We start from the raw sequence: 60,458 nt of genomic DNA on the forward strand, positions 1-60,458 counted from the left end.
TGAAAGACAAGAGACAGAACAAAAATCATTTTTACACAATATAAAACGATTATCTAATATGTAATCATTATTTAAAACAGGAAAACAAATATAACAAACACAGAAACAGCACTACACAAACTTTCTGATTAAGGACACAAAGCAACTGAACTGAAAGGGAGGGTGCCAGAGTGAGAGGCAGAGAGCGAGCTTATAAGGAGCAGTTTCGTTTGCCGCCAGCAGAGCTTGGGAACTTGGAAAGAGGGTTCGAGTATCGGGCAACTTCGAGGAATACGGAGGACAATGGTAACTGATGAGTACACTGCTAACTTTTGGAAGAAAATCATATACATAGATAAAGAAATATAATTTTCATATACATAGTTATAACTATTATGATTTTATACATAGTTTTGGACAATGTGAGGAAATAACTAGTGGTGCATGGCATCGTGCCTTGAGGCAAATTGCCGGAACTTCCCGTACCAAAAATTAATTGAACAAAAACTTTCAATTTTTCTTTCAAAACTGTAAAAAAATTCGATTCTTGGGAATTTTGAAAATTTTGAAATTTTTAACTTGATCCGTCTTCTTGAAATCGTCCATACATCCGCACTCAAAACAAATACATTTTTTCTAAGTTATACCAAAATGTTCAAACGAATTTGAATCGTTAAGATATATAAAAAAAATTATATTTATATAATTAAAATAGAGAAATGCAAACTAATACACAAAATGAAATTTAACCGAATTAAAACAAGTGCAACAATAGACATAAATCAAGATATACATAAACACTACACTAGACAACACAACAATTTTCACATTGAACACAATAGATAGAAGAATTTGAGAAAATGTCATATAGAGTGCCAGCAAAATATATAACGAATTGCCAAATGATATTAAGATGACCAATGATGACGATAAATTTAAAAGAAAAATAAAGAAATACTATAAGGAAATTGAAGACAAGAAAGACTAAAGAGTTTATATATAACTCTTTAGTCTTCCTTGTCTTAGATAGAGATATTTTAATTATGATAAATATTATATTAATGCAATAGATATTATAGTCAAATGAAATGTATATATAAAATATGAAAACTGTTTTTCATAATCTCTCATACCAGGCACCTCTGCCTGACTGAGATATGAAAATAATGTATATATATATATATATAATATATATATATATATATAAATAAATAAATAAATAAATAAATAAAAAATTGATTATTTGCGTATTTGCGATTACTATAACTTACCCTGCGGAAAGTTAAAAATATTACAATATATTAACAATCATCTTTTAGCATACTAACAAAAATCACGGTATAATAGTATAGTATAATATTTTATATTTTATTATTTTGAAATTATTAATAGATTCGATCAAAATTGAAATAGTTGTTTGAACAAAATGTACTAGTAAAAATTATTAAATTATTAAAAGTATTTTAATCATAAAGATATATGCAATTTTTGTATTTGATTATTTGCGATTACTATAACACACCATACGGTAAGTTAAAAATATTACAATATATTAACAATCTTAGTTCAGCATACCAAATGCACTACTAGCATAATATTTAATTATATTTTATAATTTTGAAAATATTAACAGATACGATCAAAAATACAATAGTTGTTTGAACCAGTGTACTAGTAAAAATTATTAAATATTAAAGGCGACAACTTCTGATGAAACTAGCCAATACACTTAAGTATTTCTTTTTTTAAAAAAAAGGTCCTTTCAAAGATTTTAGCATTTTAAATTCATAGTTCAACAAATGGTCTTAATTCTTGAAAATATGAGGTATAGTATTATTGTTTCTAATTGAGTCTAAATGAACAAAATTAGTAAAAATACTCCACAATAACCAAAAAAATTTCAAAGCTTAAAGTTGCACTTAAAAGCTCATAATTTCCAAACACCGTAAGATCATCAAAGAATCACCAAAGCTCTGAGTTGCACTTGAAAGCTCATAATTTTCATAACCGTGAATTTTTTTTTTATATTTTTTTTCAGGACTGTTAAGGTCAATACTATCACATCATTTGGGCGTCCTGGATGTCAAGGTCTAGGACACTCTATATATTTTATAATAATTTTATTTAAAAAATTGAACATTTGCATGTATCTAACGTAAGAATATATAAAAACATCAGTAGAAATTTCAAATAAATTGCATTTGTAATTAAATCATCTTTTAGAATGATGTTATAAATCATCCTTTTCAAAATAGCAAATTATTTATTAGGAGTGAGTGCGATCGCTGATGCTTTGAGTTTGCTAACACTTATTGAAACTAATATATTTTATGAAGAATTTGCAATTAATATTCTTTATTTTATTTAATTTAATTCATGAATGTTACTTAGATTTTCATTTACCTGTCTTTACTTCTATGAATTCCAATCGTATGGGTGCATGCAAATTATTTGCATTTAATACATTGTTCTAAATATTATTAATGTCTATGAATTTGTTAATCTGGAATAAGTAAATGAGATACAGATCTGTAATTTTCAAAAAAAAATTGTAAATTTTACTTAAAATATTGAATGACTATATAAATTTTTCTGCATTTTCTGGTTTTTTAATATATGATGCTGTAATTGCTTATAATTTTTATTAGTTTGTAAAGAATTAAACTAATTAACTATATATTGGTATTGATCCTAAATTATATATAACATTTGGATAAAAATGATTAAATTTCAAATATTTAAAATACCCGCCATCGAGATGCTCGATTAATATCAAAGATGGCACAAAAAGCAACACCACGTGATTTATCAGAACTGTCACTTACTGTCAAAATATTTGACATTTCACTAAAAAACGATATAAATATGTGATATAAAATATTAATATATTCACAATTATTATAAAAAATAATAAAAAAGTATTTATTATAGAAATGTTATGAATTTTACATCATCATCATCAAATAATTAATGTTCTTGCAAATACTTAATATTTACAGTGACTAGCATTAATTTTAAAATCAATAAAACATTATAGTTATCTCAATTAATACTATTATAAATTTGAATTTGAACTTTTAAGTATTCATTCTCTATTTTTCTAAAATGAGTTCACACTTTAGTGGTGCTTTACGATTAACAGATTTGGATGATTTCATTGCACCCTCGCAGGTACATATTTACAAATATTTTATAAGAGTTCATAAAACAATAATACTATTACTATATTTATAGGAATGTATAAAACCAGTAGAAATCAAAAAAGAAAAATCTTTAACCGGCGCAAAGCTAAAACTTAATGATGCAGGTTTTAAAGCTGATCGTGTTGTATGTAATTAAATCTTTTCTAAAAATATGATTTTGTGTACAATAGATAATATTTGTAGAAAGTGCCAGAAAAGATTTCCAAAGTTGAGATTACTCTAGCCGATTGTTTAGCATGCAGCGGCTGTATTACATCTGCAGAAAGTGTTCTCATTACTGAGCAATCACAAGAAGAATTATTAAAAGCTTTAACGTTAAACAAATCTCTTAAGTTATCTTCTTCAAATGATTCTAAACTTGTAATTATTAGTCTTGCCGTTCAACCTATTGTTTCTTTATCCATTAAATATGGTTTATCTGTTCAAGATACCGCAGAAAAAGTTTCAGGTGAATATTAAATGTAAAATTTAAATTAGTTGGATGCGTTTGCTTATATATCTGTCCTTCGATTGTAGGATACTTTAAGAGCCTTGGGGCTGATTTAGTTATTGATATGAAAATAGCAGATGATATTAGTTTAGTAGAAAATGCTACAGAATTTATTGAAAGATATCATTCAAAACAAAATTTGCCCATGCTGGCATCGGCTTGTCCAGGTTCGTTTATTTATGTATATTTATACCTGCAAATTATATAGAATAGTTATCAATAATATTTTTTTAGGCTGGGTTTGTTATGCTGAGAAAGCACATGGATATATTTTACCAAACATATCTACAGCAAAGTCACCACAGCAAGTCATAGGATCTTTAGTAAAAGATATAGCTGGTGAACGAGGTATGTTTTACTTTGATCCCTGTTACATTATTTAAAGATTATGATTCATTTTAAACTTGTTTTTTTAAGGAGTGTATCATGTAACATTAATGCCTTGTTATGACAAAAAATTGGAGGCATCACGTCAAGATTTTTATGATGAGTTATTGAACAAACGAGATGTTGATTGTGTAATAACGCCAAGTAAGTAATTATATTGAAAAATTACGTAACTACAATGCATTGCTTGTTTTAAATAATTTTGTATTTTAGTTGAACTAGAACAAATGTTGCAGTCTGATAATATACACTTAAGTGAAGTTGAATCGCGGAATTTGGATGATATTTGGAAAAATTCAAAAACAGAAGAAAAAGTAAAATTATATTCGCAGCAGGGTTCGAATTCAGGAGGATATTCCAGTTTTATTTTTAAACAAGCTGCTAGAGATTTATTCAACATTGAAAATGCTGAACCTGTTTTCACAAATGTTCGGTAAAAATGATAAGAACATCTTTTGGTAGAAAAAAAATTGTTTGAAAATCATTTAAATGAGAAATTTATTTTCTATAAAATTTAGAAATCCTGATTTCAAAGAAGCATCATTAACTGTGAATGATGAAGTAGTTTTACGTTTTGCTATAGCCAATGGATTTAAAAATATACAAAATATAATGCAAAAAATGAAACGCGGAAAAGTTCAATACGATTTCATAGAGATTATGGCTTGTCCATCAGGTAATAATTGATCATATACATATATATATATATATATATATATAAATATATATATTTATTTCTATTATAGGTTGCTTGAATGGAGGCGCTCAGAATAGACCGGCCGAAGGAGTACCTAATAAACAATATATTCAAAACTTAGAAGAAGTATATTCTACTTTACCAGTTTGTGATCCACATAATAATGAAAATTTAAATAAAATATATAAAGATAAAAATTCTGATAAAATTAAACACGATTTTCACACATCCTACAAAGCTGTTGAAAAATCTACAACAAGTTTATTAATTAAATGGTAGATGTTATAAATGGAATGATTCTCTTTGATTTGTAAGTTGAAATTTTAAATATATATATATATTAATATATAGATTTTATTTTATACATTAATATTTTTGAACTTAGACGTTCCGAGAAATGAAATTTAAATTAAAACAGGTGTAATAAAATATTCAATCAGAAATAGTGCAAACATAAATTAAATTAAATTATATTTTGTTAAATTAAATTTGCGATAATTTTTTAAATCATCGTATATTTCCAATTCGAAACTGCCGTTCCTCCGTTTCGAAAGATATTCAAACACGCGTTGAAACTTTTTTTTATAAAAGTAAATTTAAAAAAAAATTATAATGCATCTTTAGTAAAAAAGATTGAGTGCATATTGAATTATTCGTTTTTCCTAATAATAAAATTATTTCAATAACATAAACTAATTTATTATAAAGTAAATTATTACAGTATATTCATTAAGTACAAATCATTAGTAGTAAAATATGTTTATGGAGTGTATATATCTTGAACATGACAAATTTATAACATATATTTAAATTTAAAAGCTTTGACGACAAACCTAAAACCTTCACAAACTGAATCAATAAATTCAATTTGTAAAGATAAGATTATAATTTATATATTGAGAATTTTATATACATTTCATGTTAAAATATCACCATTTCAACACGATTATTTTAATGGCATCTATATATATTATTCATATTTAATCACCGACTTAATGTATTATTAGTATGACAAAAATCTGCATTGAAATATTTTTGCCTAAAATATATAGAGAAATCTGTTTGTAGAGATATGTTACAATTTTGGAATTTTCTGGGTATATATAGTAGTATTTCTTGTTTATTGATGTATTAGTCTTACACCTAAATAATTATCTTTAAATTTTCTTCTTAACAAAAATACGTTGGTGGACATGAAAATATAATCAATGATTTAGATCAAGAGAGGCAAGAGTAAATTTAAATGTATTTCAAGACAAGCTCATGAACGTTTACAATTCAAATCAAATCACCAAATGATAATTATATTTGCGGTGATAATATTATATAAAACAATTTTGCGTTATTACTATGAATCTACGTTATTATGTCTTTGTTATATTTTTGTCTTAATCATGTTTTATTTCAATATTTGTTAGTTTGTACATTCCAGTCTTCTTCATCTCAAAAATTTGAGTTTCATATAGTACTATCACCTAGAGAACAATTTTCAATCGGCGGATTGATATATCTTGTAGCGTATCTTTATTGTAAAAATGGAAATGATTGATGTTTTCGATCTTGGCACTCAACAATGAAAGTTCACCGTTTTAATCCACAATACTATAACGTAAATAAATGATAGTTTCGTTCACTAAAAATCCGTAAAAATGTACTATAATAAACTACCAATTTTAATAGTATGCAGAGGCGAAAAGTAACGTTTATCCGTAAGGGGCGGAAGAAAAAAATTTGTTATTAGATAATTGATTGATCATTTTTATAAAGTATTCGATAATACTTATAAAATAATAAATTCACATTGTATTATTACAAATTGTGTAACCCTCGGAACGCTACACCACCGATACTACGTATATCGAATCAATATTAACGCGTTAAATTAATTGTAATAAATCACAGTGTTAGTATAATAGCATTAACGAGTGTGTAAAATATCTTCATGCTTACAATAAGTACAACTTAAGCCTTAATTAAGCTAATTGGTTACTAATAAAATGTAAAAACGTAATTAACAAAGATGGCAGTAAAACTTATACTCTGTAAAAAAAAGTCTTATATAGATAATTTATTATCAACAGCCTTCAGCATTTTGATTGTCGGGTAATAAAATATTTAAATCAGATTGCTGAAAAGGCTGAAATATGGGATTTTGTGTTAAATTATTATGTTCTGGATAATTAGCTAAATTATGTTTAATTTGTTCCTTAGTTTCACTGGTTTGTACGTTTTTATTTTTTGAATCAGGCCCTTTGTATTCTGTTGGCTTATCACAAGGTTTAAGACCATCAATATCATTTGACATCACAGTTCTCTTTTGAGAGGAATTTAAGTCATTATTTGACACACTAAGACGCTTTTTGGGTTTTCTCAACTGATCGCTGTTAAAATACTTTAGCGGTTCCCTTAACATTTTGTCACAGTCTTTTGTCTTGTTTAAATGCTCTTGACTATACTTAAATAATTTTTGCGAGCTTCTACCTAAATGATCTTGGCTTTGAAGGTTTGTCGGTGAGTTCTGATTGTGTCTGAAGTCTAAATTAGAACTACTACTGCTTTTCATTTTGATCGGCAGCGCCCTAATGGCACATTCGTCCAACTGCATTTGATTGAAAATTCCACCATCCACTTTTTTATTTCGTTTCGCTAATTCTTCAGCTACAATTGTTTGCACATTTTCATAAGTATTACAAGTGGATGTATTGTTGCTTAGATTATTGACTTCGGAATTACTATTACTTTTTGGAACATTCATAATATTTACAGCTATATCGTTAGCATTAGTAGTACCATCACCCGATTTATTATTTTTACTTTCATCCTTAGTTTTCACTAACAAAGCAGTTCTCATAGGATGAACATTTTCTCTAAACCTAGCTCTTTTTGCTCCATCTTTGCTTATTCTGTCTAAGACCACTTTTGTATGGTCATTTTTGCACAGTTTTAAACTAAATTTGAATGGAGGCTTGTAAACAACTTGCAAACGCATTTTCTCTTTATCTTGTAAGTTTCCAATACTTTTGCATTTATCATTTCTATAAATTCCTAATCTGTGTTTATTCGGGCTCCTATTAGTTAAATCAACTGGCGTAGACTTCGACTTGGGTAATACTGTTGGCTGTGGAGATTCTAGAAGCCATTGCTGGACTTTGCTAATTGGATCCCTTTGTTTGGACGGTTTTGCCTGTTCTGCACTATAATCTATAACTTCTTTCTTCTTTTGTTTTCTATCTTTACGTTTATTTTGAGAATGCTTCTTCGATTTACTTGGAACTACATTGGCGGCGGCATGCGGGATTGCTACTTCTGGTGCGCACTGCATCGGTTCATCAGAGGCAACAATTGGAGCAGATACCTTGTATTGAACAATAAAATAATGTTACTTCTGAACTGCAGAATATGGACCAGAACTACATAACATCTACACTACAACCATCCAACTGCAAACTAAATATAAGCACCAAACCATAAGCGTTTAAGCAAAATAAAGTAGGTACTACCTTTTCACACTTCATCATTGATTGGGTGTAATAAATAAAAAAAATCGATCACTAAATTTTGATAAAATCTTGCCGTAGCTAATATAACTTATAACGCCGTTATATGACGATTAACAAAAAAATTCCGATATAACTTATTACAAAATAAAAATAATATCGACGACATTAATATCGTGAAAAGCATTATCTTCAACATGCAGCGAAATCAGACGCTAAATCCAATTAATAAATAAGCACGATAATTTTAATTCTACTGTCTAAAGTACTCACTCGTTTCTTCTTTCTTAACTTAGCAGGACTTTCAGATGCCGCTGCAAGATTTCTATTAACATTTTTAGAATTATCATTTGCAGATCTGTGATTAGCTTGTACCGTTGTCCTTGTTTTCGTGGCATTTTTAGATTTTTTGGATCGAAACTTTGCGTCACGAACACGTTTCTTTAGGGGAAGTTTAGATCGCACAGCAGTATGAACTATTACCTAAATAGTAAATATAAAAATAAGTTAATATAATACAATCAGAATTCAAAATATAATAAAATTCTGATATATTAAATACCTGTCCATTGTTGCTTAAGTCTGGAGGTATTATAATAGGATCATTAGGGCTACCATGCATAATGGTTACTGACTTTAATTTTACGTCTGATTTTTTGCCTAAGAGTCTTGTGCTTATCACCTGGAAATTATGGATAATAATATGAAAAAAATATATATCTATACTAAAATATATACAATATACAATAATGAGATATCAATATAACCATTTTTATACTCACCAGCATAGCCAAAATAGCAGCAGCCAATAATGCAACTGCATACCAATGTTTAGTAACCCATTGTTTGATTCCTGCTAGACTTCGTTCGGATAGCAGAAGTCTTCTTAAAGTTGCAAGGGGGCCTGATGGATCAACCAGTCTGCATACGTGGCTAGCATCGCAATAACCTGTAAATTATTAAAAATAAATAAATTTATAGCATACTATAAATTTAGAATGAACACTTCGTAAAAACAATAAGGATGTAAAGAAGCTTGTACTACTTTACACTAAAATTTATATCTCACCGTTATAGTCGTTACAAGGCGTGCCAGGTTTAACATGAGCATCCGGAACATCATAAGGTGCCTCGTTCAAATGGAATGAGCTAACGCATAAGTCGCGTTCGCCATCGCCTTCGAAATCACCGAAAAGCAAATTGCTTGCGGAAGCCGGAATTCGGCAACATAATTCGCAAGATCTCGTAGCAGGATCATCATCTGTACGGGTGCATTGGCACGATTCCAGACCGTAAGCCAGGCAAATGGAGCCAGTACATTCCTGGGAAAATCCATAAAATATTTCACAAAATTAAAGAGAGAGATAGAGCTTAGTTGAGAATAGATTAAACTTGAAAATAAAATAAAAAAGCATCGGTATTTATTTATTTATTTATTTATTCATAAGCAAGCCGTAATCAATAATAATAGATACTATTCCAGGCTCTTGTCAAGCTTATTCATAATTAATATTAAAAGTATGTTAATTTTATAATAATCATAGTAGATGCGCAAATTTCGCTTCTGAAAAAAAGAGCTGAAAAAAGCATTCGAACATTAAATACAATGTTCATCATCAAGTTCATCATATTAAAGTCTATTTGACCACCAGTCAAGCTCAAAATTCTTGCACAAGGTTGAAAGTTATACTCATTTAAAACCGTAAAAAATTTAAATTACTAAAATAGCAATAAAAAAATAATAAAAAAAACATGGTTGTACTTGCGATCAAATGGTCAGACTACATAGATAAAGGATAAGGATTATGCAAGAAAATAGTTATTGAAATCAAATTGAGAAAATTCAGTAATATAATAAAAATCTAATTTTTTAAAAAGTTTGACTAGGTAAGCATGAAATTTTTTTCTGTCTAAGTTTCGGATATTGAGTGGAAATTTATTCATATCTAGACCGTCGATCGTATTTAAAGAGCTCTCTAATTTATATGTGCGCGCCTTAATAAGTTTGTGTCTAGTGTTGTAGTTTGAGGAGGACGAAGCCATATCAAAAAGTTTCGAATTGTTTTTGATGAAAGATAATGTACCAGCAAAAAAATGCATGAGACAGTTAGAATATTGTGTTTTTTAAATATGGGTCTGCAGGAGGCTTTACTGGGCAAGAAAAAAATTGTTCGAATAGCTCTTTTCTGAAGCTTATATATTTTAATTAGTTCGGATGAAAAACCCCAGAATTGGATGCAGTACGGAACGTGAGAGTAAAAGTTGCTATAATAAACTGATAGTAAGCAATTTAAACCGAGTTTGGGTTTTAGGGTGCGCAACATGAAACATGTTCTAGATAAAGTTGGTGATAGTGAAATAGAAATATGATCAGAACACTTTAAATTATTATTAATATGGATACCAAGAAACTTTGATACTTGTGAAAAATTATATGCAGAATTATTGATGGTTAAAGAAGTAATATTATTGGATAAACGATTTTTTGTACAAAAAGATATGATTTGGGTCTTATCATTATTGAGGACTAGATTATTTACACAAAACCATTTCGTTATTTCTGACATAACCACACTTAATTTTCAATTGTTCATCGTACACAAATCAAGTATTTTAAGCATAAAAAGTAAAAAGTATCAGTAATCTTCTAGTTTCATCTTTACTATCTCAGTTTAATTAGCAATTTTCGAATTAAAATTTTCAGTATAAATAGAAGAAAATTCGCATAATTTATATATTTTTAATTCATATGTATACTTACACCCATATAGCATACAGAGTCTTCGTTGCAAATTGTTTTGTTCGGTTTGTTAACAGACGGCGGACACAGAGCGCTGCTTCCGGCGCAATAACTAGCGTCTCTACATCCGTTGTCGGAACGGCACCGGTCGCCGAAACGTAGCTGGCAGGCGGTTGTACAACAAGGCCCTTGAGAATAAAAAAAAATATTAAAAATTTCATATTTTCACCTCCTACGACCTAGTTTATTACACAGTTTCATCCATATGGTGGTCTATAACAAAAACGGTGTCACTGCACGAAGTGGAGTGTTACTGGCAGATCTAGTTTGTTAACTTTTGCACATTAAACTTTATATATTCTCATGTAACAATTTTATTTACATTGCATATTTCCACATATTTATACTAGACTGAATCTTTGAATGTAGTAAAAACAATCCCAATGAAAAAATGAACTTCGTAACTTTTATAAATAAGTAGTAAAATTAACAAAAAGAAAGGAAAAGGTGGTGAAATAGATTTAATATCAGGTAAAAATTTCGACAGAATTAAATGAAGACGCAATAGTATTAATAGAAAAAAGAAAAAGATGAACAGTGATCCCCAAAGTGGTCCACGTGGACCCCCAGAGGTCCATGGCAACTTTCAAGGCCGGAAAAACAAAATTTAGGGGTCCACGAAATAAAAATGGGGGTCCGTGGCATATTGAGAAATGAACCAAAAAGTAAAGAAAAACATTACATATATATATAAAGCCTGTAATTTTCATATAATTTGTCTGTTAAAATGCTTAATTCAGCAAGATTGTTAGCGCTTTTAGAGACTATTTTAGAACTTATAGATACCTAATATAAAGGTTTAACAGGCAATTTAATAAAGTGTAACATAGATATCATTTATTTTATTTTTCCCGCATCTTTGATTAAATCAATATTCGACAAGATACATTGATCTGGATCTCTTTCAGAAAATCTAAAATAAATTTTTCTGAACGCATTAAATGTTAGTATTGGAGCGCGAAGCCAGCCACCCATCAACTTCGCATATCTTAAAAGCTATTATAGGTTCCAACTTTAAATTTTTGTCAAATATTTAGTAAAGTGTAGTAACAATGTATGTCAAGTTTCATCAAAATCGAATTATGCATTTTTGAAAACGTACACTCTGTTTCAATACTAGTATTGAGAGCGGAGCCAGCCACCCATCAACCTCGCATATCTTAAAAACTATTGTATGTTCCAACTTTAAATTTTTGTCAAATATTTAGTAAAGTGTAGTAACAATGTATGTCAAGTTTCATCAAAATCGAATTATGCATTTTTAAAAACGTACAATTTGTTTCAATATTAGTATTGAGAGCGGAGCGAGCCACCGATCAACCTCGCGTATCTTAAAAACTATTGCTTGTTCCAACTTTAAATTCTTGTCAAATATTTAGTAAAGTGTAGTAACAATGTATGTCAAGTTTAATCAAAATCGAATTATGAATTTTTGGAAACGTACAATCCGTTTCAATACTAGTATTGAGAGCGGAGCCAGCCACCCATCAACTTCGCATATCTTAAAAACTGTTGAATGTTCCAACTTTAAATTTTTGTCAAATATTTAGTAAAGTGTAGTAACAATGTATGTCAAGTTTAATCAAAATCGAATTATGCATTTTTGAAAACGTAAAAATGAATTAAATAAAATAATGTAGAAAACGAAATGTATGAAACGATGTGCTTCAAGTAAGCGAGGCCAATAAAAATTTTGAAAAATTAAAAAATCAAATACATTCATTTTTACGAATTTTCAACAATAACAAAATATTGTTTATGTAACAAAAATATGAAGATTATTTTTATACTAAATCCATATATGCTCAAATGATCAAGTCGAATACAAGTATGTTTATGGCAAAAGCAAAATTTATTAAGAAAAATAGTATAACTCTAGGTTTTTATTTTTTGATAGTAAAAAATATTTTTTTTATATATCTTCTTACCTTGAGATGGACTGCAAACGGCTCGTGCAGTAAGCGTGCAGGGCGTTTCATCTGGTGGAGGTGTCCTGCGCCTTTGAGGATGACAACAGGAGTCCCTGCAGTCTTCTTCCCAACCACAATCACATTCTTCACCAGGTTCAACCACACCATTGCCACATATCGAATTCTGAGGCTCTGGGTAAGAAAAACAAAACAATTTATATATGAAGAAATCCAGATTAGCTTAACTACAAAAGTAATCAATTATCATTCAAATTAATGGGTTTAGATACAAAATTATCTGCAAGATATTATTTAGAGGTTTAACTGATTCCAATGTTTTCATAAAGGATTATCTTTAACCTATTATCTATCAAATTTAAATACATTATCAATCAGAACCAAGCTTAAGTAATTAGGAAAATTTTATCATTATCAATATTCTATTAAATTTTACAGACTATTATTAGGAAGCAATACAAGCCTAATCCATTCAAGAGAATAAAGTTTGCATTCTAAAGAATAGACAAGAATAGTTAAACAAAGAATTGAGTACTTATAACAGAACTTTTATTATGGGAAATAATATTTATAGCTTTTAATTAAATTTTTATTAAGGGGGGAAGTCCATATAACATTTTCAAAAAATTGAAAATTTTTTTTTTCGATAATCTGCAAGTATAGTATGTTGAGCGTATATTAACGAGTCGACAAAAAAAAATCTCTTATATTAACAAAGTTATAGCTAACATAACGGGGCGGGCCGGAGTGCGCATTGTCAAGCGATCAAGCGTATTGTTAAATTTCGAGTGAAAAAGGTCTCTTTCATTATAATAACTAGAAATACTTCTTTTGACCTACAACCGGAAGACTTCTATGTACCTTAGTACATGTGTAATATTGGTATACGAACAAAGATTAGTCGAGAAATATAGTTAGTTTAGCTGGAAAATTCGTAGTGTTCAGTTCATTTCAATACGTAAAAATGCCGAATTATCTAAAAGGTAAGCAAAGTAATGAAGTAATATTGCACAAAATAACACTAAAAAAGACGTTATCAGGGCAATCAGTTTACTGATAAAGCAGGTGAAAAAATTGACGCCAGTACAAGTCATAATGAAAGTGCCAGTGGTCAAGATCCTCTAGACGTAGATTTAGCTCCATTACTTGGTGAAGAAATGAAACATCATCTTTCACCAATTTATGAAGATTTGTCCAAAGATAATTCACTTGAACGATGCCTTGGTGATCATACGCAGAACGCGAATGAAAGTTTCAACGCGACAGTTTGGCGACTATAGTCGGATTATCACCAAAACACCCACATTGTGGACTAAGGGTAGTTGAAATTTCACCATATATTGCAGCTAGGATATTTATTGAAGGTTTTAGTTCAATATTAAGAATAATGAACCTTCTGAATTTGACTGTTGGTACTTATGCTAAAGCATATGCTGATAATACTGATGAGGCGCGAATAACTTGTTAGGATCGTAGCAGCCTTTCACAAATAAAAGATGCTGGTACAGCTCACAAATAACAACAACTTACAGAAAATCAGCTTTTTGAAGATAAGGAAGGACTATTGTATAGACCTGATATTGCAGATTGATCGGTAAGTAACTAAAACTGGTCATTTTCCTTTACTAAATCTTTAAACGCGATTATCTCAAAACTGTGTTTTCAAAAACTGCTGCTGTTGTAGCTCAAAAAGTTATGTATCGATTTGTCTGAAATTGGTGAGGCCTTTCTCTATATTATTATCGGAAGGATAAACCTAAATCTTTAGATCTTTCGCGTTCATAAAGTATTTTCTGGAGCCCAAAATGTCAAAAAAATAGCCAAAAATTCAGATTTTTTTTTCAAAGGCTTGTTTTTCATTGAATTTTATACTTTTTTTTCAATTTTATAGGTTTATCCTTCCCATTGATATGTTATCAAAAGAAAGCATTAAAAAAAATTTTTTTCAGATCGACGGTTGATGAGTGAGAAATGCAGCAGTTTTGGACCTCGCGCCGGAGGCAGTCCACAAAAAGTTATGCTGAGCCGCCATTTTGAAATAATTTTTTTTTTAAATATTTTTTTTGTATTCTAAAAGGGTTAATTAAAGTTATGTCAAAGTTTAAAAACAATAAAATTATTCCATCACGTTCAAAAATATTTTTAAAATATGACCTATTTTCATGCGTCTATATGGACTTCCCCCCTTAAGGAAGCAACAATCCGATATCATGGCTTATTTATTAACGGCAGAACAAGAACAGAATCTTAGTTAATGATAATAATTAAGATTAGGTGGTGTGTAAGAAGTAATTCTAATTAAAATTAAATTTCATGTTTCTTGGGCAATTCTAAAAAGAAGTTGTGCGATACATGTTCTCATAAAATGGAAAGATACTAACTAATTTGCAACAAATAGCTGACAATATCACAAACCTGTAGTATCAATCAAATTAATATTTGGCTCATCTCGTACTTGATCATAGTTTTTTTTAAATGTCATTTGCAAGAAATAGCTGACTTATTATGATATCAAATCCTGAACATCAAATTTCAATTTTGTTTCCATATAAATTTTGAATAGGACCGTAAAAATGCAAGAAATTTTAATGCGCTACAACATCACAAACCTGTAGTATCTATCAAATTAATATTTGACTCAATTTTCATTTTATGTTCGCAAGTTTACAGTTTGTAACTAAACATTTACGATATGTTACATAAATGTTTTCCATCCGTAAAACGACATAAAGTGGATCTATTTTATTAAAGCATATCCCAAGTTACGGTATATTCCTAACGAGACAATATATGAAATAGAGTTTATAGCTTAGATGAACTATTACGAGCTTGTGATTGTTGTAAAATCTACGACATATTTATTACCTGTAAAGCATCCTTTTGTGGAACGTGCTTTTGTGTTCAGCACAGGGTCAATGGACCTCAGGGAACACGACGAAAAGCGATCGTTGTTTGCTTTGTCGCCGGATGTTGCGCGGGCGAACATTATGTAGTTGCCGTCGGGTCCGCCTGGAGCACATTGTTCTGGGTCGTGCTGGAAATAGAAGACGGTAGAAGAACTTTAATAAACTGACCGAAAATATTTGGTTCTATTGTTTTAGTAATAGACACAGATATACTTGGTACAAAAATATCTGCAGATTATGGTTAGGAGGCGCCCATTGATCACGTGATAAATTTTTCAAGAGTTTTGGGACCACCCCTCCCCCTTAGTAATACGTCGTGATATTTAAAATTACCCTCCCCTCTCACACCAAACACTATGTGTATTTTTATACACCAAACACTATGTGATTTCGTAAAAATCGTAAAATTTTTGATAATCTTTGAAAGTTCTGCTAAAAAATAAATACACGTTATATCTTACTTGACCTCTTCCTTCGCCACCTGATATTTCGTTTTTTTTTGCCAAAACGCCCCCTCACCTCTAAAAGCCTCACGTGACAAATGGACGTCGCCTTTTATGATATAGATAGTGTCCCAGAACTCAACGTCAATCCGAAATGGAGAAACAGTATTAATTATTGTAACTATATAGAAAAAATAGAACCAATGCATTATGAGCTGTTGGTAAATCTTAGAGCTTAGGTAAACTTAAACTGACCAAAAATATTTGGTTATATTTTTTTATGAGTCTATAATTTCAATTTCTGACATAGATACTTGGTACAAAAATATCTGCAGATTATGGTTAGGAGGCGTCCATTAATCACGTGATCGATTTTTCAGGAATTTTGGGACCACGCTTCCCCTTGGTGATACGTCGTGATATTTAAAATTTCCCCACCTAATATTCTGTGATTTTTTATCAAACCCACCACCCTGCCCCCAAAAGCCTCACATGATGAATGGACGTCCCATTATATGATATACAGGGTGTCCCAGAACTCAACGTCAACCCGGGGAGACAGTATTGATTGTAACTATCATGAACAAAATCAGAACCAATTCATTTTGAGAAATATTAGCTGTTAGTAGCAAATATATAATAGTAAATCCAAGAGCTTGGTTCAAATTCTAAACATTTTTCGATTATTGTGGTTATTTTCTATTTATTTGGTACCGTTTTATATCCGTAACCTTAAATAACATTTCTAGAACCACACTCCAAAATAATGACACAATTGATCCAAGATTTCTAGTATTAACAAATTTCACTCACAAGCAGTTCGTCCATTAATCACGTGATCAATTTTTTAAGGATTATTGGACCCCCCTTCCCCTTGCAGGTACGTGGTGATATTCAAAATTACCCTCTCTCCCCACCAAACATCACGTGATTTTTAGTTACGAGAAAAATTTGTAAAATTTTGATTTTTTTTTAAAGTGTTTTATTTTTTCTTAAATGGGGCCGTTCAAGTATTACGTAAGCTCTATAGGGGGGCGGGGGGTTGTTGATTTGCTTATTTTGGGTTGAAATGGGGGGCAGGGGAGTGTGGATGATGATTACGTCATAGGTAGTATTTTTATTTTTTTACATTAATTGCAAAATGTTTACGTAAGCATGGGGGTAGGTAAGAGCTTTGCTTACTTTTGTTTACAAGGGGGATGGGGGGGACGTAAATAATTTAATCTGTTTACGTAATACTTGAACGATCCAAATCCGGTAAAAAACAAATACACGTGGTATCTTACTATACCCCCTCCCCTTCTCCACGTGGAAATTCGTGATTTTTTCTCAAAACCCTCCTTCCCCTAAAAACCTCGAGGATTTATGGACGCTCCCATATCTTGAGCACTATTCTAACACACTTAGGCTGTCAATATTAATCTTCAGAAATTAATTATAAATATGACTAATTATGATTATTTACCGGTGATCCAAAATTATGTCCAATCTCATGTGCCAATGTCACGTGTGAAACCGAAGGTGGTACGTGCTTTCCATAATTTAACAACGTAACAATTCCAGTATTCAAAGATTTCATACTGCCACGATAGTGCTAAAAAAAAATTATCACATAAGAATCTATTCTTATTCTTGCGTTTAATAAAAATAAAAATTCTTATATACAGACCCCATTTTTCTCACAAACACCACCTGCGTTCTTAAGATCACCTGTCCATGCCAGTCCTAAGGTGCCCATCTCAAAATCTCGATAAGTGAACATGTACGCCAAACAAAACGAATCGTAATCTTCCTCTATAGAAAATTAAAAAATCAATATGATATTTATTAAATATAACTTTAAAATCATTTGGATGTTTTTTTAGTATTTTATGATACCTGAAAATAGTTCTAGATATTTTTCAACGCCATAGTTGTCAGCAAATCGGTATGTAGGATCTTTCAAAGACTCGTGAGTATGCACTTTAATTCTTTTTATCATGAACGTAATATTATCTGGTTTGCCATCCTGATTGAAATCTGATATAAAAAGAATAAATCCATGATTATTATGGTATCAAAATAATATAAAAAATATTTGTAGGAGTTTGAAGAAATTTTCAAACCTGTGGTCCTATATATTTGATTAACTCTCTGAACATGGCGCGTCATAATATCTATGCAGGCTTCTTCTGTTTGAAATTTTTCTAAAAATTTATGATCGGCCTGGAAATTTGAAAAATAATGAACAATTATATTTACATATTATGAAACAATTATTTTACAAATTATATTTATACATTATGAAACAATATATATTATCAAATATAATTTACCTGAAGATACAGCATACATGTAGTCTTATTTGGATCAAACGTTGCCCTTTTACTTGCTTGTCTGTAATCCATAAAATCACTGGGAAAAAACTTTCCTACAAGTGTAGCTGTGGGCCTTTTATTAACTAAAAATAAGATAAAACTTATTTATTAACAGAATTTGTATGTAATAAATTATGGTATTGATCTTGTTTTGAATTCCATTTGGGACAAACTTTAGTCATGTTCCAATTTTAATAAAATCCTGCTACTTTCTCGAATTTTTATTTTGCAAAAAAGGAAGTAAAGAGATTTCACAATCCGGTCGATTAATCACCGTAATAACAAGTATTGACATAAGTCATTTATAATGTGAACAAACTCTAAATCAAATAATCTCGAAAATATTTACCTATGTTATTTTTAGTAATAATCTCCACATGATCAGGCCGTTTGGGATTTTGCTTATCAACTTTATCATCATATATTTTCGCATTTGCCTTGTCGTCAATGTTTTCGTCAATGTTTCGTGTGTAAGGAACATCTAAATCCAATGGCAATTCTGGGTTCAATAACTTTTTTTCCTGTTCATCTTCTTGGTAATCATCATGCTGCAAAGATAAAAATGACTGGTGAATTCCCAAAGTAAAAAGTCATCAAAACAAATATGTTTTTTATTTATTGTAATTTGTGAACTAAGATGGTTTGAATGCGTGGGATAATATGAAGAAATATATTATTTTAATATATTTGGACTTTACAAGATATATTCTATTATTTCTTTCAAGCTTGGTGAGATCTTAAAAACCTCATAAAATTTGCTTCTTGCTAAATAAAAGTTATAGTTCTATTAACAAATTTTCTAAGAAATGATGTCATCCACCAAGATTCTGAAAACCAGTATATAAATTCATACATGTGTGGAAATATGATGTATGTCATCAGGTAACCATCGTTTTTTTCTGCTGGTGTGTTTTTCTATTTCTTTATATTGGTGAAAATTACTAGGAAGATTCTGCAATAAAAATTAAATTATTATAACGAGGAATATTTATGATTATATATGGTAATGGATAAATTCTTTTACCTTTTGATTCAGTCTCTTTTGGTGTAAAATTTCGGAAGCACATACATGGCCCTTTTCAGTCCGTGGAAGTCTAACATCTGTACTCCTATAAACCGCGCTGTGAAATCTTGATTCGGAAATATCTGAAAATTACAGTTTAAGAAATCGGTAATTTTGTTAGATTTAGGCGTTGCATAATGTTTTATGTTTGTGAACTGAAAGTAGCTAAACAATATTAATATAAAATCATATTTTGCGAAACTTACCGAGTGCATTCAGGCCATGTGAACTGTTGAGATATCTGTGTACTGGCTCTATATAAAATATCTCACCGGAAGACAATAAGATCGTGCCGTCGAATAGTCCATCTGATGTTACCAAACCATGAACAACTGCGTTTTCGTCATCTGAAATGATTATATATAGTTTAAGAATTATGGAGAATGTAATTCGTTATTATATCATATAGTGATTCAACTAAAAGAGCAATAATTCAACTTGGAACTATATACATGGCTTAGGTGTGCCTAGTTCTTTAGGGCAGTACATCAGCTAAAAGCAAAATAATTATAAAATCTTTAACTTTTCCAAACGTTTTAATATACAATCTTATGTCCATATTCTGGACCTCCGCTGAAATTCGACTCAAATGGTCCATTCTTGTAACATAATATTTATTCAATAATTATTAATTTAAATTTGCTAGATTAAAATAATTTGTGCTATTTGTGAATGCATGTGAATGGAAGTTTGTTTCAGAGGTTTCTGAACACTTTGTCATACCTTAGAAAAAATTGATATATGTGTGTGTGAATGTGTATGTGTGTGCGGATACAAATTTTCGTCGACGATTTCGGGAACACTCAACCTATCGAATTATTCAAAAAACGTTTTTTCTACAAAAAAAAAACAATTTTATTCAAAAATATGAAATTTCTCAAAAATCTTATTATTCAAAGTTAATTTTTTTTTATCTTTTTTAAAAAAATCCATTTTTTGGTACAGGAAGTTCCAGCAATTTGCCTTAAAGCACAATGCCACACCATACCCCTAGATCCAGATTAAATTACAACTGAAGATGACAAATTTTTTTTATAGAATTTTTCAGAAAAAATAAAGATCTTTTTCAATCGATTATATTGCTTTAAGGAAATCGGTATATATATTGCATTGACAAATCTTAAATGTTAATGTGAAAATTATATTTTTTAAAAACATTATTTGGTGAAATTTCAAAAAATATTTTGGTGAAGGTTATTTTTCATATTTGTTAAATGGGTAAATATCTCTTGTTTGCTCATTTTTTTGTTTATTTACCAGTTTTATTTGTTTGCCGTTTCGATATATTTTATATAATCGATTGAATTCAATATAAAGAAAAAGATGGTATAAAAAGGTTTTTTTCATGGTTGGTGTGTAATGAATTAAATTATTAACTTGACTAATAACCTTCACATTTAAGGATTAAAAAGTTGACTAATCCAAAGTTTCCTTGTATTCCTTCGCAAATTATATCATGGTTTTCGGATAAAATAACAAATTAAAGTATTAACAATATAAATACGGTGCAAAGTTGATAATAATCTTCATTGTTCTTTAATTTATGCGCGCGTATTATCTTGATTACCTTAATGTGTACAATGACTTATAATTACCCATCCTTCATCGTCTAGTTAATCATTTACTTTATTAATTAATAAACTAATATAATTTATTTGATTCTAATTTATATGTGTTCATTCTATGCGTCATATATCCACTTTATTTTTAATGTTGATACGCTTTAATGCTTTTCAATAAGATTATTATTAGATGATTTTTACCTTGGCATTATGGATGCTATGAAAGACATAATTATTCATGGTTAATAATAGTATTTCAATACTATGTAATGTATCATTTATACATTTGTTTATATTTTTCGTTCGAGAATGATTCAATCGATTTTTTTCAATCAATCGGTGAGAGGGAAAAAACGACAAAAAACATGACATTTACAAAGATGATCATTTTGTTTTGTTAATACATTTTATGTAATGAATATAATTATGTTTTTGTAAATGAAGTTGTCGAATATTTCAATATCATTACAAAACGTGTGAATCGATTTTAGTAAAAAATATTTTAAGATTATATAAGAAGATTGAATACAAATTATGATGATTGTACTAGTTTATCAATGGAAACGCTCATTATTTGAAAATTGGGAATTAGAATTAAACCTATAACTTAGTTTTCAGTTTTTTAATCCTGTTACTATACACTGATTATTCAAAATTATAAATCATACAAGATTATCAGAACTCGTAAATGAATGAATAAGTCTCAAAAATTGCTCAGAATAGCAAAGATATTTTATTTCTTGAATTTATATTTAAAATAATATAGCTTACGATTGATCTAAAATTTTCATGAGTACTTAAATTTCACAGCATTTATTAAAAAAATAGATAAAAATACAAAAACATTTTTTTTTCAATTGCATCCTTCAATTTAAAGTTTTCATTTGCGTTCTTTATAAAATAACATGCAATTAGAGATATAGATAGTCAAGATGTGAACAAGTTATTTAAATATTGATATACGAGTTTGTCTTATAGATGATTTTTTCTATAATTATACGATATGAATCTGATCATCAGTTGTTCAAGATGCACTAGGTAATTTAGGAGGATGTCACATAGAATGACTAATATAAATTTTTCAGAAAAAATACAGTATATTTCTTATTTTTATGCGATGAATTTTTTACAATAAAGGTAAAACTAATATACTACTTTGATAGAAAATTGTTAGTCGCAAAAAGGGCCACATTTCCACTCATAGTTTCTACAATTAGTGCTATACTGTATCTTTCATTTGGGAGAAAAACAAACACTTATCTCTGTTATAAAAAGATGGATTAAAACCCATGAAATACATTTCCGTCCGATTGTTTGTTAAAACACATATTTATCTCCTTTCCGCATGAAGGATCGTAAAAAGTATTTTTAAGGCTGAGAAAGAATTGGTAAGAAGGTGACGCTCGTCGTAAAAAAGTCGGAGGATTTTAGAAGTACTAGTATGTGACGTGCTCTGAATTGAGATGATGAAATATTTAAGCTAATACGACGCTATACTATACTCAGAAAAAATGGATTATTGATGTGAATATTTTTAATTCTTCCTTTAAAATAAAAAAGAACGATTTTAATACCATGCGCGCTGGACCACAATAGAACTGGTTCTAGCGTTAAAAAACAACAAAAATATATTCGAATCTTGTTAATTATTAATTATTTTTTACAGATATATGCGTCACAAAAATATACAATTTCTCAAAAAAAAATCAAAAATAATAAAACAAAATTATATGAATACTCAAATCACCATAAATACTATCATACTATCAGGGCAATAGTAAATTTTCAAAGTCTTTCATAAAATTATTTTTTCATATGATAAATTCACCTTAACTCGATGCACAGACTGATTTTAATTATCTATATACACTATACACATGATAAGATTATTCTCAATAAAAATATATTTAATTTTTTATCGTGTAAAAGTCCTTTATAACAGAATCTTCAAACGTTTTATTGCAAAAACGATGTCTCTAACTGAGAATCTCATAAAAGAGTAATACGATTTTCTTTGTCTTCCGATAAATCAAATTTTATTTAACATGGCTGTTTTATTACCTTCACGATTGCGATTTTGAATTATTACGGAATAAACAGAAAGAATTTATCAACAGATTCTTCGACACTTTTTATCTGAATTATGTTTAAGATAATAGACGGACTAACAGATACATAAAATAAAATAATTATTTTAATATTGATTATTTAAGATCGCCAACTTAAGATCTTCAAATAGATACTAGTTTTAATTCAGAAGAATTAGCTGGGAGACGATATGTTACTTAAAATAAAATTTAAATAGAAACTTAGAAACATTTAGCAGCAATCAGAATTTAGACAAAAATAGTCTTAGGTGAAGATTGACCGAGCCGTTTTCTTGTAATTAACTATTTAAAAAAATGTCGATTTTTATAAAAAAAAATGACGATAGATCTCATAGAACATACTGAAATATTACGATCCTACGACAAGTAGTTTAATATTAAAAGTTCATCAAAGTTTGAAAAATATTAGCGTTTTTGAAAATTTATGAAAATAGCCCTAATAGTGATAGAACAACTATTCTAAGTTGGATCCTTGAAAGAGCTACCTAGCTTAATAATTCAGTGCAACATTTTGTAGGATTCAAGATGTTATATTGTCTGCATAGTTCAAGAAGTCAAGACAATATCTAATAAGACTCTATGATGTTAACTAACCCAAACGGTTGTCATCTATAAAAAAAACTAGTCAACTTCTGTAATACTGGTGGATTTTCACTTGGAAACACATCAGTACCTATATATCCAAAATAAAAGATGATACCTCTCATCGATAATTGTCTACTTGATACCAGACTCAAAATGTTGTACTGTCTGCCTAGTTTAAGAAGTCAAGACAATATCTAATAAGACTCTATGATGTTGTACTGACTTCTTAAACTAATAAGTTTTTTATAGATGACAACCGTTTGGGTTAGTTAACATCATAGAGTCTTATTAGATATTGTCCCATTGTTGTCTCTATGTGATGTATTTTATCATTACAACTTCTGTAATACTGGAGTATTTTTACTTGGAGAGTTTTTCTCACTTGGAAATATATTGATGCCTATATTTCCAAATGAAAGCTTTTCGATATTTGTTTACTTGATACCAGACTCAAGATATTGTACTATCTACTTAGTTTAAGAAGCCAGTATGATATCTCCTAGGACTCCATATGTTGTACTAACTTTTTAAAATAAGCAGTTTTCCATAGATAGCAATCCAATTCGGTAATCCTATTTCTATATGATCAATTTATTATCACAATTTCAGTAAAACTGATGGATCTTCACTTAGAAACTAATTTTGCTTGAAAACATATTAGCACCTATACTTTCAAGTGGAAACTGATATCACCATTCGGCATTTGACTACTTGATATCAGGCTGTCAGAAGCAAATATCGAATCTAGAAACACTCATTCAAAGAAATCTTTAGCTAAGATAGCTTTCATCACTGGACTTCAGAGAGTCTACAGAAAAGGCCATAGTATTATTATATGTAGTCAAAATTAATGTATTGGAATTCGAAATCTGTATTCAGAACTTTTTTAGACTGTCATTTTAGGCAACATATACTATAAAAAACTTTAAATTCAGAATTATCCATAGGCTTTCCAGCATCCTTACATAATTTTGTCTTTATCTAGAAATTAGTCAAGGAGGCGCACTCTATCTACGATCCTTTACCCTTCCCATGTGACATGGTCCTAATCGCCGGCATATCCGTCAGTACAACCGCTATTTCTACATATATGCAAATGTGAGTAAGGATAAAAATATCCAACATGATTTTCCATGTCTCTTTACACCATGACTAATATATTGTGCAATGTGTATAGAGACAGCCTTCTGTAGACACAATTCGTTCACCTTGGCGATCCGGTTTCGACATTAATTTTAACCCAAGTATGACGGCACGCTGACACACGGCAAATCAACAAATAAGAGGAAATCCAAAACTCATTTATATCACTGCGATTTGCCATTTGACACATTTGCCGATACTGACCCAGAATGTTGTAAACACCACAATATTATGTATACAGGCGAACATATTTTATATGAAAATTATACACACAGATGGGCAAAATATTCACACTTACTATTATATATATATATATATATATATATATATATATATAAATAACAAAGTATAAGTTTGCTATAACAGGAAAATTTTATACGTATCATAACATTGTTTGCAATTGTTATGAACATAAATTGATTTTACATACTCTGCGATAGCCATTCCTTGTTATTTGCAGTACAACTACTATTCTTAGTAAGGATGTTTATAAATATATATATATATATATATATATAATATATATATATCTTGATAGTTTAAATAAAAGTTTGTATACTTTATACCTTTTTTATTTCGACGAATGGGCTGCTAGTTACTTTGAAATATATATATATATACTAGATGACCCGACAGACGTTGTCCTGTACCCACTTCTACGTTTTTTTAATATCCTATACTAATATTTATACCGTTCAGTTAAAAATAATCATTATTGTTCTTCGAGTTACTATTTACAGCAATATATGAGTGATGTTAAATGTAGTACTGTTTCAAATAATATGATTATTCTCAATTCCCACAGTTAACACTTTAATTATCCCTTTAACAAATATTAAAATATATTCAATAAAATTATATATTAAACATTATACACTGCGATTTATAGAACAAATTTATTTCCAATAGCTCAATTTATTTTATTGAATTTAAGGATTATACAATATATTTAGACATACCTGTAAATGTGGATGTTTAAATGAATCATTTTTTGTTTATTGACGGCTAAAACATTGATTTTCCAAATTTATCACCATGTATTTATTGTCATAGCATCGATACACGTGTTGAAAATTGAAATCTTTTAAAAAATATAACAAATTCAGAATTAATATACACCTAAGTCTGTTTTTACACGGAGATTGGTTCCAGAAGAAGCCGTGTAAAAAAAAACGTGTAAAAAAGGACATTGATCTTATACAAAAACGGGTGATTTGTCCTACTCTCTAAAACCTATTGAAATTAGTGAAAAACAAGAATTTTCAAGAACAAGAATTCATGTTTATTTTAATAATAATTCCCCTAAATTAGTGCTATTCACATTTGCTTTGACCAGTAAAAATTGTTTGTACGCACTAAAGGAGAATTTACTTAAATCTTTAAGCTAGTGTTCGCAAACTATCGATACTATCGATGGTTTCAGACTTTTTTCTTTCATAAATACTTTTTTGTGATATGAACATTCTTCGCAAAAATTAAATTTGACAAAAAAATTTAAGTACATAAAATTTCAAATCGTGCTAAATGGAATAAAATCGTGTAAAAAAATTAAAAATATGAAATTTTCAAACCGTGTTATATCAAAACCGTGTACAAAAAGACCGTGTAAAAACAGACTTAGGTGTATAGCATGCGGTCAAGGTACAATATCACCTTCGATTTTTCTACCCAAAATAATTGCTTCAATAATGTTGCCTACAATTTTTAAGATTTCGTACCATATTTTAACTTGCTTTTAGTATTTTAATATCTAAATTGCATTTTTCACACTAATAATTCAATATACATTATTACTTAAGTTCATATATGAAGTGAATTAATTTGTCAAATTTTGTTCACATGTGCTCTATTCAACCTACTATCAACAAAATTATTGCAGTAAATGGAGAGGAAAAAAGCGTATGCTCAGCTAATCTTAATCTAAAGTTCAGAAGTGAAAACAATTTGCATTTCGTCATCACCCCCCGCATTAATTGGATTATAACTCTTTTAATTCCGATTTTATCATAACTATTAAATATATAAGTAATATACTATTTTAAAGGTGATTAAATGAGCTACAACTTTATCATAAATTTTACCGTAACTTCTCTTATTTTTAAACGGCGAAGGGTTAAAGGGCTCGAAAGACACTCCGGTTGGACAGCCGCGCACTCTTTAAACAATTAGAACTCTATTAATATTTGTGTAACAAAAAAATAATTAAAAGCAATAATTAGTCTGAAAAATACCTTGAATTTTCATATATATACTTTTATACATATTTTTTCAGAGATTTTAAAATGTGATTTTTTTTAATGGATTTTTTTATGAAATCATGAGTTTTTTCAAAATTGTTTGTACTAATGTTATGGTATTTTCTAGAATCCATCAAGATGTCTCAAACCAAGTTAATTCTAGATGGAAAACAATTATTTTTAATTTTGGTGGAAATGGCACTCATAAACTATTTGATTGAAATGAAAAAAAAATTGTATGCGTCTTTTAATTGCATGATCGCTCACTCATTTTACACGCAGAAGTACTTCTTTTAAAGCTTATTTGGAGATCTATAAAAACCCATTTTCATAATTAACTTAATATTGTTCCTAGAAAACTGTAAAATAGCGATTTATTAGGATTTTTATTGATATAATTTTGTTCATTACATAATTTTCGTTAAAATGTATATTTTTGAAGATATTAGCAAAAAACGATGAAAAACGCAAAAAAGAAACAAATTTTCAGTAGCCAGTAACTTGAAAAGAATTTGCTTTTTTGAAAAAGATTATTAAACATTTTTCTCTCATAATTAGTTCTTTTATCCACACCCAACGTTATTACACCACTGAAAAGAAATGGCATCCCCCCGGGTAGTGTAAAGGAGTCTAAATTGTTTTCACTTTTGAACTTGAGAGTAAGATGAGCCTAATTCCAAAATTCAAAACGAATTGGAAAACAGTAAAAAAAAGTTCAAACCCAAAGCGCTCCATTGAGTAAATATTCCGTACAAAATGCCAACCATATGAAATTTTGACACAATGAAACTTCTAAATAATTTTTTGTATAAGTAATTTTTTTTGTATTGTGACTTAGTATAGTAAGGCAAAACGACCGCAAATTTAATATTTTTGAGCGCAATCACTTATGGCTCGTCTCCTTTGCACGAATTCGTACGACGAATCTGTTCGCAAAGCGCGTCAGTCGCATGCGCAGACTGTCAGACGTATGTTATATTATTTGCATCTTATATTATTTCAATTATGGCACATGCTTTTCGACAATAATAATGTAGACATTACATTTTCTTTATTTTTAACCATGAATTTATTATATTTTAATATTGCCTTAGCCTGTAAGTGAATAGAAATGTTTGGCAAATGGCAGTTGTCATTTGTTTTTAATGTCAAACCATGCCTTAAATATTTTAAAGGTCAAACAATGATAAGCGGTTTTTTGTAATTTTTTCCATTTATTTCTACAATCTAACTAACAATCTATGAATCAAAACATTCTAAAAAAATTCCCGAACAAACTTCAGGAAGATTCATGAAAATCCGAATTATAGTTTAGGAGGATTAATGAAACTTACATTGTTACAGAAGAATTTTATATATAAGATATATATATATATATATATATATTTATATACATAAATGAATATAAAGAAAATTAAACGATACATGTGCCATTTCAAGTTATCCTCAAACAACCTTATATTTTACAAAATTTTCACGCCTATCGAACGTATGGTTTATGAAAAAAATATCATTACTATAATAATTCTTATAAAATCGCGATAAGAGGTTGATATTTATTTTATATACTCTATATAAAAAAATAAAAATTAAAAATTGACCAAAAAAAAATAAGTCTTCGGAGCCTACCACTTGGCTCCTATCAAAATATCCATTTCTAATAATTTCCCGAATTTTCACAACGATCGGCTTGAAATTATGGATGCATAACAATTACACACAAAATAAGACATACTACAAAAATTCCATTTCTCGAATATATAGATTTTATATATTTTTTTACTTTTGAAGTTTTATTTATTAAAGATGCATCAAACTACACCTCAGAACGTAATAAAGACTTTTTTTTAATAATACCAAGATGTATGGTTTTTTAGAAACGTTTTTATTATAATTATATACTAGCGTGGTCCTTAATATGGACATTTTTGAATTTCCTTGCTCCCAAGGGCTTAAATAAATAACTCAGATAAAAAACAATTCTCTGGTAGTTTTAGCTTTTAATATTGTATTTTAGATAGAGCGCAATTCAATTAAAGTATTGTATGGAAATGGCATGAAAACAAATTCAAAAATTTCGCAGAGCGTCGAATTTTCGATGAAAAATGACACGAATTTTCACTTCTAGTTCATTCGTCGCTAAGTTATACCTAAAAAATTTTTTTTTAATTTTCAAAATTTTTTCCATGCTATTTCCATACGAAGTTTGATTGAATTGCGCACTATCTAACAGTTAATATTAAGAGCTAAAACTTTCAGAGAATTGTTTTTCATCAATTTGGAACCAATTTGAGCCCTTGGGAGCAAGGAAATTCGAAAATGCCCATATTAAGGACCACCCTTTTATATACCTTCAGATACTTTATGTATATGTATGTATATCTTAAATTTATGTATATAAGTATATAATTTGTATATTATATGTAAATATATAGGTAAATATATATGCATTTATAATCGGCTATAAATTTATGCGTGAACGGTAATCTTGTCATTTAAACACTCAATGATTAAGCTAATATGCCCTCATTATTCACGTTGATATTCGCATATTTAGATTTGTGGAACATGTATAAAATTAACTGTGTTATATACCCATAACGAATTTGCTAGCAAAAATAAAGAGAATGAAAACAGACTCTTAATAATATTAACATAAATATATAAATAATAGCAAGAACTACCAGTTCAAGATTAAAGAAATATTGCGCAATCTCCCTAGTTGCATATATATAATTAATTTTATAAGCAATTTAAATAAAAATATTGAGTCTGATTAATTATCAGTGGACTATCATACAAAATTATAATAATAAAGATAATGAAAATTATTTTAAAATGTATATTATCATTATATGTCGTTATGTTTTATTGCTTGTATACATCAAGAATCTATTTTAGAACAGACTGTTTTTGTGATACACTATATTAGGAGATCCGCAAATAACGGTTTCTTGGTCACAGTCTCAGATTTGATAGACAGACTTTCTTTTTGTTCGATATATAACATGAAAAATGCTCATGTAAAAATTACATTTCAAAAATACAAAAAAACTAAAAATTTGACAAAAACAGAACTAGAATTCAATTTACACGTGCATCCATTTTCATAATGTATTATCGTGCAATATAAATTCATTAAAATGTAATCTAGAGAATAATTTTAATATTTTATAAAAATTATAAGAATTTTATTTTTCGTTATTCCAATAAAACATGCAGTCTGAATACCTAGCCAAATATCGATTTGAAAAGAACTAAACACAATTTTTGGCTTGGTGCCATCGTTTTGTTTTGTATAGATGGGTTTTGAGAATAAAACAAACCCTTGATGAAAAATTTTCTTTAAAATATTCAAAATTGCTCCCATTTTTATAATGGGTAAATTGACCTTAGATATAAAGGCCTTTAAGATCAAATGAAGCCCAGAATTGTTTGATTAACAAAAAATGCTGGTTCTTGTTGAAAACATTCCGCAAGAAACAATGAAATGCAATGGACTCAATGGGAGTTAATTAAATTACCTAGTTATTAAATAAATTATAATCATTTTATTTTTCATTTTACTTCATTGATAAAAGAAAAACCTCAATATTTTATGTTTACTCAAATAGTACACTGACCTAAATCAAAGAAGTATTAACCTAATTTTTGTATTATAAATTAATTCAAAATATTTATGCAAGAACATTTCTGCAGCAATTGGCGCAATAGCTGGTCAAATATTGATTTTTCAAGAACTTACAATGAAATTTGGCTTTATGCCACAATTTTGTTTTGTACTTGAGATTTTCGAGTTTAGCAAAGTTGGTCAATAATTTAGCCCCTGAGATAGAATATCTAAACCCTTCGAATAAATAAATAAATATATATATATATATATATATATATACTTAATTTTATATGTAGATATATTGGTTTAAGTACCAAATTCTTCAGGAAAGAATGCCAAATTAAGAGAAGAAGATATTTTAGAGCATTTTTATGTTTTCCTGTTCAGGAATAATATTATATAATGAAGCCTTTATTTTTATTAAATGTACTACCTTAAAAATTTGGTAGACATATTTTGAAATTAAAATTATTAAAGAAACCTCAACTTATTTGCATATATAAACAAGCTAAAATGCTGGCAAACTTTTTATTTTATAGATTTTTTTTCCAGAACAAATATTATTTATTTATTCAAATGTTGCACATAAATTTCGAATGAATATTGGAAAATTATCTAATGAGTATGTGGTTAAATTGCTTCACTTTTTAGAATATCTGAGAATTTTGATTTTGCTTTTTGCATTTATAATTTAAACCAAAATATCTTACATATATAATTAGTAGAACATAGACCATTTACCACGCTTTTTACAATTCCCATAGGATACTGCCAGTGTAGAATATTTGAGAAAATTACAGTGTATAAATAATAATATATAAATTATTTAAATACATCTTCTGACCAAACTATTAATTAAACGTTGTTTATTAATGGTGTAATATAAAAACTCCATATTTAAAATATATACAGCCAGAATTCCAAAATTACAAGTATGTATATATTTATTTATGTAGTTATTCCGCATAATTTATAATAATAATTTAAACATTTAAATTACTTAAAAATTATATCTATTCATCTAACACAATACAACAGAGTCTAATAATCCGGTTTTTGGCATTATTATAAATGACCTTCTTAGAGGTTGTAGATACTACTTTATGAAAATCTCATACACGTACCTTCATATACATCCATATATAATATGTAGGCGGATACGAAGACTATCTCTATATTTTATCAAATCAAATTACCAAAGTTAGGCAATTTGAATTCATACAATTAACATTTATAATACTCGATATAGGTTTCGCAAGTAGCAAATGATGTTCTAGTGGTCTTCATCGCCGAGCCGTTTTCTAATTTGAACAATGATATGAAGCTAATTAAAATTATTTTGTTCGATGAATGAACAATAATAATTAATGACATTGGGTAAAAACATTTCAAAATATCGTATTAAGACATTTTTATTTTACCTTGCTCAATTTTGCGACATGTGTTATGTGAAATTTGTCTTTTTGTATTAAGAATTGGACTAGTTACAGAATTACGCTTGCAAAATTGTCGTTAAAGTAATGTTATGATTCAGTAAGTTGGATGACAATTTTAAATTATACGGACGAAAATTTGACAAACATCAAAAAAATGTTGAAATAAGCAATTAACCTTTAGCATTAAATTCTGGTAATTTTGAAAATTTGTAATTTTGTTCATGTAGCTGAAATTTTGATACGATTTGCTTGTACAAAATTAGTGGTACGCAATTCTGTCTGCAATTTTTATTGATTCCAGTCATAAGAATTTTGCAAAAATTCTCACTAGTTTCAATTATTAAATTTAATTTTCGCAAATTGAAAATTTATCAAAAGTTTATACCGAAGAGTAATATCTTGAATTATCCATTAACAGTTAAATTATTCTAATAAATTACTAATATTATCAATCCGTCCTCAAAATAGTTTTAAACCCAGCCAAAATAAAATTACTGAGAATTTCTATTAGAACTGAATTAGATGAATTTTTCACAATGAAAATTTATATTACCGATATAAAATAATTTGCTGGAGAGTCATTTTAAATAAACACAGTATCTACATAATTTTCAATATATGAATAATATAAGAAATAAAATGTACTCAAAAATAAATTTTGTTATAAATTATTATATTAGCATTAGCATTATAAAGTTAGCATTGAACTTCATTCGTCTTATAAATTTATAAAATTGTCAATGTAACAATGTAAAGAAATAAATGATCAACAGCTTTAAAAGTGGATCTTCTTAATTTCAATTATTAGAGTACCCGCAAAAATCTAATTCTGGTTACAAGAATTAGAAATTTCTCGAATTTCTCGAATGTTTCAAACGAAAACTTCACACCGAAAAGTTTCATTTTGATTATTTCGTATCTAAAGTTTCGGAATGCAATTCAATTACATTTGTAAGTTTTATGCATCATTAATCCGTCTTAAACATTTGACAAATTCTATGAAAAGCCAACTTTTCAGATAAGTTTTTTATTAGCCATCTTCAGAAAAATCACTGGATTTTAGAAATTGATATTACTGATAAAAATATAATGCAGGATCATGATTATTTTAAATTACCATATAATGTATTTGTGTATATGAGTTTTATTATTCTCTCTAGAAAATCATATATGCATTTATCATAAATAACATGCATTTACGTGTTTTTTACTTTGTTATTATATGCAATATTAATGAGAGAAAATGCATGCTTACTGATTGCATTTTATTTATGAAAAGAGATAGGCAAAGACTATAACTGATAACTGAGATATAATAGAAATCAATTATATTTTCTTCAATTATAATATATATATATATATATATATATATATTTATATATTCACCATTGGACATTTCGAGAACAAAATGTGTCTCATCATTCAAGAGGGAAAACTAAAATGAAATAAAATAAAATGTTAAAATGTATGTCTAGATTTAAATCTCTTCTGATGTAAGATAGCATATCTACCATCGAAATGAATTAACTCATAATAAAGAATGAGAAATTATTTAACTTCTAAGTACTAATTATATTATGCTAATTTATATTAATATAGTTCTAGCGATTAAATTCGGATTAAAACGGTTTAATTTTATTTTCATTCTGCTCGCAGTTCCGAAAGTAAGTGGGTTTAAAAAAAGAAACTTTTTCATATATCTCGTTTAATTATAAAACTCTTTCATAATTCAACGAGAAGAAAAATGGATGGTAATTAATATTTCAGGTCTTCAACCCTGGAAAAAGCTTCTAATGAATTTTAAAAATGTCTTAATTAATTATTTAGTATCATTGAATCAAATTCAAGAGATCAGTATCAGTATCAGATTTTTTAATTGTACTTCAAATTATTGCACTGTAAAACAATCAACAAACAAATCTACTTGATACGTTTTAAAAACTTGTTTTCTGTCTTAATTGCCAATTATTTAAGAATTAAAGTCTGTTCTTTCTTAATCGTTGTTACTATAAATATAACTTCAAAGAATGAGAGTATTATTAACATTGCTCTGGGTTTTATGTAAATTAATGAAAGGTATGGTATTTAGTACCAAAGTAATTGAATAAAGTTTTAAAGTACTATAAAAAATATTTCATTGAAATATTTTATAAATAAAAAATAACTTAATGTTTTGAATTGCAGACAAATTGATACTAACTAAATCAAGTAGATAAAAAAATATTGCACCATATTGTACTGAATTCAGCACAAATTGTGTGTTATCAAAACTAATAAAATATTTTTCCAATCATACAATATCAACAGTAAATAAATTCAAAGCTCTGCAAATAACTACATATTCCTACTATACTACTATTTCCAATCAGAATCCAATACAAATTATTTAATTATATCTGCACCGCGACTATATATATTTCGCGAAACATCTATTCTGCAAATATTATTCAGCCATAGAGTATATCCTCGGAATATTGCATGAAGCACGTAAAATATGTGTGATTCATGAATAAATTTGTGTCAAATAACATATAATACAGAATAATTTGCATATTGGGTACTACTGATCAATAACGTATTTGCTCGCAAGCACAAATTAGTAAAAATTAGCAACTCCCACTAGAAATTCTCAGTTGCAACCGTTAAATGAAGGATTTAGTAGGAGAGCTGGAAAGGTAAATGATAAACCAGATTTTAATAGTAATATTATCAAAATTGATGGAAGGTGAAATGTGAAGTCCAATTCACAAATCCAAATCCTAATTCCTACATTGATTTATTCATTTATTTCTGATGGGAATCGCAAGACTCGACTCGTGTCAAGATTGTACAAATGCAATAGCAAATTCTCCACATCAACGTTTGTCAAACAAAATCTTATCTAATACATATTACTGTATATTGCTCCTGCAATATTACATAAATCTGTTCTCTAATATATATCAAGGTTTATCGGAACATTCCTACATCACCAATATCCTATTTCCAAAACATGACATATACGATAGCAATATGTAATTGCTTACAATCATAAATATCATTCAGTCATAAGAAATGATAAAATTGATTGGTGTAATTGATACAATTAATGTGATTTTCTAATAGTTATATTTAGTTCAAAAAAGCAATATATTATATTAGACGTTTTACTAATCTGCGATACACATATCTGTTTCAAGGCATTTTCTAATAATAATAATTTACTGATTTATTATTGACTATATGGCATGTATGATTAACTGTGTTTTAAAAGTAATTTGTAGGTATAATTTTGAAATTTAACTTGCAATGACTGTTGTTGGATTGTAATAATTGTAATTGTAAGTATTGTTAATATATTTCAAATCATTTTTCCAAATAAAACGAAAACAAATAATGTGCTCGTTAGTTCCTGTTCATATCGAAATTATGGTAGTTTGTTAGTAGAGTTAATTTTTAATATTTTGAGGTGCTCTTTAATATTCTGTAGACTTCTACTATTCGTATCGAAAATCAGTTGACTTGTCAGTAGAGTCTCTTGCACATCTTTTAAGACTATATTTAATTTGCTTGTTAGTTGAAACCTTCTCTACACTTTAGATCAAAATTAAGTTTGCTCGTCAGTAGAGTCCTTTTTTTATTATCATTTCGAGAATCAGTTTCCTTGTCAGTAGAGTCCTTTCATCTTCCATGTCTATATTAAATTTTACCCCAGTAGAGTCTCTTTGGATGTATTTTCATCCACAATTTCGGGAGCACGGATCAATCAATTTGAATTCAAAAAAAATTCGATTCATATTTACACGAGACGTGCTGACCAGTTTTTGGCAATGGCAGGTCCAGCCATGTTGGGAGAAAGCAAAAATAGCAGTTTTTGAGAGAACAAAGCGTCCTTTTTATATTCTACATCAAAATCTTTTTTATCTATTTTCTAAGTCCTTAATTTTTTCGCCAGTAGAGTCCCTTTGGATGCATTTTCATCCACGATTTCAGGAGCACAGATGAACCGATTTGGATAATTCCAAAAACATTTGACTCAGATTGACGACAGACTTGCTAATCAGTTTTTTGCAATGTCAGGTCCAGCCATTTTGGAGGAAGCAAAAATAGCAGTGTTTGAGAGAACAAAGCGTCTTTTTTATATTCTAGATCAATTTTTTGTCTACTTTTAAGTCTATATTTAATTTCCTCGTCAGTAGAGTCTCTTTGGATGTATTTTTATCCACAATTTCGGGAGCACGATTCAACCAATTTTAATTAAAAAAACATTCGATTCGTATTGACAGGAGACGTGCTGATCAGTTTTTTTCAATGGCTGGTCCAGCCATTTCCTATGAGCAAAAATAGCAGTTTTTGAGAGAACGGAGCATTTTTTTAAATTCTTGGTCAATTTTTTTCCTATCTCTTAAGTCTATATTTAATTTTCTCGACATTAAAGTCTCTTTGGATATGTTTTCATCCACAATTTCGGGAGCACGGATCAATTTGAATGATTCAAAAACTATTTGACTCATATTGACGAGAGACTTGCTGACAAGTTTTTGGCCATTTCAGGTTCAGCCATTTCGAAGAATCTTTTACTGATATTGATCTCTTTATATTCTAGATCAATATTATTTTTTTCCTATCATCTATGTCTTTATTTAATTTTCTCGCCAGCAGAGTCTCTTTGGATGTATTTTTATTCATGATTTCGGGAGCACGGATCAACTAATTTAAATAATTCAAATAATATTGACGGGAGACGTCCTGACCAGTTTTTTGCAATGGAAGATCCAGCCATTTTGGAAGAAACAAAAAGCAGTTTTTGAGAGAACGGAGCGCCCGATTTGAATGATTCAAAAAACATTCCACTTGTATTGACAAAGTGAATTGAATAAATTTTTGGGAAGGCAGGTCTAGCGATTTCTCCAAGAAAAAAAATGCCATTTGGTGTCAAAATTGATGATTAGACATATGCACATCAAATTATCAGATATTTAATGGAGATTTTAATAAAACGTATAAATTTTGTTTTTATTTGTACCAGATTTGCAAAATTCCTGAATCATTTTTTTTCCAAAGAATTTTGAACCTTTCAAAAATTTTGAATCACCTTATGGGAAGTTCCAGCAATTTCTTTCATGCATGACTAGTTTACAAATTATTTATGTGACATTTTCTATAAAAGCTTAGATACAATCATTACTGTCAGTGAAGTAATATGAGAATGTAGAGTCCAGTAATCGTTCATGGACAAAAGCTCACGAATAAGAATGATAGTCAGTATGCACGTGCAGATCATTTAAAACTTATATTGTATATCCTATCTATTCACTTGCATACATGTATATATATATATATATATATATATATATATATATTTATATTTATAGTTGTCTCTATCTTGAACTCGTTGTATACCAGGTACAGAGTCCCGGTAATATTCTTAATGCCATTTATATGCGTGGGCAAACGCGTATTTTTTCACAGCCATATTATTATTATAATTACTTAATTATTAGAATTGAGAATGAAGCATGTGAGAACCTAACTGTTATATATTCTATTGGATCATAATGTGGAGAAAGAATTGCGGAAAAATTGTTATTTTAAAATAAATACACTGGAATTTGTTTGTCACGACAATTTCTACATATCTTCGAGTTTTAAAATGAATGCTGGGATGGGATATTTGAATGCAAACATGGATAAAACGATAATTTTATTAACGGATCGGTTTTGGAATATGTAATTTAATAATATATTGTTGGTTGAAAAAAAAACAAGTGAAGAAACATGTCGTTTGAGGCCTTGTGTAAAAGAACGTTGACAAAAAAATTATATACTAAAATTAATTCAATAAATAAAAAATGACACATATTTTCACTTTCAATTCATTTGTCGCTAAGTTATATCTAAATTTTTTTTTTCTATTTTCAAAATTTTTTCCATGCTATTTCCATACAAAGTTTGATTGGATTGCGCACTATCTAAAAGTTAATATTAAGAGCTAAAGCTTTCAGAGAATTGTTTTTTATCAATTTAGAACCATTTGAGCCCTTGGGAGCAAGAAAATTCGAAAAAATTCATATTAAGGATATTTTGATACCCTAATATATATATATATATATATATATATATATATATATTTTTTAAATTATTCATATTTTATTCATAATTTTTTTTAAGTATTTCTTTTGCTGGGATATGGAAATAGAACATCAATTTGAATGTAAAAAATTAAATAAATATTTTTTTAGAAAAAAAAGACTCGAAAGGCATAAAGATGATTTTGATCAGTATATATATATATATATATATATATATATATAAACTGAGCTTTTACCGATCGGGCGATACATCAATAAAAGTTTCATGAATTTTTTACATGGGTTTATTTAAGACCTCTTCGTTCCCTTATTTCTTACATCAGAGGATACTTTAGAGAAATGGTACTAAAAAGTATGATATCATCACAATACCAAATAAATCCAACACTTAGCCTGATATTAAATAAAACCAATATTAATCCACTCTTAAAGAACATTTGTCATAATATAAAATTTTGGTATAAACAACAAACGCAAAAATATTTACATTCTAGATGTACCTATGTCTAATAGAAGACTTTTTAGCTATATTTTTTTAAATTCAATTAAAAGGCAGTCTGGCTGAATTTTACAAAAAAAAACGTTCATAACAATTCGAATGTTATTTGAATCATCTTAAATGGCTTTATACGTTTTTAAATTTAGCAATAAATAAATCTGAGCATATGTAGAGATGAAAATTGTAGATATAATCGTAATTACTGAGATCATACTGTACTGGTTATACATATGTCCTTTTCAAAAATCCAACTAATCATGACATGAAAGATAAAATCAGATATCTGTACCAAAGATTGTAAGAGTAATATTAGTTATTTTTGTTTATTGATAGTAAATCTGACAAGAAAAGGTCATTCTTTCTCGTGACATGACATAGCGAAATGTGTGCGAGCAAAAACATAAGTTAGAAAGCTGCAAGACGTAATAGTCAACGTTTAGTTTCGCAGGAATACATTTTAAAAAGATAATTATATACATTCTAATCATATATATACAAGATAATAAGAATTGAAGATTTATTTTATAACTTACCCTCTAATTTTCCATTGTACACTTTATGAGTATTATAGTGTAAAGGACCGTCTGGGCCGTGAAATTCCACATCTTCAGCAAACAAAGAATTCGGCTCGTTCCGTAGTCGACGAAATTCCCTACAAAAGAATAAACAACACTTGTAATTAAAAGCAAATTTAATACTATACCATCTGCATCTATATGTCTACACAATGTATAAATATATATGTATATATACTTCATAATGCATAACAATAAGTTGATTTCCAGTCTACCAAGAGATCTAAGATCAGAAAACTAAAAACTTTTAAAAAACATTTAGAATTTTAATACTTAGATAATTAAATAATTATGTTGTATTTTATATATATATATATATATATATAAATAAATATGTATGTATGTATTTGTTTTACTCTTGAATCCAAGAAGATACAGAAGCAATAATATATTTTTTGTTTAATCTTTATAAACGCACTCTAGAACAATATATTACTAATCATAATTAAAATGAAGAATTAATATAAAAGTAACTTTATAAATTAAATCTTATTGCCTAATGTGTTTTTGTATAAAGCATTACAAAAAGATCATAACATTTATTTTATGGCGAATTTTAGTATATGTGTTATGTGTTAATTAAAATTAAAATCATTACTAATTCACAATAATTATAATTATGAAGCCACCATTAGTACGATTAAATACTTTCTATAGAAAATCTTTGCATAATACATCTGCTAATTTAATATAAAAAAGCAAGAATAATTTGAGTTATTAAAAATATATAAAAAATTTAATCTAATAATCATAAGTAGAAAAAAACAAAACATAAAAATGGTTTTGAAAATAAGTATGGATATTACAGAATTTTAAGTTCAAAAACATTTTTTTAAATAAGTTGAAATTCTTTTTTTACACAAACAATTTAATATTCTATGTTATATGTATAATTAATTATATAATTATCTTTACTAATCTATATAATTATCTTCACAAATATATTATTCTATGGAATTGGAAACTTTAATAATACACTCTATAGTCCTTATAATTTAAAAAAACGTAGGTTTTGCTCCAAAATATTTTTTGCATTAATTGAGCGTAAAATCATACCAAAACCACCAAAAATAAAATAAATTCACTTAAAAACTTAAATATTATAGAAGATAAATCAAATGATTAGAATAGTTTGAATTAATAATCTCTTCTGAGACTAGCCTAATTTTTTTTGGAAGTTTGCTGTTTTTTAAGATTATTTTTTAGTGTTTTTTGTCACATTTTAAATTTAAATTTATTAATTTTAAATTTAATTTTATTAGCTACATTTTATATTTAATCATTCATGTGACATTGCTTAAATGAAAGTTTCATTAATACTCATTACCTAATCTAAAAATTATTTTCTAAAATAAAATCATTTATGGTATAAATATGTATAAGGTAGGTCGTCACAAAATTAAAAAAAATGAAAATAAATAATAACTGTAAAAGTAAAATATCATTTTTAAATGAAACATTTGTAAACTAGTAACATGTACTTTATAGAATATAAGAAAAAGATGAATTAAATTGTAATTGTAAAATTTTAATTTTTGTTGTATCTAATATTCTATTTGAAATCTAAAATAATATATACTGGATAGTTAAGAACTCTTTAAAAAAATATTTTACTAAAAGTTATGTTATTTTTTAAATCTGTTTACACACACACATACTTTTTCCAGGTCTCGTTCGATTCAGAATGGCTTGAAACGTCGAGAAAACATAAAATTATCGAATCGAATTTTTTGATGAAAACATATACTTCTCCTTCGGGAAGTTAAATATTTTACTAAAAATTATGTTATTTAATAAATATTTTGTTTCAAAGAATGATAATCTTTAGATATATAAATATGGTACAACAAGATTATATTTATGTTTATGTAGACAACTGGTAGCTATTTATTTATATTAATATTTCAACCTCATTCAATTTTCATTATAATAATTAGCATTTAAATCTAATATATAATTTGCATTATATATAATAACTAATCATACTGTTTTTACACACACAATTATAGCATAATACACCATAATTACTGAAAAACATCATTTGTTACCAATATTTTACCTTGCAGAAAATATGACGGCGTTCATTAAAATAATTAAATCTATTTCCAATGCAAAGATTTCATTTTCTACTACAAAAACTAAGTCTGGCAAACGGTAAGGTATAATTTAAAACAATAAAGATGGTCTAAAGTGGCAGTTTGTTGTTCTTACCTGCCATGAGCTCTAAAGGCAAATTTTAACGGCCTCTGTCCATATGCGTTGACCTCTCTGGCATTTCTGTGTGATTTTATTGGCACAGGTTCATAGTCCGCAGGTTCCCAATGCAAAATGTATGGAGACAGTTTCAGGTGGGCTGGAAATGGAGGTAAAATTAAAATAATATCCAAGAGATGTTCATTTTCAATGATAAATACATTTTGCATGCGATAAATAATGATAATGATAACCCTATACCACAGAATAGTAAATGATATTAAATCAATTGTTAGACCAATAAATCAAGTGTTGGCCCTGATATGGTAAAATAATTAAAGAAAAGTAAGTTAATAGCTATATATTGTATTAATTTATAGATATCTGCTTATGAAGTAATTACGGGAAAAGCGAAGGTTTTAGTAGGTATTATTATTACTGATACCGGCACATATCCAGGCAAAACATTTAAGCCTTAATTTGAATACATAAGTGTATTTTCTTCGCTATATAAAAATTATATTAATCAAATTATTATTATTATATTATCATCAATATATGGTGCGCTATATAATTATGTACAATCAAGTAAAATAAAATTGTGTAGATAACTTAAAAATGTATATGACTAATGTACGTGTATACAAAGTCAACAAATAAACTATAAAAAAATGATTATTGAGTATTGACCCATTTCAATACTAAAACAATATAAATATTGAATAATAAAATAATTGAAGTTAGCATTTTCAATAATAAAATTTGAGTAATAAAAGCAACTAGAAAGATGTTAACTGGAGACTATATACAGCGCACTTGAAAATTTTGGAAAAAAATTAATTTGTTTTAATTAGTTATAGAGTAAAGCAGGGCACAATGGTCCAATTTAACTTTGAAAAAATATATTGTAAGAAAGAAGCATATCAAACAAACAACTATCTGACTATCTGACTGTGTTCAGTAAAACTCCCAGCTAATTCAACATTATAGATGTGTTTTTTGTTTTTTTTTTCTATAAAAATCTGTAATCTGGTTCTTTTTACCCCAATGGCGGGGTAAATTTAGATGATCAGGGAGTAAACAGGTCCATTATCTTGTTTCCAGTTTCTAAAGGAATTTCACGAAATAATAGCTACATTATTCAATCAATGCTGAATATAAATTTTATGGGTACATTTTTCTAATTATTAAGTAGCACTGTATATAACCTTGATCTGGTATTTTATCAAAAATATTTATCAGCATAGTTGGAATAATCGCTTTTTTACTAAATTAACTTTTTTATTTGCTATTTTATATTTCATGCAACTTGCCTCAAGGCAGAGTACCCCTATACCTAAATTAATGTTTGTGATTCTAACAATAAAGCTTTCTATATTTATAATAGATAATCAAAGAAGCTTTCTCTGAGATAAATTACTCTATTTTAATTATAAATATGACCTTAGTCAAAAAAAAACATTAGGCGCATTTGCTGCCTCACTGTCTTATAATATGTTGTCGCAAAACATACTAATTTTATATTTTTTTGATATTGACACTCTCGCTGTCAATTTTACAAGCTCAAAAAAGAATAAATTTTGAAGATATGTATTTAAAAAATAATGATTTTTTTTAAAAACATCGATAATACTATTAATTTTTTATTAAAAAAATAAATTATTATGTTACTAGAATATTCCATAATTTTTTGAAAAATTTACTATTTTTGCAAAGCTATGCAAAATGAGTAAATGGATATTAAAAAGCCAAAATATTTATAATACATTTTAAAATTAAGAAACTTTGTTCACAAAACAATGCTGGATATTTACTTATAGCGAAATGCATGGTAGAGGCAAAAATATTCTGCTCATGTTCAAGTATGTATTGTTATTTATGTGCATATTTTATATTTCTTCATTCAAGTGTAAAAAATACTCAACTTTTTGTAATTGGAAAAAGAGTACAAAGTTATTGAAAACGTTTCAAACTGCATAAAGTTAATAAATGTTAATAATTTCAATTAAAAAAATTATATAGCTTAAGTTTTCCAAATATTGGAAACCTTTGTTATACTTTTACATTCAGAATCCTAAAACGGATTTGCAGCAAAATCATTGATTGCTTTCAACGGAACTTTCTCGCCGATATAAATAAAACTTTAATTGTTATTAAAGAAGATTAAATTTTCTTCATATGTGAGTGTAAGAGAAGGAAATCAGTAATCTTAGAATACGAATGTTATAATATTCCTACATCCTGTAACAACTTGGTAAAAATATCTTGAAATGGCTAATGAAACATAACGGTTTGGAATATATATTTATGATTGATCACCTAATATGAAAATATAGTACCATCAGAGAAAATAATCCATAATAATAAGATAATCTGCTTTATTTATAAACTGTGACGGCTAATCAATTTTAATGAAGAATGATACCTTTGCGGATAATTTGGCAATATGGTATAGTCGATCATAAAATAATTTCTGCGTAATACAGTTGCATAAGAAATATATAAGGAACAGTTTTATAAATTGAAAAACAGCTTAATTTAGATTCGTGTTGATTTAGAAAGTGCATATGCGAAAAACTGCCGATTCGCAGCAGGTGTCATTTGATTGCAAATTTGCATTGAGAAAATATTTATGCATCGTAATTTTTGCAATGTAGAAATACTTTGTATGGTTATATCTTTACAGCAAACGTTGATGTTGTAACAAAATTATCACATTTAAAACATAAAATTATTTAATGAATTGAAAAGTATGAAATATACCTGTCGAAAAAGCTTACATTTTCTGATAAGAATCAAATAGACAATCATTGAAATAAAGAAGCCTGTGCACAGTTATTGATTAAATTTATTTTGGTTTAATACTGATTGTAAAATTAGATTTTAGTATTTCTCGTTTGTCTAAAATTCAGTAATTCGATTTCGACAATAACGCATGCACTAAAAAATGAAGGCTTGGCACTTTCTGTCTAATATATGCAGACCATTTTAGGTGGGATCATTTTGGGAACGGTCGATTATAAAAGTAAAAAAGTTGAAACATCGAATGCAAACCTTGAGATGGGTCTACACAATATTTAAAATCAGCTAACAACCAAATAAAAGGTTTTGAATAAGATGGATTGCCTATGCGAAGAAGAATTATCTACAAGATATTTCTTAGAATGAAGTTAATTAATATAAAACCAAATTTTTAAAACCCAAAAGTTAAATTTTGAATGTAAGGCAATAATTGAAACATAATATATTTTAAGATATATTCATGAATCATCGAGTATTATTATTAAGCCCAAGCCCACAAAATTTCTAAAATCATTTACAATGGTAATAAAACTTTAGCACACTGACATTGAAAAAAAAAACATTTCTACCATCATAAAATAAAATCTAGTGCGAGTTTGAAATCATCTTTTATGGCTTGAAAGTGGTACAAAAACAATATCATCAATGTATTTTTTGTTATTAAAAGAAACCATGTCAAGGGATAGCTAATTCAAATAATGAGACTATTGTCTTTTTCTGAAACTCTCTGTAAATCAAGTTGTTTTTTTTTCCTTCAATTATATTATAGTTTTTGAACTTTACGTCAATGTTTTTGGCAGAAAATCTCATTTGCTAATTTTATGTTTTTTGACGATTCATATCATTCTCGATCGTTTGATACAGAAATCGGAAAAAGTAAATGTGTGAAAAATAAATTCAGGAGCTATTTGATGAACCTCTATAAGGATTTGTGTTGATTATTTTTGCGAGACGATCTGCCAAGCTATTTTTTTGGAATTAGTAGACAAGTGCTGTTCCTCTACATTTTAGCCAAAAATTTCAAACCAATTTTAAAAATTCAAATATTGTTCAATATCTCCCGAGAATCATGCTGAGGGAGCGTCCTCTAATCATGTGATCAATTTTTTAAGGATTTTTGGACTCCCCTACCCCTAGGTGATATATGGAAATATCCAGAAATACCCTCCTCCCCCATCAAACCTCTCGTGCATTTTTAGTTAATTTTTGATTTTTTTTTTGAAAATGTTCGCAATTTTTTTATAAAATTCAAGTAAAAAGTAAATACCTGTAATATCTTACTATATCCCTCCTTACTCCCACGTGATATTTGGTGATTTTTGTCAAAACCCCCTTCCCGCCCCTTAAAAACCTCACGTGATTGGACGACTCTACTAGTATTTGAAAAATGCTAAAAAATTAATGGAACAGTCTACAAAATTTAAAAAAATGCATAGAAAATTCTACAATCATGACATATTAAATGATAATAATTTATGTAATAGCATAACTAAGGACTGTAATTTTATTTGATTTTTTAAAATCGATTTAAATTTGTGGGCTCAAATTTTACATTTTTCTGAAGATTACAAAAGTAATCGACTTTTGAATTTTTGAAATCGGTCCAGCTGTTTGAGAGAAAATGTCTACAAAGAATCAAAAATATGGATCTCACACATAAACTCATACTTCTTCCAAATTTGTTCTCATTCGATTCAGAATGACTTGAAATTTTGAAAAAACATAATTAGAAAATCAGATAGAACTTGTTCTTCAAGAATAATGTTTATCACTTGTACAGAAGTCTAATTGTAAGAGTTTTATGTAAATTTTAACCGATGTATGAAGAGTTACAATCACAACAGTTAATTTTGAACTCAACATCTTTCTTTTTTGTTATTGGCGTTTGTTGGTATAATAACGTTTTAAAAGTTTTAACGGTAGAAAAGTACTCAGGTTTGTTGGTAAAAAAATAGACAATTTTATTGAAATTTTGTAAAATGAGAAATTTCGTAGTTTTAACGTACATCCTAAAAAATCCATCAAAGTATGCAATAATTGGCCATGTCAAGAATTTAAAAATTCTATCATCAGAATTTTTACAAATTATCAATTCTTCGTAATATCAAAGATTATATATACATATTGGAAAGTTATTTACATACTTGTTTATTAATAATAATGCATTGATAAATATATTTCAATATTTTGCATATTTCAAAAATAATAAATATCAATCAGAAAAGACCATGTACTCTTCAGTATCATACGATCAATATTTTATATGCCATACATTATATATAAATTAGATTTATTTAGAAATAATAAGTAGAATTTTAAAATTAGAAGAAATATTTCTATGAGAAATAAATTATTTAACAATATGGTGAGCAAGACATTGCAAAAATTTTGAGAGCGCATTTCAAGTCAAAAATATTATCTGCTTTTTATTATGAAAAATACACTTTTGTTAATGCATATAGAGAACAAATAAGGCATATTGACCTTTCCTAATTTTTATTCCAATGAAGAGAGTCATTACATGTTACGGAATAGCCATATTATATTCTCTATATAGCTCGGCTTATGCAAAACCGCTCTGATCTCTTGTCGGCAATTCAAATGTTTATTAGTAGCAATCAATAACAGAGTTTATATAAACTGATCAAAGAGAAAATAAGTAATTCATGTCGATAGTAAGGAAATGCATTTACCTTTGATTTTTCCGATAGCAGTAATAGCTGAATCGTGTTACAGGTATGAGAGGTGTTAATAAAACCGATGTTTAAATCAATCATTCTTGGAAGCGAAAGTGAGAAACCGCACGATGCTTTCACCCTATTCTCCTAAGCATATGTCTGCGGATTCTAATTAGAATAAAGGTGACTCAGGCAGATATTACGCTGACTCTCGAACTGAATTTCATGAATTGAATATTAATTCATTCGAAAAACCGATGCTCTGGCAAGTTATATTGAATTATGCTTCGGCGCGCCAGGTGTAAAACACGAGGAGGTAAAGTCAAATTACGCAGTAATTCATTTTTTACTTCGTTTGCCGAATTATTTGGAGCGATGCTTTATGTTTTCACTTTGCAAAGCTATCTATCATAATATATAAGGCAAACAATTAGCTAAAACAAACCTGGGACCTCATCCTATAGCCCTAACCATTAGTAAGACAAACTGAATAAATGTACAGATTGTAATTTTGTTTTAAATTTAATTCCAATTATGGTCATGCTTTATATTTTTACTTCACAAAGCTATCTATCATATTATATGAAGCAAATAATTATAATTATTTGCTATAGATAAAACAAACCTGGGACCCCATTCCATAGATTTAACATACAGATTGAAAATTATGCTTTTTAATTTAATTCTAAGTGTGATCATATATTTTAGATCGTTGCAGCGTTAAATCTTAAAATCATATTTTAATTTAATGCTGCCAAACACAAACATTACAATGAGATGCAAATGAGTATTGTAGTAATTTTACGCCAATTGTAGTATTTTTACAAACATTGTAGTAATTTTACACCCATTGTAGTATTGTTTACAAACATTGTAGTAATTTTGCACCCATTGAAGTATTTTTACAAACATTGTAGTAATTTTACACCCATTGTAGTATTGTTTACAAACATTGTAGTAATTTTACGCCCATTGTAGTATTGTTTACAAACATTGTAGTAATTTTACACCCATTGTAGTATTTTTACGAACATTGTAGTAATTTTACGCCCATTGTAGTATTGTTTTCAAACATTGTAGTAATTTTACACCCATTGTAGTATTGTTTACAAACATTGCAGTAATTTTACGCCCATTGTAGTATTGTAGTAATTTTACACCCATTGTAGTATTTTTACGAATATTGTAGTAATTTTACGCCCATTGTAGTATTTTTACAAACATTGTAGTAATTTTACACCCATTGTAGTATTTTTACAAACATTGTAGTAATTTTACGCTCATTGTAGTATTGTTTACAAACATTGTAGTAATTTTACACCCATTGTAGTATTGTAGTAATTGTAGTAATTTTACACCCATTGTAGTATTTTTACAAACATTGTAGTAATTTTACACCCATTGTAGTATTTTTACAAACATTGTAGTAATTTTACACCCATTGTAGTATTGTTTACAAACATTGTAGTAATTTTACACCCATTGTAGTATTGTTTACAAACATTGTAGTAATTTTACACCCATTGTAGTATTGTTTACAAACATTGTAGTATTTTTACACCCATTGTAGTATTGTTTACAAACATTGTAGTAATTTTACACCCATTGTAGTATTTTTACAAACATTGTAGTAATTTTACACCCATTGTAGTATTTTTACAAACATTGTAGTAATTTTACACCCATTGTAGTATTGTTTACAAACATTGAAGTATTTTTACACCCATTGTAGTATTTTTACAAACATTGTAGTAATTTTACACCCATTACTCTGAAACGTAAAGATATATACAAATTTTCATTTTCTATTTTTTGCGATTACTATAACTAGCTCTATGGGAAGTTAAAAACACACAATATTAAAATCTGTACTGAAAAAATATCCACGATTTGATATGTATCTATAAAATATTCATTTTTGGTTTCAAAATATTGTATTAATAATTTACATTTATTTTTATATTTATTTAATTTTTGTGTGTTTACAGTTATCACTACTATTTCAATATTAATGTCATTATAATTTTCACATTATGAATTATTTTTGTTACTCATAGTCGACGTACTAATTAATTTTTTTGTTAAAGAAATGAAATATTAAAAAATTGCACACGACAGCAAATATACATCCAAATTATGTTTCAACTTTATACAAATATTATATTTAATGTTATTTAATTTTAATTTCAGCTATTTTTAATTTAGAAATAATTTCACGGTTTTTGAAAAATAATTTTAAAAGAGCCTGAAATAATATTCATTATTATTGATTACGTCTTGATTATGAATAAATAAGAAATAATAAAATTAATTCATGGAAAATGCATATATAAAAGTATGGTAAATCTACTATGAATAATAGAGGTTTCCGAAATGAATAAAAATTATTGATTATTCTTAAAAACTAATATAAAAATCCAATATATGATAAGGAATTGAACCGATACGTACTTTAATTTCTACGAATACAGCGCTGGATTTTTTTTTAATTTTAAAAAATTAAACTTAAGCCAATAAAATATTTTTTATTATAACTAGGCCATTTGATTTTTTATTATAACTAAGCTATTTGACTATTATTTTTTAATCTCATATGCTAAAGTTTTTATTGATTTTATCTCAAATGCTAAAGTTATATAATTGATTTTGGTACTAATATATTAAATGCCAGCAAAACTGTGACATAGATTCTGTATACTAATTATTATTATTAAATTAAAATAAGTCCTACTTGTCTGTATCATATTTCTAAACAAGCTGGCTATAATTACATGAATGAATGTCAATAATTTGCCCATGAAAATATTGGTGTCGAGATATTATGTCAAACCATTGTGATATATCTCATTACATGTGTAAATTTAATGACTATAGAATATTTAATCAATTCTTAATGCCTACATAATTATGTACGTTGAGGTGGTTCAAACAGTTTTTAGTAAATATATTACGGTGTCCATCAGACATTTTTATTATTTTATAATTAATATCTATCCACAAACAATATATTTCAACAAAACAGAAAGATTTTTAATCACCAGAATCCGAACAAAACATCAAGATAATAAAATTGTTAATCGTTAAAGCTTTCAATTATGAATATCCGTTATTGCAAAATACAAATGTTAGTAATGTTTCGAAATCGCTATCATAAAATAATGCAGTAAAATAAAATAATATTTATTTCATTGGCATTTGACATCAAGCATGAAATTTATTTAATAAATCATTCTGCAGTAAACTATGAATTTAATAAAATAATACATTAATTTTGAAAGTATCGATGGGAATAATGAAAATTACAAGTAATTAACATTTGTACTAATTTAAATTTAATTTGAAATACAATTAAAATTTAATTAAATTAAAGGTAGAGTTTCTGAGTTTTTTAGGAAAATGTAGAAAAATGTCCCAAAATCATATATTACAAATTTGAACTATGTAAGGGCGAGCTCGAACTAGTTTTATTTAAAATTTTCTCATAAAAGTGTATAGTGCATTTTATATGAAATTATAGTAAATTTCATCTATTTTCTGCTAAGTAAACTATCAAAGAGTGTCACGAACGAAGTTTTCGAATTATTTCAATAATTGTAGAAAATTGTCCCCATATTACAAATTTGCACTTTGTGTTAGGCTCGCCCTAGTTTTAATCAATTTTTTTTTATCTAAGTATATAGTATAAAGTATAAATTGTAGTAAATTTTATTTGGTTTCTGTTCACCTAAATTAAAAATAGTGCCCGGAACAAAGTTTCCAAGTTACTTGAACAGAAATGTGAATAATACTCCCAAATTGACTTAATAACATACCTGTCTAATAAGGCGTCAAATTGATGTGTAAAATTATTTTATAAAAAACAGGAAACGAAAAACTTTCGTTATTATGTCCATGTTCTACATTAATCTTACCACATAATAAATAAATTATATGAAAATAAAACAAAAGAATTATATACATTCATAACGCACATAATACTGCAGTTACTCATAGCAATTAACAAATTTCGTCTTGTATTACATATAGTAACAATTACATTACTTTCACCTGTGCCATTAAATATCTAGATCTTTTCTTATAATAAACTAACACCAATAAGTTTCAAATGTCAATATTTCAATACAATAATTGAAGCTAAAATTATAGAGAAATATGAAGCTGAACTAATGTGAAAATTAGAGGTTTTGATCTGATTGTATAGTTGCTTCTCTACAAAGCGTAAAAAATATTACAATTTTTCTTTAGGTGTAAGTTTTATTTAAGTTATTATAAATCTAAGTTTATCAGAAAAACAAAAATATTTTAAAAGAGGTAACAATAAAAAAAAAACGTAGGTGGATTTTTTTTTTCAAATAAACGCATTGCGATTACCAAAGCATTTACCTGGCAAAAATATTCCAAAGTAAAAAATAAGGAAATTATTATATATAGTAAAGCAACTTAAAACAAAAATTATAGAAAAAAATCCACATAGGAATAATTCATGTATTTATAACTAAATACATACAATTTTTTTTCTGATACAAGGTCTCTGACAATTTCATATCAAGGTTAATTTATATTCTTTTCACGGCTCAAGCAAAAGTTTCTTGATGTTATTCGTTTGCATGACTATAATAATAGTTGTTGGTAATTAAATACATTTAGTTATGCCTAAAGAAGTGAAATTATATATGACAGAGATGTCAAAGAATCGTTTCGTGGGCCGCATAGGAAATAAGCTCTTATGTAACAGGCCATTGGTGGTAATAAAAGTCTTAAAAATTAAAAAAATGATATAAAGAGTTATATAAAATGTTATTAAATGAACAACAAACGAGATGGGATTTAATAAGCCTTATGAGAAAAATTTTCTCATTTGAAGCAAAGTTTTTTCAAAAGCTATATTTCCTAATTTCCAGAGAATTTTTTAATTATATTCATGAATATTTCAACTCTATCTGACTTCATTAAAAAATGTGATTTTAAAGTGTTATATCAATATCTTACAGAATTGAACCTGGAAGCTCTAGAATTTAACTGGGATTGTTCAATTATTCTATTACATACAACTAATTAAATTTCTTTGAAATACAACTTTTTCTGTCTGATATTACCAAGTCTTTTTGTGTACTACTTTATATCATTATCTAGAAACTTGTAAAATTAAAACAAAACACAAACTTTGAAGTTGACTCTGTTTACACATCAATAATTAAAGGAAACTTTTCAGAACTTCAAAGAAATTCTTCATTATACTCCTTCATTAAAAATTGAACGTAAAAAAGAAGTATTATATGGACCAAGAATTATGAACAAGTAAATTATAAAAGATGCAAAGTGTAGAAAATTGTTAACCACTGTTTTCTTTGTAATTTGTTAATAATTATTATGAAGAGGTGTAGCTTTCAAGCACATTTAATATAAATTCAAATGATTAATAAATCTTTGAGATTTGTTTTCTAAGATCTATTTCACGACTGCGTATTAAATATAAATTTCGTTTCATATATTCTTATTCAAATATTATTAACAAAATGTTTTTGGATAACTAGATCTGTTCCTAATTCTTATTAGAAGTGAAAGACTACCATTGATAAAACTATGTAGGAGGCCTTATTTATGGAGTATTCCAGTTATTTCCAATTAGGTTCACGTTTTATATTTGGCTATTTATCTGCCGAAATGATAATAAAGAAAGGAATGTGTAGAAGAAAGGATATACAAAAGGGATATATATATATCATATATATATATATATATATATATATAAAATACATACAAGTATATATTTTTGATCGATAGTCTTGGATAGTGTTGTTCTTAATGAAGCTTTTGTAACTGGTTTTAAATTTTTACACACTATAAAAACGATTTCAAAAACAATAAACTTAAGAGCAGATACAAAAATTTATTTAATTAATTTTTTATGTAACAAATTTATCAAACAAATTTAACAATAATACGTAGACAGAAAGGAAGGTGCTGATGATTGACAAACATATATGGAAAAAATAATGAATCCGTGACTTTTTTTATTGTACTCATAATAAAGCCCTACAATTTCAAGTATTTTCAAATATTCAATATTACCTAAAAGTAAAAAATATTCATAAATAAAAAATTAAAAAAAAAATTTTAATAATAAATTTATGCAAGAGAGTATATGTATTTAGGTGATATCTAAAAGCTCCAACACTCAAATAAAAATCACAGATTTTTTAAGAGTCGTTTTTATAATTAAAAATATTCAATATGACCAAAAAGTGAAAAAGATTTATGTAAAATGTAAAATTAAATCAATAATTTTAATAATAAATTAAAGTAAAAAAGTATATGTATTTAGGTGATATCTAAAAGCTACAACGCTCAATTAAAAATCAAAGATTTTTTGAAAATCGTTTTAATGATTATAATTATTCAATATCACCAAAACGTGAAGAAGATTAGTAAACGTAAAATTAATTTTTTCATTAATTAATATAAATAATTTTGATAATACATTTATGTAAGAAAGTGTATGTATTTAGGTGATATCTAAAAGCTCGAAAGACTATGCTTGAATAAAAATATAAGATTTTTTGAAAATCTTTTTTATATCAAACATTTCGACATATAAACTTGCCATCATCAGAGAATATTGAATAACAAAGATTCATATAATATTTTACACACAATCACGTGCCTCTAATTTTTTTTTCAATGCGTATATGTAGAAAATGTATGTACGAGTATATGCAATATACATGATATTTAATAGATCGTGTAAACTTGGAAAAAAAACAAGAGGAAAAAACAAGAAAATGCTTTAGAAATTAGTTTAGCAAGTGTAGGTCATTTACGATTCAATTGTCTCAGATTTTTATTCAATATTCAGACTTGTAGATCTAAAATCTAAAATCTAGATCATCTGGATGCTAAAAATTATTAATTATATTAATAAAAGAGGAATGAGTAGCAAAAAGGATTATAAGGATATATAGATATATATGAAAAATTTAATAAATAATTTAGTAATATAAATAAAAAATTAGTATTAAATTACAATTTTCTTTTCTACTTACCGTGAGCTGGTATAGGATTGAGTGGGCTTGATGTATACAGGTGCAATTTCATCGAAATGAAAAGCAGACATAGTAATCTCCCCATCATTCACAATACACACAAAAATTAACAAACTACACAACACCTCTTAAGGGCTCTATGCTATGAATTAATATCTGAAGATTTGTGAAATGTTTTCATATTGTTCTCACACGACAGGTGTATACGTTGCACCCACATTATGTTAGAAAACATAACTTTGCGGAAAGCCACTAATCACAAACTAGAACAAAATTTAAAAAATGTGAATAAAATTTATTTCCCAACAATGGATATGAAATACACTAATCTAGCGAAGAGACAAATGTTCCATAACAAGTTTCCACTATCCTTGTCTAAAAGCTCTAACTTGAGCTTAAATAGGTTGAGTTTAATAGTTAAGATCTGAGTTGAATGTTCTGATTCAACAAAGCAAAATTTCAGAATGATTTGCTTAAAATGTTTAAAGTCATTTCATGTTTTGTGCGTAGGTGTTCGGCTACACGTTCGCGGCAAAAGTAACTGCAAATTCTATCTATATGACTTTTAAAATCACAAAAGACAGAGAGGCATTGTTCAAAATAAAATCGCAAAAATATATTATATTTATGCAATTAAAATATAAAGTTAACATCTTATTTAAAATACAGCTTTACTAAGACATATGATTATTCACGTGTACTTGATGTAAATTTAAATCTATAATTGTATCCGGTTGATAAGATTTGTTTTAACTATTGGTTTTATAAATTGTTGTAAATCTAAGATGTTCACCAAATTTGTAATGATACAAATAAAAATCTTTAACATAAAAACGAACGATTCGATATAGAAAAAATAATATTAAAATTAACTAGAAGTTCTATATTATTCTTAAAATGCATCCACTCATATTCAAACAAAGAGTATAATCAAGTACAATCCAGCGAAATTATTCGCAATATTTTTTATAATAAGTTAACGTTAGATTAACGTAATTTAATTTTATCATTAAATAAGGATATTTTTCAATAGATTTATGGATAATTAAATTGAATACAAATAGAGTGTAAGTTATAGAAGAAAACACATTTTTAGTGATTATCCAATTGGATTAAACTAAAAACACAATTAAATATGTTTATTTAAAATTAAACAATTTGATTTAAGGTGATATAAATTTAAGAAAATTTATAAAAATGTGAATCTCATAAGAAAACGCATTTTGTGTCATGTTCCAATTGGATTAACATGGGAACACAACTGGGAAATTCACCACTTTGGGCTTGTATGAAAAATTATAAATTGTTAGAAACAAACTGATTGAAAAAACTGAGATTTACAATATTGTACTGATCGAAAAAACTGAGAATTATAATAGATAATTTTGTAATTGGACTAATATGAAAATACAACTAGTTTCAAATACACCATGTAAGGCATATATAAAAAATTATAAATTTTAGAAACAAAAATTATAGTTAAGATATCTAGATCATTTTACGTTATAAAAAATATACAGTTATAAATGAGTTTTTTATTAACATATTCTTATAAACAATTTTTATAAGAAAATGCATTTTGAGTATTTTTCCAATTGGAATTATATGGGAACACAACTGGTTTGAAATATACCGTATAAGATATATGAAAATTTGTAAATTGTTAAAAAATTATAAATTATTAGAAACAAAATTGATGGTTAAGATATCCAATTACACGGTTTTTTACAAATAACAAATTTTTAGAAACAAAAATTATAGTTAAAATATCTGGATAATTTTTTGTTATGAAGATTAAATAATAGTAGAATAAATAATTATAAAAGAGCTTTTTTTTAATTAAGTTTTTCTTATATACATTTTTTATAGGAAAATGCACTTTGAGTAATTTTCCAATTGGATTGACATGGGAACACAACTGGTTTGAAATACACTGTGTAAAGTATATGAAAATTTGTAAATTATTAAAAAAATATTGGTGTTTGAGATATCTGGATTACTCTTTAGACACTTATGATACTCTATTACGTTATGAGGGTAAATTGATAGTATAAAAAAATTCTAATTAAATTATAAAGTGTATAAACAATTGGATAAATTTGAGTGAGTAAATTTTAAACAATTGGTGGAATGTATATTTGCAGCAAGTACGATTTTTAGAAAATTTGAACGATAGAATTATATCATTTGACAAAGTATTTAAAATTTATGACCCCATAAAAACATTGTATACACATGATTTTAACAAACATTGTCCAACGAATTGCGAAATTCTCGAGTGCAATGTATTACAGAACACGTAACATAATACGAAAATTCAATTCAATCATAAATCCGCCCAAAATAAGCACATTTACAAAATTTATAATCTGATATTTATCCATGTTTACGATTTATTGCATGCGCACAGATCTCGCCATGTTTGTGTCGCAACAAAAGAACAGCACTAAAGAAACACGAAACTTGATATTCACAGGTGATATTTTAACATAAACTTTAAAAAACTTTCTTAACTCGATAAAAATTTCGATTATTTCGATTTATCGGCGTTACCTAATTTTTCAATCACATATTTGTTTGTTCTCCATTACACGAAAAATTAACACTGGTGCAAGACTACTGACAGACACGGTGTGACAGCTGATCAGAGCCATAGAGGGGCGAAGGAATACTGGTTGGTGTACTTTGTTGGCTTTGCCGAGGCGGCATCTGTTTTGTTCGTCGATATTAACGGAAACACCTGGAGACATCTCTAGTTGAGCTTTAAGCTGCGAGGTTGATGATACTGGTGAGCTTTCGTTGGAGATTTGAATGCCGCGCGCATGCATTTACCGGTTGTTTGTGAGATTTATTTGAAACTTGGGTTTTTGTATTAATAAAAATTAGGTGTAGTTGTTTTGAATTAGTAGCTTTGTGTAAATTGTGAGCAAAGTAGAATATCTTATTTAAAATTTTACACAATAGTATTTGATGACTCTAATAAAGCATCACGTTAGTATGTTTGTGTAATAAATAATAATATCTACTATTCAAAAATACAACTTTAACAAATAAAATTTGATAGTGGTAAATGTTTCTAAGAATGAATTTATATATTGAAAAATATTTATTTATAATGTGTTCAACGTTTTCTGAAACTAGAAGATTATACAAACTCTATAGTTACTTAGCTTTCTAAAACCATTCTCAAGAAGATTGAAAAAGAATTGATATATTAAAATTTAGCACAATAATTTCATATTTGTATTTATAAGTGTGAGTGAATGAATTAGGCCAAATGGATCATAAGATATTGTAATCTGATAACTGTTAAAAAAAAATTTAAAAAATGTAAAATATGTATATGAAAAACACAAAACGTACGTTTCCATTAATCAACTAATTTTATTTATGCTGGAAAGTGCAATTTTTTGTTTATATTTAATTCTGCATATAAAGTGTTCATAGTTACAATAATTTATAAAAAAATATCAGTCACTTTTTACATAAACATATATAAAGCGATTATATTTCACCATTTTTCAGATGGTGAAATATTATGATAAAGTTGTTCTTGGACATCCATCCAATAATTAAAACAATTTTATTGTAGAAAAACACGTCAACTGTTGTTTGTCAACTTTATGAGAAAGGCCTTTTTTTAATTTTATTGTAGAACAATTTTATTTTAGAAAAACACGTCAACTGTTGTTTGTCAACTTTATGAGAAAGGCCTTTTTTTAAAAAAAAATATTATTTTATTTTTATTTTGTTTATTTTAATATTTATTAAAAGTGATTATGTAACTTGATATTATATCAATTAGTGTTCATATATTTTCGTGTGCTTTTCTGTTTTTTTTCTTTAATTTATTTGTATGCACTGATATGTCAAATTGTATGATATTATAATAAAAACATTTTTCTACAATAAAATTGTTTTAATTATTAGATGGATGCCCAAGAATGACTTTATCATAAACACACACACAGATATATATATATATATATATATATACCAAAAATAATAAAGCATATACATTATTTTAATTATTATTTCTAAATACCTGGATAATTTATCTTAATTTTCAGAGATAAAGTATAAAGATAATTTTTAAAGCGAAAACAATTTCAGTTCCATAGCTATATAAATTATTTCATATATATTTAGTTATGAATAATTTTACTTTTAACAAATAGAATAATACTGTTTTATAATAATGGGCTTTTACATATCAAATAATGCTTTTTTTTTGTCCTCTATGACTGTTCAACAAAACTTTTTAATTTTATAATTGATTACGAATCACGATAATGAGCTAACATTTTAAAATTTAAATAAAAAATCAGTACTTTCACATTATAAAATAGAAGAAAAATAAACTAAAGGCTCTATTATAATTTTTCCAAATGTAATTTTCAAATATTGTTTATATAATCATATAATTTTTGATATGCTATTGATAAAAGCCATACAGAAATAGATTTATCGCATAAACACGTAATTTGAAGAAAATTAGAATAAGAAAGAAATAAAATTAAAGTTTAAATTTCTATAAAAATCATGAAAATTATTTTAATATGATTTAATTTAAAATTTTGATACCCAACGATAATTTACTAGTCACGATTTACTGGTGTATTATTAGTCATCTATTTTTTAAAAAAAACTGAAACTTGAACTATATATATATATATATATATATATATATATATACATATAATTAGCTAGACGCATTTGCTATAAAAATTTGTTTACCTCAATTGGCCATAATCTTGTGTTATGTGTGATATAATGAGTCATCAAAAAAATACATAATAAAAGCATTCTATATATGGAACATTTTGTTTAAATTCACCTAAAGTCAAAAAATCACATCTCCTGCGCAGGACCAACGAATCCCAGAGTTCGGCCCAATTTTCTTCATCTGGCAGATCCTGTATCAGTTCTGACAAACCCTCTCGCCTGAACGCTTCGCTGTCATGTGAAAAATTAGAAAAAAATCTGTAGAAACACTTATATAAAAACATAAAACTTACTATAAAAATCGTGAAAGATTTTGCAATCATTTTTAAACTAAGGTATGAAATGTCTTTCCAACAGAAACGTGTTAAAATCGTGACGAACGCAATCAAGTGAAGTGAAGATTTAGTTTAGCTCATTGTTGTAAATTTTGGACTATTTTGGTATAAAAACAAATATGTCATACAAAAGAAGATACTTACTTGCAAAGTATTTGAGATAATCAAATAAAAATCATAGTTAAATTTATTAAAAATCATGTATCTGGATATTATCTTGCTGACATGGCTTACAGTTACAATAAATGCGAGGAAAGGTAAGTAACTTGCAGCATCTTAATTTTGGATCAATTGATGATCAAATAATCCACTAAATTTTATTATATTCTTGTTTTAATTTAATTTTAAAGACTGTGATTGTCCAATTAAAAATGAAATCATATTATGATCTGTAAGATGCACTATCAATTTTTTCTAGAATTATAATATTTAATGAACTTTGATAATAATTTATTTCTCCTGTGAAATATCATTTGTCCTGATTTTATAACACCCCTAACTTGGTTGTTCTAACAAAGTTTTTAAATAATGAAAAAATGCATATACTCAACAAAGCATCATTACAATATAAACTATCTTTAAGGTAAATATTTGCCTAATTTTGCTTCAAATATTTATTTGACATTAATGGTTTTATGAAATATCAAATACATGTAAGAGTGCGCAAGCTCTGTGAAAAGGGGCGGAAATCTTATAACGTAATAACACCAAATTTCCCAAAAATCTTTTTTATATTTCGCAATAAACATTGAAACTATAAGTTTAAAAGTGGTTAATTTTTTTTTATTATTTTTTTTTTTTTTGAAAAAATATTAGCAATTCATACTGGGGCATTATCACACCTTCTTACTCTTGCCAATTAGAATATAAAATAATGAAAAAATTGGGTTTATTATTGAGGAATCGTTTTTCCGCTGGACATTGATAGTGAGGGATAGTTCATTCAAGAATTTCAGCTCTTGCGATGTAGTCTTCAATGTACTTGTTGCTGTGAAGCTCGTTTTTGCGCCTGCGCATTCGCATGTTATATTATATGTAGACAATTAGTCAATGATTCTGTCAGGGAAGACAAACAGTTTTGGGAGTTACGTCGTAATTAACCC

At 27.5% G+C, this 60,458-nt stretch overlaps 2 protein-coding genes across 2 annotated transcripts; one reads left to right on the plus strand and one right to left on the minus strand.

The window, feature by feature from the left end:
* The first annotated feature begins 3,016 nt into the window (after nucleotides 1–3,016).
* LOC113373466 (probable cytosolic Fe-S cluster assembly factor AAEL012261) lies at nucleotides 3,017–5,035 on the plus strand. Its single transcript, XM_026613762.1, has 9 exons — nucleotides 3,017–3,150; nucleotides 3,214–3,306; nucleotides 3,366–3,630; nucleotides 3,699–3,839; nucleotides 3,907–4,020; nucleotides 4,090–4,203; nucleotides 4,273–4,492; nucleotides 4,578–4,735; nucleotides 4,806–5,035. Exons 1-9 carry the CDS (start codon nucleotides 3,085–3,087, stop codon nucleotides 5,033–5,035), a joined length of 1,401 nt encoding a protein of 466 aa, XP_026469547.1. The 5' UTR covers nucleotides 3,017–3,084.
* A 1,795-nt stretch (nucleotides 5,036–6,830) lies between these two features.
* On the minus strand, nucleotides 6,831–39,762 carry LOC113373467. The gene is made up of 19 exons (XM_026613763.1): nucleotides 39,758–39,762; nucleotides 39,538–39,656; nucleotides 19,957–20,097; nucleotides 19,712–19,833; nucleotides 19,541–19,639; nucleotides 19,037–19,235; nucleotides 18,646–18,770; nucleotides 18,436–18,535; nucleotides 18,209–18,349; nucleotides 18,000–18,124; nucleotides 17,796–17,924; nucleotides 15,847–16,015; nucleotides 12,982–13,155; nucleotides 11,015–11,181; nucleotides 9,323–9,575; nucleotides 9,036–9,202; nucleotides 8,816–8,935; nucleotides 8,527–8,736; nucleotides 6,831–8,111 (listed from the first exon to the last, which is right to left on the minus strand). Exons 1-19 carry the CDS (start codon nucleotides 39,760–39,762, stop codon nucleotides 6,831–6,833), a joined length of 3,846 nt encoding a protein of 1,281 aa, XP_026469548.1.
* Nucleotides 39,763–60,458: the final 20,696 nt, after the last annotated feature.

Source organism: Ctenocephalides felis, unplaced genomic scaffold (assembly GCF_003426905.1).
Source record: "Ctenocephalides felis isolate EL2017-DRISC unplaced genomic scaffold, ASM342690v1 CF-g0.4_SCAFFOLD_01604, whole genome shotgun sequence".
In the NCBI taxonomy this organism is placed as follows: domain Eukaryota; kingdom Metazoa; phylum Arthropoda; class Insecta; order Siphonaptera; family Pulicidae; genus Ctenocephalides; species Ctenocephalides felis.

Coding starts and splice junctions, on each gene's coding strand:
- LOC113373466 (XM_026613762.1), top strand. CDS start 3,085: ATGAGTTCACACTTTAGTGGTGCTTTACGATTAACAGATTTGGATGAT. Junction 3,307..3,365: donor GTTTTAAAGCTGATCGTGTT/GTATGTAATTAA, acceptor TAATATTTGTAG/AAAGTGCCAGAAAAGATTTC. Junction 4,736..4,805: donor GATTATGGCTTGTCCATCAG/GTAATAATTGAT, acceptor TTTCTATTATAG/GTTGCTTGAATGGAGGCGCT.
- LOC113373467 (XM_026613763.1), bottom strand. Junction 19,834..19,956: donor ACATGGCCTGAATGCACTCG/GTAAGTTTCGCA, acceptor TGTAATTTTCAG/ATATTTCCGAATCAAGATTT. Junction 11,182..12,981: donor CGTTTGCAGTCCATCTCAAG/GTAAGAAGATAT, acceptor TTTATTCTCAAG/GGCCTTGTTGTACAACCGCC.